Below are 60,948 nucleotides of genomic sequence, written 5' to 3'. Positions count from 1 at the left end.
GTCAGCTATATGTGTGTGTGTGGGGGGGGGGGGAGCCTAAAGGGTTGGAGGTCACACACGTGAACCACTGAAAACCATAATCACGGCCCCATGAATGATATGAACCCATGATCATACTGGGTACTGGGAACGCCAAAGGGACACAACTCTAACCAGCATCCATGTGAGTGAGTTGAGTTTTAGGCCGCACTCAGCAATATTCCAGCTATATGGCGGCGGTCTGTGAATAATCGGATCTGGACCAGACAATCCTGGGATCAACAGTATGAACATCGATCTACGCAACCCAGTCAGCGAGCCTGACCACTCGGTCCCGTTAGTCGCCTCTTACGACAAGCATGGGTAACTTAAGGTTCATTCTAACCCGGATCTTCACGGGTGCCAGTATCCATGGCCCCGAGCGTAATTTTAATTATACAGAAATGTTGTATATCTGTTTCAGAGAAGGCGAATAATTACCAAGCTTCCACTACATGTGTGGGACGGGCTAAGCTCAGTGAACGCTGCAGTCAGCAATACTCCAGCTATATGACGGAGGCCGGTAAATAGTGGATGCAAGTGGTCGATAGCATGAACATCGACCCACGTTATCTGTGTCACGTGATGTAGGTTAGCACTCCAATCCTCATTATGCAGATGAGGCCAGAAAGGAATCCTTGGACATATTTCTCTCCGTTCATAGGTACAGTATAGTCGGTGTTGCTCTAGGACGTACATGACGTCTGTGTATGTTGTCTGTGAGCCCCTGTCCATTCAGGCCGAGAGGGGCCACTGCTATATTTTATCAGCAGGCCACAGGTCGGCACCAATGGTCACTCAGCAATGTCCACGATTCTCCAACGGTCCAAGTTGTTTTGGTAACATAATATCGTCATGTGGACACTAAAGTGGGAAAATACACGCATTAACAAATGCTCAAAATAACAACAACTAATTCATTTGAAATATTGTATTATAAATTAACAGTATGTACAAATATTCGTTATATTACCCGATCAGATAAATAAAATCAGGTAAAATCGACAATGTCCGAGCTGGTGGTCCCAACTCGTCTTCACGCGATGGGCAATGGTTTGGCTGTTCAGATGTGTACAACGAAAGAGGTCAATGCTGACATGCTACATGCATATAAATATATAGGAACATCGAAGAACGTGGCATAACTAAAGATTTGCATAGCTACTTTGAATTCAGCAGTACTGATTTGTATGCAAAACAACAACCAACGGAACAAGTTGCTGTCATGACTACCAAATGAACGTGAACTTCAGTGGTAGAGTCGGTTGCTGAACTAGCACACAGTGTTCAACCGGTGACATGCCCGCGGTGGCATGGCGTTCAGTCCATCATTCGTCAGCTCAAAGTATGGTCAGTCGAACGTGTATCCGTAGTTAGGAATGGTGGAGTGTAAAAAACGCATGCATGCAAGTACAGATTCCGCTTGGAACCAATATATCCAGGAGGTTTCACATAGCTGACAGATGCTCATTTCAAACGGTTAACGCTAATAACACATGTGTTTAGGGGTCAGTCAGCATAGGAGAGAGGCAATGTTTCTTGAATGGTTACAGATCAAGAATATTTTCAGAAAAGGTCAGTAATCTGTAACATTAAACTTGATTTTAATGCACCACGAGAATCTTTTTGCTCACGAACTGTGGGGCACGAAATATAAAGCGGGTCACTCCATTGCGAATCTGACGGTCTTGCATGTGCAAAATATTGTATTTTAAGACATTTGAACACCAATTAATAATGATAATATAGCAAATATGAAATCTAGATAATGTAATAATTTTAGCAAGACTGACCAACATCAATACCCCGAACTGATGAGCTTAACCAACACTTGACACTACCAAGATCTCCCTTTGCGGTATTCATTCATTTTGAACATAATAATAATAAGGGTCGAGGGTCATAAGAAACAATAGATAAATACATCAAACCTAAACTTTGCATGTACATGAAGTAATACCTCTAACAGTTCTGCAACCAGAAGTTACCATGGCTTAGACATGATACAACGTTCTAACCAGACTAATGCTGCTTCTACAGGGGTTTGGCACCAGTGATGCTGAAGGTGTATCTTTGGCAAACTATATATTGGCTATATGTCTCCATAGAAAACCACTACGTGGAAACATAAACCTCATATTGTCAGTAGTGAAATCGGTTTTACTGGACAGTGTCACATATAGGTTCAATGTACGACTTTCACGGTTCTGTTATATGATTTTAAGACAGGTCGCTTCTAAAAGACGAAAGGGCGAAACATATTGGACCCAAGTCTGAATCGAAAACTAGGACAGGCGACTGACCAGTCGACTCACCGTTCTGTGAACATTCCTCCTCGTAATATCTAAAACTATCAGAATCATTGTCTAAGGTGAAAGATCAAGACTTTCAACTAATCTGCAACACATGGGAATTTGAATCAAATGTCTGCACAAATTAGTTAAAAATTACAATGAAGTGACCAATGAAGTGATAAATGTCACCACTGTCCACAATCAACAGTGTGTTATCATCAGCACCGGACAGGGAATGGTGTATCTACATAGAAGACCTTTCATTCAGTGAAAAAAATGGGAAAAAACCTTTCACTTTGTAATTGTTGTTTATATTTATGCATTAAACACCTAGCTACACTCCTGATTTGAAAATGCATCTTGTATCCACGAATATTCATAAAATTTCTTCCACACACTATCAGCCATAGGCATCACGCAAACAGTCACAAGTATTATCACAGAGATCTTTAATAAACAGTTACAAGAAGTCCAGCTGGCTTCAGGATAGAGCCAAGTGTCGTCAAACTTCGGACTCCTTCAGAGGATGTTTCCCATTTTGTTTCGTCTTGTCGTCTTGTTTCGTGTCAATAACAGGAAGGACTGAAAAGTGAGAAAGGTAGAAACAACGCGTTAGGAAAAGTTGAATTAGTTTGGAAGATTCTGAACAGTATGTCAGTTATATCCGGGCACACTAAGGCTTATCTGATGCAGGTCCTAGGACGTATTTGGAAGGTATCAACTAGAAAAACCAAGGTATGTTTAGACCGACCCTGTTGTCCGTTAGAACATACATACTACACACATTACTCCCCTGTACTGACTTGAAAATATGCTCATCTGTACGATTTCACAGTAAACGGTACAGCTTAAATAGGTTCTACTGAAAAGATGTCTAGTTTATAATACCAAATATACCATTCAAGCAACGTCACACGAGCTTTACAATCACATCTTTTTGTCAGTAGTGTCCGTAGAGATTTCGGAAAAGAAAAGTTGAAGCACCAGAAATGAACCTCACACCATGTTCCAGTGTGGATCCTGCAGCGTGATAAGGCAGTGTTTAAACCACTAGGCTACCCTATACTCAATATAAGGCGTGACCTCCATGACGTACCTGTTTGTTCCCCAGTGGGAACTCTGCGTGTGCCGTAAGGGGTCATGATGGTGGTGGTAGGTCTGGAAGTGCGGGGCTGACTGGCGGTGGAGCGCTTGGAGTAGACGGACACGGGTCTGGAGTGGGAGGGTGTGCCCTGTGTAGACACCATGGTCTTAGACCGGGTTAGACCCATGGCCGAGTTTCTGCCTCTCCCTGATCCGTCTTTACCTGGGAAACAGTACAGGTGAACAGTAAAATACCAGAATCTTTCTTGAGGAAAGCAGTATGTTCAATTGTTAGTATGTTTAAGAATGTTTGGCAGCATTCGTCAAGTAAAGCAAGAAGAGGACAAATTGTATATGTCTGTATTCTCATGGGGATAATACAATTCTGCGAAACATAGGTGATAAAATATATACATTATATTATGTCCTTAGTTGTTTTCATTAAAATATAATATAAGTTCAGAACATGCATTAATATGACACGGAAATAGCTTCATCTCGTTGGTTGCTCTTGACAAAAACATAACAGAACGACCAACACAAACACGGATTTACTGGCCTCGTTGTGCATGTCACAGATGAAAAATAGGTGAAATGGTTCTATTTATGGCTGCCCTTGAGGACTCAAAACCACGTAGGCTTCAATGTTCCTTTGTAGAAATATTACTGCTATATCTGACTTGTAACAGAGCAGGATCGTGTCACCATTATCAGAATCGAACCAAGTCCTTGCACAAATAGAGAGCTATATGACCAATGTGCTACCTCGCAAATGCTACAAACATCTGAAAGTCACGCTGGTCTCTACTTAATCCATGTAGCAAAATCGTCGCTGATACAATATAGTGACGATTTGGCACCTTTTACCTGTACCACAAATCGTAACATTACACTGTTAAAGAATGGAAGTTACACCTCAGTGCTAAGGTCACATTCCAATACGACCTTCATAACTATTCAACCCTTTCCGCTATGTCCGGGATCATGCTAGATGGTACTACTGGTTAAGATACGATTTGAATCGGCCTTCAGCAAGCCGAAGTTCATGATGTCAAGAGTACTTGTCGTCATATAAATGGACTGTTGCCGACTTCGGCGTTAAACAACAAACAAACATACCAGCAGCAGACTGGTGTGATCCATCATTAGGATGTACTTCTTGGCGGTAGTGAGAATTTACCTTTCTGGTCCGACAAGCACGTGTCCGGTCTGTAAGCCTTGACCAGGAGACGGTGGAACTCCTCTTCCTTGCGTTTCTGTTCATCTCTCTGTCGTTCCCTGCGACTCTTCTTCGTTTCGTTCTCAATACTGAAGACAAAGTTAGTTCAGTTTTATGGTTCCCGCTATGCAGCTTTACACATGGACATTTTACGGCGCTTCATGGAGTATCACATTGTTTGCGAGTCAATACTGATATAATCATTCGTAAAATCATATGTAAAACCGTATGCAGGTTCCCTGTTATTCTAATGCCTGACTGACTGACTGAGTTTGGTTTTACGCCGCTTTTAGCAATATTCCAGCAATATCACGGCGGGGGACACCAGAAATGGGCTTCACGCATTGTACCCATGTGGGGATTCGAACCCGGGTCTTCGGCGTGACGAGCCAACGCTTTAACCATTAGGCTACCCCACCGCCCTTGTTATTCTAATGACATTGTTGCTTTCTTCTAAATATCGGGTGGGTTGGTGTGTGTATCGCTGTCTGTTTTCACTATCATCCCGACCTGCCTATGCCCGTTGTCAGTCATGGCCCCTGTCACCCATGATCTATGTCCGTTTTGTGGCGTGGCCCTCTTGCCTCTAATCTACCTATGCCCGTTTTGTGGCATGGCCCCCTTGCCTCTAACCTGCCTATGTCCGTGTTGTGGCGTGGCCCTCTTGCCTCTAACCTACCTATGCCCGTTTTGTGGTGAGGCCCTCTTGCCTCTAACCTACCTATGCCCGTTTTGTGGAGTGGCCCTCTTGCCCCTGTTAGCGTCCTGGTCAATGGAAGACCTGAGTTCATTGTTCATCTGTTTGGCGGACTGGACACTGGCAGCGGCCTTGTTGTTGAGGTCAGTATACAGCTGCTCGGTCCGATTGGCCAGATGTTCAACATCCTTTTCTTTCTGCTGTCTGTCCTGTAGTGTAACAACAGTAGACGTAATTAACAACACAATGCATCCAGTGCTCATGTCACAACAATAGGGGAGATGTAATAACACAATACATCCTGTTCCCATGTCACAACAATAGGGGAGACGTAATAACACAATATATACTGTTCCCAGGTTACAATATGGGAGACGTAATAGCACCATAACACAATATATACTGCCCCCGGTTACAACAATAGGGTAGACGTAATAGCACCATAACACAATATATACTGTCCTAGGTTACAACAATAGGGGAGACGTAATAACACAATATATACTGTTCCAAGGTTACAATAGGGGAGACGTAATAGCACCATAACACAATATATACTGCCCCCGGTTACAACAATAGGGTAGACGTAATAGCACCATAACACAATATATACTGTCCTAGGTTACAACAATAGGGGAGACGTAATAACACAATATATACTGTCCCAGGTTACAACAATAGGGTAGACGCAATAAGACCATAACACAATATATACTGTCCTAGGTTACAACAATAGGGTAGACGTAATAACACAATATATACTGTCCCTGGTTACAACGATAGGGTACATTAATCGGCATTATGCGCCCAGGTGTATTTAAAAACATCTAAATTAAAAGACTGACCTCGTTGGATTTTTGGTTCATTTTCTTTGGTTTCCTCGTTAATGATGGCTGTCTTGCAAGGTTTGAATCTGACTTCACTTTAGCCTTCTGAGCCTGAAACAATGTCACCAATACAATACAAGTCTACTTAATTCAGCTTTTAGTTCATCAGTCACTCAAGGGAACCTAAATATCCTTCAAGCCGAGCATAGTTGTAGTCAACTATCATGTCATACTCGACATTAATGGGGTTACATGTATGTATCCAGACAAGTACCCATAATATCCATATCCATATATTACTGGCGTATTCTAACATGACTCTCTGTTTAAAAGTGATCAAAACTGTGTTCATCAATAAAGAACACAGCGTTGTGTGGCTACGATACATCAGACAAATCTGACCACCTGATCCCGTTATTTTGCACTCTGATCAGGATATTCACGAGTTCAAGAGAAAGTGAAACGTAGTGAATACCTTTCCCGAAGCTCTCGCCTGTGTGTGATCGTCAGTCCGAGACGAGAACTCCATGTCACCTGCAACATGTAACAATATGTAATAACCAAGTTAAATACTGGGAATCCAATGTGGCAAAGTACATAGCGAATACCAATGTCACACAAAATTACTTTAAAAGAGAGTTTGCAAAACATGGTGACGCATTGACATTACTATATCGTAAAATGTGGTATGCCAATTGGTGATGTCTCGGGAGGGGTTATCCAGTGACCTCATGTAAGAACTGTTATGTCCCGAGTGATGAAAGAAATGTGACGGTCTAGCGATCTCCACCTACAATTGCAAAAATTACTGTATTCTTTAGTCATGAACGAATGTCGTGCAAATTAACAATCTAGGCCAAATCTTCCCACTGCCATGAAATAACTTTCTCTTTTATTTCAGTTACACATTTCTTTACCCGACGAGGTAAAAACAGTAGCTTCTGTCTCGCGTCGCGTGTCTCCACATTGCAATCTACCATCAACAGTGCCAAAAATCAATACGACAGTGTGTTTTGTGAGGCTATTGTGCCGTATCATCTTGCAATGACGGGTCGTGTTTCCCTTCTGTATGTTACACCCAGCCACATGCGCCATATTGGTCAGTCTAACAGTCAGCCACTACAACTGTCCAGTTTGGATGGGTATGTGTTGCGGCCACTACCATTTGACCTGTCCTTACGGACCTATCATAATTTAAGGAGGGGGTTGGGGGTGTGATGATGATTTTAAGGGGGGTCACCCATTTTGTTCTGATGAGGTAGGGGTTCATCATTTCTTTGAGTCGCATTTAGAAGTTGGTGTGATGAACAACGAGGAGAGTTCTATGATACAACTTCTTTAATGTAATATGATAATTGTAATAACAGTTAGTAGCTACACCGAAACGTAGCTCATATTATATTAAAGAAGTTGAATATCCATAGGGTTCATCAACGATTTGTACATGACATGCAGGGGGTCACTTACTATTGTACATTAAGGTTTTTGGGGGGAGGGGGTGTGTCATTCACATTGTACATGCTTCTCCATAAAAATCATCATCACCCCCTCTAGCCATAAATTCTGGACGGTCCCTTATTGAACAACTGACTAAACCTAAGCCACCATCACCAAACCCCATCCTTGCGTCAGCCCGGAAGCGGAAGGTCTGCGGTAATTTACCGGCTGGTTGAAAGCTAAAGACTATCTTTTTGTAAAACAAGGTGTTGGATTCTGGATGTCCTGAACTGTTTTTGTGGTCCATCCCACCCCGCACCCCACCTGGACTTGTTTTGGAAAACAAGATCTATTCCTGAAAATACAATTGCACGTTTTCAAACAGTGACCGAAAACATGCCCTGTCACAAAAAAACGGTTCGTCCTTATCGACCCCATCCAGCTACATTGAATCCCTAAGACATCATACAAAACGTACATATATGAGGTCTTACCGTTGACATGTTCACTGGAATGTGACATTGAGTAGAAGGTTTGCCTCTTGGCAGGTCGGTCATTGTCATGGGTACCGAAAGCCTCTTCCCTGTTGTTCTGGTGGAAGCTGCTGCTGAAGAGGGCGATGTCGTAGAGGGGGCCGGTGTAAATCTGGGCCCTCCTTAACTGGTGATACTCCCTGACTGCGCGTCTCTCCTCCTCATACCGCCTCACACTCGCCTGTACCTCCTGGGCCAGTATTCTGCTGCTCTTGGACATCCTGGATCGAGTCCGTGGTTCGGACGTGTGGCTCTCCCTTTGTGAGCTGGCCCGGTAGAACTCCCCAGAATCTACACTGTTGTGAGAATTCGTATCGGCTGTACCATTGGCGGCGGTGACTTCAGGAACACCTTTCACATCTTTCACGTCTTTCTTTGTCTGTTTTGTAGGGCTCGACCCCATCGATTCCGCGTTAACTTTGCCGTTCTCCTTGGCTGGTTTCAAAATCCCCTTCCTATGAGGAGACGTTTTATTGTCATTATCCACTGAATCCACAGTTCTATTTGGACTCTTTTGTTTATCTGCAGGTGTATTCTCAGTTTTCTTTGAGTCCGTTGATTTCACATCCTTAGTTTCGGGTGTTTGCTTCCGCTGAGCCTGTAAACTCACAGTTGTTGAAACAGGATCAGGCTTGGAATCCTCATCTTTCACATTTTCACTCTCAATATGAACCTCTTCTGTCTCCTCTCGCGGCTCGACCTTCTCTGGTGACAGTACCTCTAACCTGTTCGAATCCCGTCTCTTCGGCGACTTGACTCTCCCCCTTTGAAGAAGTCGGCCTTAGTCTGCTTTTGAGCTTAAGGTTTCTCTGAATGATAATAGCAGCATCGTTGGTAATGAAGCTCCCCTTTCTGCCCCCTTTAGAGATAAGATAGTCCCCCCGTCTCCCTATGTCCCTTCAGAAGCGCAGCGTCTGTAGGTGTGTAGTACTTTCCCTGAAAATGACAACACGGTATGTGAGTACCACCCTACAATATAAGCCTTGCGTGTGGAAGAGAGGAGTCGACAAGGCCGTGTATTCTTCCCCGTTCTGTTAAAGTTATTACCTTGGTATTTCTACCACAAACAATGAATCCTGGTTATTGCACTGCAGCATGACATTATCCATCTGGAACCCGACTCCGACGATGGCATGCATTAATACAAGCTACAACACTGCCATACAGGTGTACAATGCGGCCATATAATACATACGCTGTAGAAGGCACGGGGAAGCCAATACAACTGCAATCAATCGTGTTGGCTAATCTATTGTGCTAACATACTTTTATGCAAGTATTATGTTCATTCCAATGCTAGGTTAGAATCAAATATCGTGATAGCACTGGTTTAGTCTATATCAGTCTATATTTTATGTATGCTGTGAAATGTACAATGCAGTTGTACACTGACTCCCGTTGATATAGATTCATCCTACGGCCTTACATAATTGAGATCGCACTGTAATGACATTTAACGCGCCCTTGGAGATTTCAATGTATATGTTAAATAATGTAAAGGTTCCATTGCCAGTACAACTTATGCATCATCCGACGTAACAATAACTATATTTCCGCATGGCATCCTTTACATATGAATACAGTGGGCCCAAGTAATGCATTTGGAAATGTATTCAGTAAGAACCTCAGTCGTGTTTGATTGATTTGATTGATTTCTGATTAAATACTGCATTTTACTGCATTACAAATGCATTCTGTCATTGTGAGGAAGTCATTGAATTATGTAGGAACAGTATTCTCAGCATTACCTTCATTGGAATGAAGGGGTCGACAAATGACCTACCACCCTCACTACGCAATGAGCAACCTACATAGATACAATCTCACACTTCACTCCGCGAATATTTCCGTTGGTCTATACTCGCCACAGCGGGTAGTTTGTAATCACATGTGGCCCACGCTTAACGTGAAATAACAAAGCACGCAATCACTAAGAGGCACATGTTTAAATCTTAAAACACACTCCATAAATCAAACTGAGATTTATGGAACCAAAATCGATGAATACTGGATGGCTTAAATACAACTCAACGTGGCTTATATGTGGAAACCTACTTCACCTAGAGAAGCGGTTTGTTCCACATCGCCACTTAAACCTTGCCGTTGTTGTAATAGGAACACAAGTTTAAGTGTTTGACATTTTTTGTAAGATACATTCAATCTCCTCTACTGGAACATACGGACAGTGAGTGCAATATGAAATAGGGACAATAGCTCCAACAACCATATTTTCAAATGGGTCAAAAGTTTCTGTTTGGGTTTGAAATTGAAATATATGATATAAAACTAGACTTGTTTTCTTTATAACTTTTCATGGATGTGAATATGGTGACTATTATCATTTAATTTCAACACAGAAGGCTCAAAATACACTTTCTGAATAGGTTAATAAAGAGAGTCACTTTATGTCAGACACTGTCAAAATGACAATGCTATACTGTGTTGTTTACCAACCTAGGTCTTAATGTTGTAACCAGTGCCCTTCATGTGACCGAAACATGGTCTCGGGCGACAAGGTTGAGCTTAACTGACAGATTCAGATAAAAATAACATTTAACGAACTACAGTAAGTCATGAATGACGTTAACGAAAGTGATCAGTTGAGTGTTGACAATGGGTCATGTCTAAGCCCTCTTCACAAAATGACCAACTGGGTCGATAGTGACCCATAGAAGACTAGCATAAACTGCTGAAGGAAATAGAAAAATCGAATCGATAACACAGTACTACAAAACCCAATCAGCTAAATACGTATATCAATATTATCTCAATATTCATTACTAAGGTTGATCAGAAAGTAAACGCCAGTCACAGACGCACCAGAAATAAATGATCCCACAAACTAAAATAAACTTGACAAAAAATGTAACAATTACTTACACGTCGTAACTGCAAATGAATGGCGCAAAGTATGGTGTTTTAAATAGGCCAGGCATGACCTTAAACGAATCAGTCAACCTCCTTTCAATGCCGTGTTTGGCCCCTGCCTTGTGGCATCTAGTGTGTGTCCGAGGTTGGTCGTGGGGTGTTGGGCTTATCTTGCTGGCTGTATCACCGACTGTATCCAAACATCGACCTACCTTTAATCCCACTTCGTTCGGGCTTATTGTTCTTACAACCATTGTCTACAATCATGCGTTGAATTATTGATTGGCCTTTGGGCGACGAAGATAAGAACTGACAGATTGATGAATTCTGTATGTTTGGTCAAGGAAAATTAGTCTTGATAAAAAAGTTACGAAAGGTTCATAGTACATGTATGTAAGCGCAAGACATATTCACAGTGTTCGTGTCGGAACTACGGTCATTCATATGATGTATAGCACTATTTAGCCTTTCACGTCCTATGGGATCTGTTCGACAGACGATGGTGACAACTTTGATAAAGTTATCGGCGGTGACTGATTATACTCAGTGTTCATGTTTTGAAGTTATTACCCCGCAATAATCATAAATATTTCAATGAGCACTCTCCATAGGCTGTGACCCAAGGGTATCGACACGAGCAAGGTATGGGGTACAATTTCATGTGAATTCCTTTCCCGCCAGGAAGTAGAGCTCAACTGATATCACCGGCTATTGACTTAAAAGAAACATAAAAGGAAAAAAGTCAAGTGTAGTACGGTGTGCATGTCGATGTAGAAAAGCGGCGAGTTCACAAATACACCGTTTCTTTGTTGTGGTTAATGTAAACATTTCGTAATTTTGGAGAGACGGTATCTAGCTACCTGTCGGTTTAGGCAAATTTCACATATATATTGCTCTGTCTTGTTATTCCAGGTGTTGTCTGAATGAACATATACTTCTTGTCGGTTTGGTCCTACGAATACTATTCAATATTGCCTTGGAAGTGGTGTAATATCAATTCTAAATTTCACAAACAAAACAAATATAACATTGCAATCCTAAACGCTAGAATTGCCTGTAGTACCTTACTACATTAATAAACTATTAGGTTCTGATGAGGGTAGCAAGTTGTTTCATAATACTCTTCTCCAATCAATATTTAAGAAATCAGCCTCGAATTTAAAATGGGAAACCCTACTTGAATCTATATAACATTGATGAATCAGATTGGAGAACTTACAACATTATACCATTTAGATGTACACAGAGTACGGAATTAAGATGGTTCCAAATGAAAATTATTAATATTTTATGCACAGATTATTACTTACGTAAAATATACGTCAGTGACTCATCACTGTGCAGCTATTGTAATATTTCTAATAAAACCATTTTGCACCTATTTTGGGATTGTAATTTGATAAATAGATTGTGGAGAAAAGTTGAAGAGTGGCTCATGTCTGTTGCTGGAATAAGGATTAAACTTACTCCACAAATTATACCATTTAGATTAAAGGAAAAGCGAAATGATCCTTTGAATATAAATTTGCTTCTTATAAAACAGACAATTTCTCACAACCGAAGGTATGCAATAGTACCGGATCAAAAAATATTGCTAGAATTTGTTACCAATACTATTATGTTTCAAGATGTATTGCTTTTACAACCTTCTCATATGATAAATTTACAAAATTTTCGTCATCGTTACATGCTTTATTTGCCTAATATATATATCATCTGCTTTGTATATAGTCCACATTAAAATTACTGAAAGTAAGCAAAGACTGTAGATCAATATACATGTATGTCCATAGCTGTTTAGACTCTGTTGTTTCTTAATGCAATACATATTCTTTATCATGAATTCTGTACATGATGGTGTTAAAAGTATGAAATTGTCACCCTTTCGTTGATTATATTTGACATGTGATCTGTACTCCGTAAAAATGTGAAAAAAATATATCTAAATTTCACAAATGAAAGTATTTCTTGAATTTGAAATATAGTCCTTCGAAATTTTAGTTGAGTTGAGTAGTATATCGTAATGGTTTAGTCGAACTCGACTAAAGCACAGTGTTGACATTGAGTGCAGCATTTCCTTGTAGATATCACTACGATGACGTGACGAGTTGAGAAGGCGGTTGACTATGACGTACCTTGCTCATCATGACGGAGTTGACGTTGGCTTCAGCATCTAAGAGTAATTTACAGATGTTAAGGTTATTGGTTAGCGCTGATATATGTAGACAGGTGCGACCGTCGTCGTTGGCTAGGTCCACAACATCTTCATCTTCACGTTGTGTCAGGAAGAACCGCACAATATCTGTAACACATAACGTTACATGGTTGTCATAATCATGAAAATTGATTCGTTCTTTGGTTACCTCGGAGTAGGATAATTATCAAACAAAATCTTGGGTCTTGTCACCGAGAATGAAATTGGTTTTAATAAGCAGCGCTTTAAATGAGCACTGACGATTTCTTTTAAGTGTAAAAGTACGTCTCGTCTTTGGTAGAAATGTAGATGTTTGTGGAATCTAAGTCAATAATTGTACACGAAATGTACAAGAGCGCATTTCAACTGAAATGTATTGTACTTATATGCGGCTTGCATATGGTTAGTGCAAAGATTTCGCTGATATATTCTCAGTTTTCACCCACAAAGCATTTTCTCCTAATAATCAGAGGGTCAGAACAGAAATAAAACGTCAATTACGTTGCACCATTCCTACAAATACCCATGATCGACTTTTACAATTCGATATAGGTGCCGAGAGGTCACTTTTATACCCTCTAATCACATCACACTCGTTTACCGTTACTTCTTCATGCTTCGCTGACTATATCTAATTCACCGGAGACAGTCGACGACTGGCATTCACACCAGTAGAAATAGCGAGCTTTAGTCGATCTCGATATACAATATCACATGACACCGTCAGCCAACACTAAGGAACAAACCTATGAAGATTGTCACATATCCAATGGGAAATTGTTTACACCATGGAACAGTGACATCTACCCAGTTAACACTGGGTCTACAGGCTTGGGGTGGTATAGCGATCAGGTACAGTGTGTATTCGTTATATTGCCTGTGATCTTGGTGAAAACTAATCGAGATTGGGGACATTGAATTCACATACCACGAGGTCGTTCACCAACTAGAGGTATAATAAATAAAGTGGTACTGTTGGATTGAATCTGTACGAACTATTTTTACAGTAGCAGGAATGTTGTCTCTTTAATGTATCACTTATGTATGTTAATATATGCAGTGGAAAGGAAACTTCTGAAGCACCTGACTTACTTTGAGCAACTAAATATATATATAGTTTCTGCATTGACTTCAAACGAAAGGACGTTGACAGATAACACTGTTAATTTGTAAAAGATAAGGACGATGAAGGGGTTTATTTCACGGTGTCAGTGGGGACTATGAATCGCTTCCACTTACTTCGACGAATAGTTTAACATGCCGATTGCTTAAACAGGTTAATGGATCGATGGTGTAATATTCAAGGTTGCTTTTTCGAGAACTATTACTTGTCCACTAACTGCTTAAAGACACTAATAACTTCTTTCTTTGAACGGAGCATCATCGATACATGTAGGGCAATAACTCATTTTGCTTAGGACATTGACTTTACAATTATCTTTTTTGAATAAATCTAAATAATATTTTCCTGACCAACCCTCTGATTACCGGTCGATGACATCATAAACAAGTTGGATGTCGTAGTTCAGTAGGATTCATCCGTTACAACCACACAAACGATTCGCTGAATGAGTCACCTCGGTCTTTTGTCCCTTCAACGTTTCTCTCGGGTTCCCTGGAAATATTTGCTTCTCGCGTGTGCAACCAATACATGTTTACATGTCCCCGAGCATCTGAATGTGCACCGTCTATTGGTAATATTAATATTGATTTAAGCACCACTTGCCTACTTGTGACGTGAAAACTCAACTCGTTAATTGCATTTACAAGAAGAAACCCTCAGAGGACAAGTTGAAGATTAGCTGTATGATAACCCACCGACACAGGGTACACGTTGTGTATGGGTATTGATTTCCACGCTAACAATCGCTTTGTTGAGTCTTCCCAGAGACCAGCCAGGTTGTGCGTTGTCTCGATGTAAAAAACACTGTTTGATGAGATAGTTCCTCACATTACGGGTATGTACATTGTATGTAGGATGACTTTACACACTTAGGTGCTGTTTCGTGTTGATCGCGCTGTGATAGAAATGTTCAGATACCTGGGTTTGTGGAATCACCCGTAACGACACCACCCCGGCCACCCCCTTCCCTTTCAGTGACAGGGTTTATTGTTGTACGGGGGCTTACTGCTCTAGAGTATACATACAGTATCTACCGGCAGCCATGAGCAAATAAAATACAGGGACACAAATCGGGGATATATTGCAACCAAAAAAATGAAACGGTAGGGGAGACTCCAGTAGAGGGGGTTGAAGGGGGCATTCAGCAGAGCGGAAGGGGTGGGTGTTATATTAAAGGTGAAAAAGTGTTTCATAAAAGGTGAAAAGGTGTTTCATAAAAGATGAAAAGGTGTTTCATGAAAAGGGTCAGTACAGACAGTAATGTTTGAAAAGTTTAAGTACGACACTTAAAGCGACAAAGTTCAATCATGTTGTATAGTCAGTGGAATGAACTGTTGTTGATAACATATGATCACAGATATCGATTCAGGTTGTTGGAATGGGATTATAGAGATTCTCGATGTGTTTGGTCAAAGCGTGCTGTTTTCATTTAAACGTACACAGCCAATTATGTTAACCACTTTTAGACACAGAGATAGCGCAGTATCTTGCTATGTGTTGGGACACGGAACAACGACATGGAACAACAGCAGTGCGGGTACTACTCAAGGGATCAACATGTCAGAGAAGTGTATTGATCTCAGGGTCGAGATTGAATCTCATCACAACACCAACATAGATCCTTCGTTCCCGGACAGCGTCGCATTGCTTCCCCACCCCCTCGCAAACACACACGCCTACACGTCTTACAGCTCCCAACGCCCTCACAAACATACATGCCTACACGTCTCACACCTCCCACTCCCTCACAAACACATATGCCTACACGTCTCAGACTTCCCCACCCCCTCACAAACACACATGCCTGCACGTCTCACACCTCCCCACCCCCTCACAAACACACATGCCTACACGTCTCACACCTCCCCACCCCTCACAAACACACATGCCTACACGTCGTCACCTAACCACCCCTAAAACCGCATCCCCTCACCCTCCCACCCCAACACACACACGTGCCTACACGTCTCACACTTCCCTACCCCCTCACAAACACACATGCCTACACGTCTCACACCTCCCCACCCCCTCACAAACACACATGCCTACACGTCTCACACCTCCCCACCACCCACAAACACACATGCCTACACGTCTTACTGCTCCTTCTATGGACAGGGTTGTCGACATTCAGATGCATGTGTGTTGGCATGGCAGATATCGGAAGCCGTATGCGTTTCAGGATTTTAATACCCATGTAACCTCTGACTGCCTTTGCACGTGTTTGTGACATCTGACTTGCCCTTGTATGTGTTTGTGACCTCTGACTTGCCCTTGTATGTGTTTGTGACCTCTGACTATGCATGTGTTTGTGACCTCTGACTATGCATGTGTATGTGACCTCTGACTATGCATGTGTTTGTGACCTCTGACTATGCATGTGTTTGTGACGCGTGTGACCACACCCTTGGCTTCCTTTTTGGCATCATCACCTTTTGATAATGATACATAAAGATTTACCTTTGATAAATTCTGAATCGTACAATGGACTTTGCTTTCACCACAGATTTCATATTATTGTGGTTTTATACGAGCTGACGTCACGTATGTACATTAACCATGCATACCTAGATACCATCTTAATGATAACAAATATTGTCATATAATCTAAATTAAACCGTAGGGTATGTGTAGCTAACTTTAAGGCTCTTTCACGGCGCAGGGTGCGCCAGAAAACTATGATAGTGGGTTCGAATCCCAGATGTGTCCTGCTGTGTCAGCACTATACCACTGTTCGCGGCTTTCACCAAAACGGTCAAGGTTTAAACCCATCGGCTTCAAAGCAGTGTAAAGCTGGCTTACTCTCTCACTAGATCTGAAAACATTTCTAACAATGCCAAATTTCAATTATACATGGAGCAGCCACGTATCTACACTGTTCGGTTCAATATCAGGTATACACATTAATTAGATACTAGTAAGCAAACTGCAGATACAAACTGGCCAGATAAACCTACCAGCATGTCCCCCGTGAGTCGCCTCGTGTATGGGGTAGTTCCCTTGTTGGCTAGGCGACCACAGATCCGCTTTATTCTTTTGAAGGAGCCGGAGAGCTTCTTGGGACCCTTTAAGGGCGGCACAATGAGCGGGACTGGAATCGAGAAATCACAGAGTCAGTCAGAAAACATTACACACAACTTGTCTAACATCTCCAGGGCACGAGAAACTGGTCACAGTGCGTGGAGGCACTGTGTTGGAATACGGACAGTCCAGTAGATAACGTTCCCCACCACGGTATATATGCGTGTGTGTGTTCCCGACGTCATACCCAAGATATCTTGGTAACACAACTCGAGCTGGTTAGCTGATCGGGTCCACTGAATCGAGGGAGTGAGAACTGGCCTCAGAATGTGATAAATATCGCTTCGATTGTGCCCGAGTGGCGAATAAAAGGGGTCGCGTTGCAGCAGTGTTTCCAATGAAATCCTACCCTGGTTTCTGTGCAATAAATAACGGTAACTTGAAGAGATACAAGCTGTAAGGTTGGAGCGGTGTCACCCCAGAGATTTCTGACAAAGGGTTTCAATGGGTCTTTTCGTCTCGCTGTGGGTATACACGTCGTTCAGTGCCACTATGACGACCATGGAGGAAACAGAAACAGGGCTGGAATCTACATGGTTGTCTCTGTGTCCAGTCTGCAATCTCTGGGTTACGTTCAATAGAGACGTTACATAATATAACTGGGACTATCCGTTGTGGGTTCTGTATTGTCGTGTAGAATAATATTTAAAAGAGACATGTCGTAACCGCCTAGCAGCCTGTTTGTCATTGTGTGTTCAGTTTAAGTTATTCAAACAACACTTGTAACCTCTATAGCTTCATGAAGTTGTTCCGTTAACATACACCTGTAGTGTTAAAAGTCTCAGGGACAGCCACATGGATAATAGAGAGGGGGTGGGGGTGGGGGTGGCTCTTTTTCTTGTGCTTTCTGTATGTCTGATTTAACTGTTTTCAATATATGTTTGATGACTTGATAACACAAATAGATTTGTTCGTTTGTAGCCGTGGGCTGCTATTTATTAAATAGTTGGTTGGTTGTTGGTTAGTTGGTCTTCGTTTTACGCCGCATTCAGCAATATTCCAGCTATATGGCGGCGGTCTGTAAATAATCGAGTCTGGACCAGACAATCCTGTGATCAACAGCATGAGCATCGACCTGCGCAATTGGAAACCGATGACATGTGTCAACCAAGTCAGCGAACCTGACCAACCGTTCCCGTTAGTCGCCTCTTACGACACGCATGGGTTACTAAAGATCAATTCCATCTTGGATCTTCATCTTCACTGTGACGTGCCAGGTCTCATAAATACCTATATTCAGAGATAGTCTAGGTATGGTTGCTTCATTTACATATTACTTCTGACATGATATATCAAGTCTTTAGAGGGTAAACAACTTATTTCCCCGTGGCCATCTGGCTTGGTTTTTGGGGGCAGCCTGTGCCAGCAATATAAGAATAGACAAGTCAAGACAGGAAGCCACTACATTGTCTTTCTATCCGGAATGAGTTTAAGTTGAAAGTTGCCTTCAATCGCAACAACTATACATATACACAACAACAGCGACCACCCGTCTTGTCAGACATAACTATAATCCACATCAGCAACAACTGTCACCACCCGTCTTGTCAGACATAACTATAATCCACATCAGCAACAACTGTCCCCACCCGTCTTGTCAGACATAACTATAATCCACATCAGCAACAACTGTCCCCACCCGTCTTGTCAGACATAACTATAATCCACATCAGCAACAACTGTCAATCCGTCTTGTCAGACATAACTATAATCCATCAGCAACAACTGTCCCCACCCGTCTTGTCAGACATAACTATAATCCACATCAGCAACAACTGTCCCCACCCGTCTTGTCAGACATAACTATAATCCACATCAGCAACAACTGTCCCCACCCGTCTTGTCAGACGTAACTATAATCCACATTAGCAACAACTGTCCCCACCCGTCTTGTCAGACATAACTATAATCCACATCAGCAACAACTGTCCCCACCCGTCTTGTCAGACATAACTATAATCCACATCAGCAACAACTGTCCCCACCCGTCTTGTCAGACATAACTATAATCCACATCAGCAACAACTGTCCCCACCCGTCTTGTCAGACATAACTATAATCCACATCAGCAACAACTGTCCCCACCCGTCTTGTCAGACATAACTATAATCCACATCAGCAACAACTGTCCCACCCGTCTTGTCAGACATAACTATAATCCACATCAGCAACAACTGTCCCCACCCGTCTTGTCAGACATAACTATAATCCACATCAGCAACAACTGTCACCACCCGTCTTGTCAGTCATAACTATAATCCACATCAGAAACAACTGTCCCCACCCGTCTTGTCAGTCATAACTATAATCCACATCAGCAACAACTGTCCCACCCGTCTTGTCAGTCATAACTATAATCCACATCAGCAACATGTCCCGTCTTGTCATCAGCAACAACTGTCCCACACCCGTCTTGTCAGTCATAACTATAATCCACATCAGCAACAACTGTCCCCACCCGTCTTGTCAGACATAACTATCATCCACATCAGCAACAACTGTCCCCACCCGTCTTGTCAGACATAACTATCATCCACATCAGCAACAACTGTCCCCACCCGTCTTGTCAGTCATAACTATAATCCACATCAGCAACAACTGTCACCACCCGTCTTGTCAGACATAACTATAATCCACATCAGCAACAACTGTCCCCACCCGTCTTGTCAGACATAACTATAATCCACATCAGCAACAACTGTCACCACCGGTCTTGTCAGACATAACTATAATCCACATCAGCAACAACTGTCACCACCCGTCTTGTCAGACATAACTATAATCCACATCAGCAACAACTGTCCCCACCCGTCTTGTCAGACATAACTATAATCCACATCAGCAACAACTGTCCCCACCCGTCTTGTCAGTCATAACTATAATCCACATCAGCAACAACTGTCCCCACCCGTCTTGTCAGACATAACTATAATCCACATCAGCAACAACTGTCCCCACCCGTCTTGTCAGTCATAACTATAATCCACATCAGCAACAACTGTCCCCACCCGTCTTGTCAGACATAACTATAATCCACATCAGCAACAACTGTCCCCACCCGTCTTGTCAGTCATAACTATAATCCACATCAGCAACAACTGTCCCCACCCGTCTTGTCAGACATAACTATAATCCACATCAGCAACAACTGTCCCCACCCGTCTTGTCAGTCATAACTATAATCCACATCAGCAACAACTGTCCCCACCCGTCTTGTCAGTCATAACTATAATCCACATTAGCAACAACTGTCCCCACCCGTCTTGTCAGTCATAACTATAATCCACATCAGCAACAACTGTCCCCACCCGTCTTGTCAGTCATAACTATAATCCACATCAGCAACAACTGTCCCCACCCGTCTTGTCAGTCATAACTATAATCCACATCAGCAACAACTGTCCCCACCCGTCTTGTCAGTCATAACTATAATCCACATCAGCAACAACTGTCACCACCCGTCTTGTCAGTCATAACTATAATCCACATCAGCAACAACTGTCCCCACCCGTCTTGTCAGTCATAACTATAATCCACATCAGCAACAACTGTCCCCACCCGTCTTGTCAGTCATAACTATAATCCACATCAGCATCAGCAACAACTGTCACCACCTGTCGTCTTGTCAGTCATAACTATAATCCACATCAGCAACAACTGTCACCACCCGTCTTGTCAGACATAACCATCATCCACATCAGCAACAACTGTCCCCACCCGTCTTGTCAGTCATAACTATAATCCACATCAGCAACAACTGTCCCCACCCGTCTTGTCAGACATAACTATAATCGACATTAGCAACAACTGTCCCCACCCGTCTTGTCAGTCATAACTATAATCCACATCAGCAAGAACTGTCACCACCCGACTTGTCAGACATAACTATCATCCACATCAGCAACAACTGTCCCCACCCGTCTTATCAGTCATAACTATAATCCACATCAGCAACAACTGTCCCCACCCGTCTTGTCAGACATAACTATCATCCACATCAGCAACAACTGTCCCCACCCGTCTTGTCAGTCATAACTATAATCCACATCAGCAACAACTGTCACCACCCGTCTTGTCAGACATAACTATCATCCACATCAGCAACAACTGTCCCCATCCGTCTTGTCAGACATAACTATCATCCACATCAGCAACAACTGTCCCCACCCGTCTCGTCAGACATAACTATCATCCACATCAGCAACAACTGTCTCCGTCTTGTCAGACATAACTATCATCCACATCAGCAACAACTGTCCCCACCCGTCTCGTCAGACATAACTGTTATCCACATTAGCAACAACTGTCCCCACCCGTCTCGTCAGACATAACTATAATCCACATAAGCAACAACTGTCCCCACCCGTCTTGTCAGACATCTATAATCCACTATAATCCCCACCCGTCTTGTCATCAACTATAATCCACATCAAACTGTCACCAACTGTCACCAGCAACCGTCTTGTCAGACATAACTATCATCCACATCAGCAACAACTGTCCCCACCTGTCGTCTCATAACTATAATCCACATCAGCAACAAACTGTCCCACCCAACTGTCTTGTCAGACATAACTATAATCGACATTAGCAGCAACTGTCCCCACCCGTCTTGTCAGTCATAACTATAATCCACATCAGCAACAACTGTCACCACCCGTCTTGTCAGACATAACTATCATCCACATCAGCAACAACTGTCCCCACCCGTCTTGTCAGTCATAACTATAATCCACATCAGCAACAACTGTCACCACCCGTCTTGTCAGACATAACTATCATCCACATCAGCAACAACTGTCCCCACCCGTCTTGTCAGTCATAACTATAATCCACATCAGCAACAACTGTCACCACCCGTCTTGTCAGACATAACTATCATCCACATCAGCAACAACTGTCCCCATCCGTCTTGTCAGACATAACTATCATCCACATCAGCAACAACTGTCCCCACCCGTCTTGTCAGACATAACTATAATCCACATCAGCAACAACTGTCCCCACCCGTCTTGTCAGACATAACTATAATCGACATTAGCAACAACTGTCCCCACCCGTCTTGTCAGACATAACTATAATCCACATCAGCAACAACTGTCCCCACCCGTCTTGTCAGACATAACTATCATCCACATCAGCAACAACTGTCCCCGGCCGTCTTGTCAGACATAACTATCATCCACATCAGCAACAACTGTCCCCACCCGTCTCGTCAGACATAACTGTTATCCACATTAGCAACAACTGTCCCCACCCGTCTCGTCAGACATAACTATAATCCACATAAGCAAAAACTGTCCCCACCCGTCTTGTCAGACATAACTATCATCCACATCAGCAACAACTGTCCCCACCCGTCTTGTCAGACATAACTATCATCCACATCAGCAACAACTGTCACCACCGGTCTCGTCAGACATAACTATCATCCACATTAGCAACAACTGTCCCCACCCGTCTTGTCAGACATAACTATCATCCACATCAGCAGCAACTGTCCCCACCCGTCTCGTCAGACATAACTATAATCCACATCAGCAACAACTGTCACCACCCGTCTTGTCAGACATAACTATAATCGACATTAGCAACAACTGTCCCCACCCGTCTTGTCAGACATAACTATAATCCACATCAGCAACAACTGTCCCCATCCGTCTTGTCAGACATAACTATAATCCACATTAGCAGCAACTGTCCCCACCCGTCTTGTTAGTCTCAAATATATTTCCTATCAGAAGCAAATGTGACCACATGTCCTAATAAACACCGCCAATCGACAAAAAAACGCCATTGGAATCCAAATAACACAAGATGAGAAGTGACTGAGTCGCTCCTAAAATCCTAGTTTTAACTCTACACTGACCCTTACATAATATTCAATTTGAAAAACACTGAACTTCAACAGATGACCGAACGTTCTATTTCCGAACGTTCTATTTCGAATCTTATCAAACAGGCGTTAAGGAAACCATAAATCCCTTTTTAGATCCTTGAAGAACAAGGCTGAATGAGTTGTGACTTCAAACTCATTATACACCGGAATTGAAATCCCATCAACTCTATTCATTCTCTGAAATCTGATACTGAAAACATCAACCCAGAATAAAAACAGTCAGAGTGAATTAGTTTAACGAGGGAACAGGAAGATCAATTTCAACACACTTTAAAAGCAGAAACCAAAACAAAGTTTAGACTAGCCTCGTGCATAGTGCCAGCGAAGGGCATTGTAAACACGGTATGCACGTGCTACTTCCGATCTGCACGGGTGCACCGTGCTACTTACGATCTGCCTTTATTGTCCACGTGTGCTGTGCCGGCGTGATGCTGCACCAACATCTTCATGCAATCGATGTTGCCGAGGGTGATGGCGTAGAACAGCGGTGTGCAGTTGTTTCTGTCCTCGGGATCAACTTTGGCTTTGCACTTTGACAGCAGCGTCTCCACACAAGCCGTATGCCCGCGACTGGCAGCACAGTGTAGAGCTGTGGGGAATAACAGGAAATAACACCTCAATACGCAATCGCATTCTGTATTATCTGGATTGATGGGTTTCTAATTCTGAACAGATTTATTTTTTCCCCTCATTTGAAGAACTTCATCACACAAGCTTACGGTATTTTATATTAGGTCTTTGGAACAAAACGAATTTCATGTATCCAGACAAGCTGCTATCTGTTCGATTGCCTGAGGAATACAATAGCAAAAACACCGAGGTGTGATTAAATCACATTTGCTGAACCTCGTATAACTTTCATGAAGTCCGCCATATCATTGAAAACTTTCGGAAAGTCGGGGTTTTTTTCCGGATGGAGGAAATTACATTTGCGATAAAATATATACTTAGAGACAACGTGTATGAATTCCAGTCTTGCAATACATATACTGATAGATTCAGATAATTCCATTTAAACTGTCAGATGGGAACCTGGAGGGAATCTGGACTTGCTTCCAGGAAGGACTGGGCCGAAGTGAACATCATGCGGTTCGGGGCCTGTGAGACACACCAGGCATACGACCTAACTGGATGATAACATGCGAGTGATCTCTATTATCTTCTTGTTCTCATTAGATACCCCGCCTACTCATAGGCTGTGTAGCAAAGATTCCGCTTAGAGTAAGCTAATGTTTACATTTCACATCGGCAATATTTGATTCCGCTATGAATCTGCTTTAGATTGAGGTCACAGTGTTCCCAATGATCTTGTGGTGAGTGAGTGATTGGGTGAGTAGAGTTTTACGCCGCTTTTAGCTTCACTCCATGACACGCATGGAAACTGTGTCAAGATTGAGCAGTTATTTAACACGAGAAGCAACTGTGAATGAAAGGTTACAAAGTGTGTGTGTGTGTTTTGTGCGTGTGCGTGTGCGTGTGCGTGTGTTTCCGTGCGTGCGTGTGTGTGTGCGACCCGACTACTAGGACGTGCAGGAATTAGTGGGATTGGAGAACTTTTAATTCTCAATGCAACTGTTTTCCTTCAGAAACTAAAACTAGCTAAGATGTTTGGCTTTTTCAAGCAACAAGGTATCTAGCCTTGTCTCAAGAAGAAACGATATTTTAAAGGCTGTGAGGAATACAGCCTATGTTGAATTTACAAAACATGACAAAGTCACCGTGCTGTGTGAGCCAGACAGAGACTAAACGACAGACACTGACTACTGGCTGGGTCTGAGACGGTTGCAGACAGAAGTACAACCTGTGGATTTATACATGAATATGTGCATTTATCTCGTTCATTATCCAAATGTCATATTCTGCCTTTCTTAGGTCGCAAGTTTTAAGATTAATGATTAACATTAGGCTCACAATCCGGGAATGCCACTCGATAATGTTCTTTTTGTGCCACTTTCTCATGAAAGTCAACGATTTACATTAACACACTGCCAAGAGTTATAGAATATGTCTCTTTAATATATCTCCTAACACAACACGATTCCCCGGTCAATACAAGGCGCGTTTTACCTGAACTATTACATGAACGTATTCTACGGATACTTGACAACTGAATTCTTCCGACGGTTCTCCCTGTGTGTCAAACAGGCCTACTATCTCATCTTTCCAGTCTTCTTGTGGAACGAATAAGTCAAAGTGCTTCGTGTTTCTCTTCCCGTTGGACGGACCCGTGAAGGTCCGGGTTAGAATGAACCTTCAGTAACCCATGTTTGTCGTAAGGGGCGAATAACGGGATCGGGTGGTCAGGCACGCTGACTTGGTTGACACATGTCATCGGTTCCCAATTGCGCAGGTCGATGCTCATGCTGTTGATCACTGGATTGACTGGTCCAGACTCGATTATTTACAGACAGCCGCCATATAGCTGGAATATTGCTGAGTGCCGCGTAAAACTAAACTCACTCACTTCCCATGTGACAAATAGGTCAAAGTGCTTCATGATTCTCTTCCCGGTAATGCTAAATCGGTATGCTTGGTGCTTGCATTCCCGTGGATACGTCAAATACGGTGGCCTAGTGTGTGTCTTGTCACTCCACAAACACCCCCTGGTGTTGGGGCGGTGGGACATTCTAGTGGTTAAAGCGTTGGCTCGTCAAGACCTGGGTTCGATTCTATACATGGTTACAATATGTCTTTTTGTGGCGTCGAATACCGTGATATTGCCGATAATACTGGGAAAGCGGCGTAAAACCTTTCTCACTCACTCCGAGTGACAATATGACCTCAGTGTCGTTCTACTAGCCGTGAATAGCTGCAGTACATATAGAGTAGTGCATAAAGCAATGTTCACTCACTCATCTGACTGAATCTTTTGAACGATGCACATGGCAACTTTTACAAACGTTCCGTGATTCTTCCTAAGATATTTGAGGCATTGATGTATGGTCTAAACGTACATGGAAAGCCTTTCAATAAACCTGCGACAATGGAGCTGATCAAGCAGGACCTGAAGACGTCACTCAGCGGGCTATTTCCATTATTGTTATAAACATCAATAAAGCCAAGTCATAACATAAGAAAAAAAAACACGACGCCATTACCCCTGTCGCTCTGTGAAGACGGTTTCTGGAGTCATAATAGTTGATGTCTTCATCTCTAATTATTGCTGTAATCAAACGTACATAATTGATATCCGTGGCGTCCTTGTGTGGCGAGCGCTATTACTGATCAATCACCGACACGGCATCTCCGTGGGGCTGTAGCATGGATTAACCCTGAGAGTGCTGCCATGTCTTCCGGTGAACGGCTTTCTTCTCGATCATGACATATCGTTTGCTCCGACATCAGTGATCAATCAAGGGCCTGTTAGAAGACTGGGGGTGCCCTCGCTGACCTCCTTAAATATGATGGGGTCTTCCTTTAACCAGCTGTATAGAGGGCGAGATGGTTTGCTCCGGACTATACGGTGAATGAGTGAGTGAGTTTAGTTTTACTCCGCTTTCTACTATATTTCACTGCCTGTCGGCTCAGTTAGGGAAGACAACCCGAAATGGTGCAGTTCTTCCATGTTTGCCGTTCGGTGAAACCCATGAGTATAGAAACGTGTTGACAAAGCTAGAAATATAGTCCGATCGGATCGGGATTCGAAATTACGCTCACATGTATCTGACGCGAGAAATGTGGTGCTTCAGAAGCCAAGGCCACTCACTCACAGGGACTAACATCGGACATCTAATGGCGTGTGCATTTATTCCTATCAAAACAAAATATTTGGTAAAACAAATTGTCCCTGTATTCTTTGAGACAACGTATACCTTTATTTGGAGGAATGAAAGAAATTGTTATGTTCAATGTTTGATAGCTGCTGTTGTTGTATAGTGAGTGAGTGAGTTTAGTTTTACGCCGCTTTTAGCAATATTCCAGCAATGTCACGGCGGGGGACACCAGGAATCTGCTTCACACATTGTTGTATAATAGCTGTGTAACTTTGGTTACCTACAAATCGTAAAGTTTACATGAATGCTAAAACCAGCGTGTAGAAGTAAGTCAATTGTTTTCCATGAGAGTCATGACTCCAGCTATGTCGGTCTGTAAGTAATAAAGTGGTCAGACCAGAGGGTGATATCATGAGCAACGATCCACATAGAGTCAATGACATACTAACACCCGGGTCGAGTTTTCTTCCAATACATTTTTAGTGAGCTTTTGAAATAATCTGGAAACCTATTCTGACCCGGAGTACAATTTCATGGACAGTGCTCTGTGAAACACCACAGTTTAATGCTGAGTAGAAGGAACCTGTATGCGGCAAGATATTTCAAAGAAGTTGTGGAGAAATGTGTCATACCCATCAACATTGTCAGAAAGCTTCTTTCAAACAATCTCATAAGTTGGTAGAGGGATCAATATATCCCACTTAAATACAAATTTCACTAATCTCACTAACTGAGCATTTTGTTGATACAGACTATGGCTCATCTGGACATAGTGTTATAAAAACACTAACCCAAGTCAGCCAAATCCCACTCGGGCTATGTGAGAGACCTGTTTTGGCAGGAACTGGCTTAGTGAGAGGGCACCGGGACCCCAAGTTTAACAATGATAATAATAATAATACTAATAAAGTTCAAATTTGTAATGCGCCTGAATCCAAGAATTGCTCAGGTGAGGTGAGGTGAAATTGGGTTTAACGTCGTGCTCGAGAATATTTCGCTCATATGACGACGTGCATGCGTGTGTATGTGTATGTGCAGCTGCTTGTACTAGCCCAGACTGAAGCTGGTTTTACAGTGCTACCCACTGAGATACCATGCCGCAGTGAAGCATGAATACCCCACTCAGACACATTATACTGACTCCGAGCCGACCAGTCCTTGTTGTACCCATTAATGCCGAGCGCCAGGCAGGGACCAACAAGTACCATATTTTAACGTCTTTTGGTATGACGCGGTCGGGGATCGAACCCGCGACCTTCCGCTCTCCGGGCGGACGCTCTAACCGCTACACCACGGAGGCGGTCAATAATTGCTCAGAGGCGCAGGCCATAGGCTCGTTGGAATAAAAGGGTCTTAATCTCTCGCTTAAATGTCTCAAAGTCTGTGATTGTCTGAAAGTTCTGCGGAAGCTTATTCTACAGAGTAGGACCCGCCTTGATGAAACTTCTGTCACCAGATTGAACTGTCCGTGTCCTCGGAACTGTCAGTTGAAGTGTTGCTGAAGACCTCAACGATCTGGCTGGTTCATACTTCTGGGTAAGGTCCTCAAGATATGATGGAGCTTGATGATGTATGGCTTTGAACACAAACATGAGAAGCTTGTACTCAATGCGGTACTGAACTGGAATCCAGTGAAGGTGTTGCAAGATTGGTGTGATGTGCTCATGCTTGTTAGTTCCACAAATAAGTCTGGCTGTCAAATTCTGACTTCTTTGTAGCTTGGCTAAGCACCGTTGACTGGAACCATATAGCAAGGAATTGCAGTAGTCCATGCGTGAGGTAACGAATGCATGGATTAGAGTCTTTGTTGCCTCAGTGCCGATATACCGCCGAATTTGCCCGATGTTACGAAGATGAAAGTATGCGGTTTTGCATACAGCGTCAGTGTGTTCGTCCATAACTAACGTAGATTGGAAGATGACGCCAAGATTCCTAGCTGTTTCACTTCGTTGGACCAAACAGTTCCCGATTTGTAGACCTGGGGTGTGTAACCGAGGAATCATATTTCTGTAGCTGATGATGAGAAGTTCTGTCTTACCATCATTAAGTTTCAAGTAATTTTCAGCCATCCAGTGTCGAATATCCTCAATACATGTTGAGATTGATTGAAAAGCATCTGCGGTTGAAGAGGGGACATGAGGTCTAAATCCAAGATAAATCTGAGTATCATCTGCGTACAGATGAAATGATAGACTGTGCCTCCTAGCGATATCTCCAACTGGCAGAGTGTATTTGGTGAACAACAGAGGTCCAAGGACTGAACCTTGAGGAACTCCGTACTCCAGATGATGACGGCTTGATTTGGAGCCATGTATAATCACAGCCTGGTGTCGGTCCATGAGGTAGGACTTAAACCAAGCTAGAGCTCTACCTTGGATGACAACCACAGCAGGGAGAGGAGGATACCATGGCCGATGGTACCAAAGGCCGCAGATGGGTCTAGAAGAACCAGGACCACCACAAGATTGACTGGTCGTAAGGACATCATGGCAGTGGTCAGTGGTCTGTGTCCTACGGCCGTTTGACTGTAGTTTGAAGCAGATAAACCTTAGTCAATAGGAGCGATGGTCTAATGTCATAACACGTCACATGTAACAACATCAATATGTGATGATCTTTCAAATGATCACTTATACCCCCGTGGTCATTATGACCACCTGATCCTCAAACAAGCCAGGAAACACCTTCGTCGAGGATGTCACGATCTTACCTGTCAGTCCATCGTTGTCTATGACATTTGGGTCGGCACCAGCCTCGACTAGAATCTGACATGCAGGGGGATTACCTGCAACAGATGAAACACCACCTGACTATATAAACAATAACAGAGTTGCTACGTACTTTCACAGTGACACATTTGTTTGGATACCCTGTATCATAATGTTATTTTCTTCCTGGTTTCCTGGCCCATTAGAGCCGTACGGAGGTCATGATCATTAGCACAACGATAACTGGATCATTTCACGAATAATAAATCAAATATTAGTTGTGGCTGTGAACATGTATTGTTTAATTATAGAGAACGTCCTTAGTACGGACACGCCGCGTTCAGGGTGTGTTGGTCAGATGGCTCAAGTGACAAGGACTTCTTAAGACTGACTCCCGTGAAGATCAGGGCTATACTTGGTCTTAGTAACAAATGCTTTTCGTAACAGACAAACAAGATCGGGTGGTCGGCCTCGCTGACTTGATTGATGCCTGTCATCGAATATAGATTTCTTAGATTGATGCTGATTCTGCATATCACTGAATTGCCTGGTCTAGACTTGATTATGTACAGACAGCGACCTTATAATTGAAATATTACTGAGTGCAAGGTTAAATAATAATCCAAACTTCGACCATGATTCGTTAATGAGAAGATTTGTTCATCCGGACGACTTCACAGTTAACGGTACCGTTTGGAATAAGGAGAGTTTACTGTATACCAAACCAAAGTATAACGTGGCGGTAACATGTCGGTAATATGGCGTTGATTACATCAATGACTGATGTCGTGAACAAATATACTGAGTCAAAAAAGAAACTTCACAAAATGTAATTTGAAAAATAATGAATAATTTTTCTCTGATGATACATCTATGTATCCAAAATGGGATCCCTATCTTTCAACTCTAGAAAAACGTTAGCAAAACCCACTCAAACCCATCCATTCGTCGTGCAAATGACGTTAGTGCCAAATCAGGTTTTGCATGTGCAGTCGATCACGTGATCTTCGCATGGAAGTTTTCTTCATATGCACCTGTTTGCATTGGCCTCAAGAATTGAAAAAACACTTTTAAACCACAGTTCTAACGGTACTTGAAATGCCACGATTGTCAAATGTGCAACGTGAACGTGGCGTTGGCATGTTGCAAGCGGGAAGATCAGTTATTGACGTCGCAAGAGCAATGGGATGCAGCCGTCGTACTGTGTATGACCCGCGAGGTCGTCTACAATAAACTGGCACCACTTCTGATCGCCCAAGGTCGGGTCGTCCACGTGTGACGTCACGAGCAGAAGACCGTCAAATCGTCCTACGTCACCTACGTGACAGATTTCTGCCGGCTACACGAACCAGGGCTTAGATGTTTAGAGGTTGACTGTCCTCACAGACCATTCGAAATCGGTTGCGGGCTGCCAATCTCCATTCTCAACGTCCATATCGTGGGCCAATATTGACGCCGTTTCATCAACGTCAACGTCTGCTGTGGGCCCAACGTCACCTCCGATGGACCCAGAGAGACTGGAATCGAGTCGTCTTTAGCGATGAATCCAAGTTTACCCTCAGATTCGCGGACGGCAGGCATAGAGTCTGGAGACGACGTCGTGAACGGTATGCCCAATGTTGTGTACAGGAAGTCGACAGATTCGGGGGCGGAAGTTGCATGGTGTGGGGTGCTTTCTGTGGGAACTACTGTTCCCGACTTCTGGTCATCCGTGGAAACCTCACAGCTGCTGCTTACCGCGACCAGGTGCTCACCCCTGAACTCGTTCCTTTCATGGCGGCTCATGGCCCAGGTCTACAGTTCCAGCATGATAATGCTCGGCCGCATACCGCGATGTTGACACGAAATTTCCTTCAAAACGCTGGAATCAACGTCATGGACTGGCCATCGAGGTCCCCTGACCTTAATCCAATAAAGCACGTTTGGGATGCACTTGGGAGAAGGCTTTGTGGTCTTAAGAACCAACCTCAGAATTTGCAGGAACTTGGCGCTGCCTTGCAAGAGCAATGGCGCAGAATCCCCAACCACGTGTTCACAAGCATCAGGCAGTCGATGAGGCGACGGTGTTTGGCAGTGGTGAATGCGCAGGGCGGTTATACACGATATTGAACTGTGAAATTTCGAATTTTTATTCTTGTGACTTGACATTCTGTATACCCATGTTTTAGAACGGCGGTGTAGCCTAATGGAACTGATTATGGTACTGTCAGTGTATCGAGTACATCACACAGATCTCAGCAATGAAATAATAACAATTTCACCATCTTACCATCTCTTGTTCTTTTATAGTGCCCTGAAGAAAGAATGTGAAGGTTTTTTTTTGACTCAGTATATATAAAAGTACAAATTGCACGACGCAGTCAACAAAACCAGCAGCCTTGTACCCTGGACCAGATGCAACCTGATGAAGGCAGCTCACGGCCGGATGCTACTCCTAATGTTCCGAGGGACACACAAATACCCAGTGGGATTGATGGTTTTAATTAGACGTCAGTCATCCCCGTGTCAGATCTGCCCACGCTGGCGGACTCCACACGCTGTTACTGACGGAGTGTCTATTACGCAGGCAGGTCCCTTATGTAAACTGAGATGTTGCTCTCCCCTGCCCCATTAGTCTGTCGTGCTGAGACTCCCATTACACGGATGAGGTTGTAACTATTTGCATATAGTTGTCATACGTCGGTAGACTACGGTGAGTGAGTATGATTTTACGCCGCTTTTAGCAATATTATAGAAATATCACGGCGGGGGATACCAGAAATGGGCTTCACACATTGTGCCTATGTGGGGAATTGAACCCGGATCTTCAGCGTGACGAACGGACGCCCCACTTGTTCATCAAAGAACGACATACTTCAGAACGATTCAGCATCAGCCGCTACATCCGTCCAACACTATGGCGGCGTCCAACACCTCGTCGAAGAAAATAACTTCGCCAATGTCAGCGGTAGCCATGGACTGCTATTTATCAAATATTTGGTTGGTTGTTGGTTGGTTGGTTTTCGTTTAACGCCAAGCTCAGCAATATCCCAGCTATATGGCGGCGGCCTGTAAATAATCGAGCCTGGACCAGACAATCCAGTGATCAACATCATGAGCATCGATCTACACATTTCGGATACGATGACACGTGTCAACCAAGTCAGCAAGCCTGACCACCCGATCCCTTTAGTTACTGAAGACCAATTCTAACCCAAATCTACACGGGTCTATTAAATATTTTTGAAGCTGACACTTCAAATGCATTGTTTTTACTCATTTGGAATTTTCAGGATCAATATTTTACTCGAAAGGTCCTGTGCAGCGTAAATGAAGGCGGTTTGTTTTAGTCCCACTCGGATCTATCGGAGATACAGAACATATTAGGTTAACATTACCATGTGGCCTAGAAAATAGTATATCGCTGGACCTGACATGCAAGTCTTATACACCGCAGCAGGTATAACAGAGACTCACCAGATGACAAAACGTTCACATCAGTCGTCATCACATTTAACACATCAACCGTTCCGTACCTGCACTAGCTGCCCATAACAGTGGTTGGCGGCCATCTTTGTCGGTGACGTCGTATGGCACCTGGTGCTGAAGTAGCAGTCTGAGCACCTGGGTACTGTCCTCCCTGCCGTCTCTAGCTATCTGAGCAGCATAGTGGATGGGGCACGCTTTGTGCTTGTCGGGGGGTGGAGAGATCGGCGTCGTGTTCGATCAGGATCTCCAGACACTCTGTGTGACCCGTTACTGAAGAGTAACACATGACATGTAACTACCTGTCACATATATGGTGAAATATATAGATCAATTACTACTCATTCGTACAGAATCATATCACAATTATAATAAGTATACGTTTTGGATCATAATGCAGTTTGCCTTTATTTTACAGCATTCAAAGTCAAGGTTATAGCTTTATGTCGAGATTGAAGATACCGTTTACTAAAGTATTACTCGAGGGAATATATGCGAGAAATGGTGCTAGACACAGAATATCGAATATGACTAGACCTAGTTTTAATACTGAATTCGCGTAATTGTAACTCTATCAAGGTCACATGTTAGGCATTAAGTAGTATTTTCAGGTGCTCTCAGGTGACTGTCATTGTTTCATACTGACAAAGACTGAACTGAGTGGAATTCTATATTCGCGGTCTAACAAGAGTACGGATTACGGTTAACGACATGGTATGTCAACATGAACAACACACCATGTGGATATGGACATCACACAACGACACATTAGCAATGTCATTTTACATTAGCAGAAAGAAGTGTATGGCTTACTTAGTTTCAACGCGAAAATGGGAACTATTCGACAAGTATGTGGCTTGGGAAGGTGACACTATCACAATGTCTAGTTTCCTGAAATTTCGAGTAGGTTTTCAAATTCTTCCCGTGTTAAATAAACTGCAAACAGAAACTACGCGTCTTGGGCGATGTTTCCAAGACTAAATGTGATTTCCTTACCTATGGAACAATGTCTTTACAAGTATACTACGATGGCTTATATTCCCATAGGGGATACTCTTGGCCGGCTGTGTACAAGTAAGTGATTTGTGTTCAAAGCGGCGCACACGTTGCGCATTGACCACGTTGTGACCTCGTCATGGGGAAAGGAACCCAGAAGTGAACTAGGTCTTAGGGGTGTATACAATAAGTGAAAATCTGCAACTTGGGTTGTATGAGGGATTCGAACCGACAAATAATGATGATCGAATGGTACAATGTTTCCCCCGACATTCCCACAACGGTGCATCTATCGATGTGCGACAATCGGTAGCTGCCATTACAGATCCCCACGTCCTGTTACCGTTTACCATCTTCTGTACCTCACAGCTGGGGGATATAGACTGCCCTGTCGTCATAGAAAAAAAACTTTGAATAAGAATTCCACATCGGAATCAGAAAATACCTGATTTCGTTGAACCGTCTTTTTTCAAATCCGTAGAGAGGGTCCTAATTCTAATTTAGAAAATTAAACGTATTTAAATGAAACCGATTATACAATCAGGAACAGATTGCTTAATAAATATTAGATTCAAACAAATATTTAGAAATATTTAAAAGCCATTTTCCATAGCTACCCGTAGAGACGTGTAAGAACGGATGTGAGGATAGAGTAATGGCAGCTGACACTTCATGCAATGTGCCCGGTGCATGAAGACCGTGCAGACCGTGCACACGCCGTCAATGAGCTGTGAAACACTTCAATACTGTTAGTTCCCTGTACACACTGCTCTGGTCTAGGGTAACTGTGTGTTATCATTCAATCTGTTCATCAACACCCGGTGTTCAGGTTCTTACCGTTCCTACCACTGCACAGTGTTCCCCTATCTGTTGAAAGATATACCAGGAATCAAACACGTAGAATACCCATCCTCGGTGTGCTAGGGGGTTATATCCCAATTCTATTAGGATAAATATCTCGGGTCCACTGGGCACGAATGTTTCGTTCTGAGTCAGGCATCCAATCAAATTACACTTCCATGATGACTAAACCAAGCTGCATTATGACCTGTACCTGAGCCACGCTGATGTGTGCCATGTCACGTCCAGTGAGTATGTAGTCAGTGTCGCAGTAGCTATATTCCACCAATATTACAGTGGGGATACCTCATAGAGTCTTCAGTCACAAAGCCGGATATCAAAGGACGTCCTCCCCTCTGTCTTACTCGAGAAATACATTTTAAAAAGAAAAACTCATTGGTATTCGAGGGCTGGCTCGTGGGAGGAAACAATTCTGAGAATATATTTCTGCCGAATTCGTGTTCAGAGGCCAATTTCTACTGGTAACTCATTTGCGAGTTGGTGAGCTGATGACGTCAATTCTGAACCGAAGCTTTGGTGGCGAATGGTGACCTGTACTGACTGACTGACTGAGTTTGGTTTTACGCCGCTTTTAGCAATATTCCAGCAACATCACGGCGGGGGACACCAGAAATGGGCTTCACACATTGTGCCCATGTGGGGAATCGAACCCGGGTCTTCGGCGTGACGAGCCAACGCTTTAACCATTAGGCTACCCCACCGCCCCACATGTACTTATAGAAATAGAATGTAGATATAAGTCCTGAAGATGAGCAAGTCTCGTCTAAACCGCAATATTTGACTTAGGCAATTCCTGATTTATATGCAGGATTGATGATCAAATAGAAACATTAAAGGAAAGATTTAACTTCTTCATAGGTTACTATTGGAACTACCATCTTCGAAGAATACAAGCACCAAAAATAAAACCCAAGAACAAAAAACCACGGCAGAAGGTAATAACGATCTTTCTAAATGGTGTAAATAAATGCGACAGTACCTTTCCACAGCCATAAGAAAATTCGCTAAAAGCAGAATCAATTGTCAACTCCGACTCTATCATAAGCATGTGTTTATGAATCATCAACAAAATAGTGATGTTACCAGGTGTTCGCCAAAAAGTGAGCATATCATAAATACGTTATTAGATAATACAAATCATCACATTGTAGTTACAACTGCAATGTTTAACCTAGTTGATTAAAATAATATTAATGTAATATCATTCATTATTGAGTCTTGGAAAACAGCATATTTTTTTGATTAAGTATGCATAACATATTTTAATATCGCAGCGGAATAAATGATGCAGGGACAATCCGTCATCGTATGCTCTTAAATGTCTGTGTTGATATTGAAATTGTGAACACAAATCTTTTGGTCGAGGCAACTTCACAATACCCTGTCGTTCGTCATGTGTTTACTAGAATGGCGGACTCCTGGCACTGGGGATCAGCCGGGACACTGTTTATCACATTATTGAGATCGCAATAAAACTCATTCTAATCCTTCATCTGTGAATAGATCCGTCCTCTGTGCCAGGATTGCCATAAACTACTTTTATAATGTAGACAAGTATAACAATTAAAACCGTTCCACTCCGGTTTCAAAAAGACTGTGCCGAGTGAGTTGGAACGTCTCAATCTCGAGGGCTGTTACTGAGAAGACTCCATTTTGGAACTACATGTAGTTTCGTTCACGTGACTATCATATGATACAGCCTCGCTGCGGACACCTAGTTGAAACCTAGTCCGTTGTTTCTATTAAGCTTTATTACACTAGCCTGTTTACGGATGGACGTACGGGATAACTCAAAGCGACATTTCCCAGAAACCATGCGATTGCAATGTCACTTCTCTGTGCTGCACGAAGTAGCAGCGGAACGTGCCGATCGGGTCCGAATCTGTGCCATGTGGACATTCTCATGCAGCATGCCGTGACGTCACAATGCAAAGTGACCGACGAAGGAGCGGAACGTGCCGATCGGGTCAGAATGTGTGCCATGTGGACATTCTCATGCAGCATGCCGTAACGTCACAATGCAAGGTGCCCGAGCGTCTGTTTAGTTTGAGGAGTCTAGTCTACTCACCATTATCATCATACCCACCTGTAGCCCAGTGTACCACTGTGTGTCCTTCCTGATCACGACATGTCAGATTCGCGCCCTTTTTCAGGAGCAGACGTAGAAGGTTGCTATTTCCCGTAATGGCGGCCATATGCAGAGGAGTCAGACCTTCCTTATCGGGCGTGTTTAATAACGAGGTATCCGTTTTAAGAAGAAGCTCTGCACACTCTGTATCCGTATTCTCCACGCAGTGGTGTAAAGCTGTTCGTCCGTACTTGTCATGGTCGGATACCGTCGCCTGCAGCAAAGTAAATGCTTGTGAATATTAAACACGCTAAGTCTTGACGACTTTCTATTCGATTTGTTTAGCCTCAGTGAAATTAAACCAAGGGCCTCATTATTTGTAGCTGTGTCAAAGGCATGTCTGCAATGTGTTAAACGGTCATGAAAGCCATGTGTAACATCAGATTCTATCAAAAGGTTTTCGAGGCTCCATAGATGGGATCAGGTTTGTGATCATTCAGCTTCAAAGTCTTTGTGGTTGAGGTGTTGAAAATGTAAGGTTTACGAAGGATGGACAGACATACGGGCAGATGGACGCGCTCCGCCACAAACTTGAGTTGAAACGTGGGGGTTCTCTTCACAAAGGCACCTTACAACGTTCGTAAGTTGGTGTTGATGTGTGGGGGCTGCAACGGGTTTGTCGTTACGATCGCATTGTGGAACGACACCGAAATAAAAGTAGAATCAATAAGTATCGTTTTAGGCTGGTAAGAGGGAAATTGACAAATCTGTAAAAGGTCACAACTCTGCTTCCAAGGGATCCTGGTTGATGCGCTGTAAACCCCGTCATTGTTTACAGCTTCTGCACAGAAGTGAATCATTGCTCCTCTGGGTGAGTCGACCTGGCATCATTAACCTCCTGCCTGTCTCGTCCGTCCAATACTATATGTCAACTCGTTAACTTACACTCACATTTTGCAACAACATCTGTCTTTACGTAGGTTCTATCAACTTCCTTAACAGTTGCTGAAGGTACACATGGTAGCGATCATTAGTAGAGCCTGTCACACTACCCTCCAAGGTCTGCCGACTGTATATCCGATGTCTGGTAATGTCATTGGTTGTCAGTTTCACAGACAGGAAGATTGCAGCCCTCCGTGACTGATGAGAACACATCTAATTTGTCAGGCATGGAGTACTAGGGACACAGGTGGGAATTATGTACTAGACTATTGCATAGATATCACCGTCCGTATACAGTGGAACCTAAACTATCTGGACGGGACCATTAACAAGGCTACAAAATTGACGTATGGTGGGATCGGGGTTATGTTCTGCAAATATACCAGTTCCGAGACACATCGTCCAGAAGGAGGCGTGTCCGCAATGAGTGGGTTCTGGGTTAGTGGGGACTCACTGTATACGACCAGGAAGGGGCTGCACATTTTTATTAAAAATATGCAGTAGTTTAGAATCAAAAAATTTTACATTTTTGGTAAGAATTGACAAGGCCTTCGATGGTAATAATTGAAAATACACTCATATGCTCCATAGGACAATGGTAGAAGTGGACGCCATGGGTTGGAGCTGATACTATAGTATTTCCCAGTTACTTAAAACTCATGCACATTATAAAGGGCTAGGTTGTAGCACAGTGGTTAAAGTGCTCATACGGTAACCCGAACACCCTGGTTCAAATCCCCACATGGAAACCCACTTGAATCCTATTCCCATTAATGGGACGGTGATGTTGCTGTAATGTTGCCTACTCAGTCAATCGCCCATTCGTAGTATGTACACACGCTATATATTTATACTAAACACAAAAACAACAGTGAGAAGAACGCCGGCATTAGTAACTTATTCTGCTTTAAATATGTGTATACCAAAAAACAATAAAAGTATTTATACATTAAATAATGACTATAAGTCATTCTGCTGAAATATTTTGCATTTTCGCAAGATCTATGAGAATACCGGAAATTGTATGAGCATGTATTGTCTAAATGTCTGACATAAATAACGTGTTCGGTAGGACTGCAACATCTCTGTCATTCTAATGCGTATCAAGGTATGAAAAAGCCTTGACCTCATTAATGTTCTCTCTTAATGTGTAATGTGGAGAGGGCGTGTCGCTCAACTTTACAATGGATATTAGTATTAAGCTCCATCAATTCAAGGAATCGAAATAACACAAGTCATTTGGTTATCAGTAATCTACTATTTCCCCAGACCCGGATTACGATGACGTGATCGACCCGGACCGGGTATGTGACATTTCCTTGCCTGGTCTCGAGTATCGACAGAACTGGTGTAGGACATTAAAAGTACACTAATGAACCTCGAGACTCAATCCTAATCTCAAATATATTTTGTTCTCTATGATTATACATAATTCAGGATCTCTCCTGTTGACGTCCTATCCTGTGTTAAGCCATTATTGCGGACATTGATCTCAGCTGGGCCTTAACAACATGAGTATCTAACCTACAATAGTCTATGGATATTCACCGCGCGATCGAACTTTCTTCAGGATTGAACATCTTTAATTTACTCTGAAAGATCAAATGCCAATTCAATATTCGAACATCTAAACACCTCCCACCTAACAAGCAAACATTATTTCAATGCGATCAGAATTTCTCCATCCCTACGTTCAAAGGTCATCTTCATCCCAATTAAACGCAAGCGGATAACCGCGATTCTTCGTAAAATTCAAAACCATTGTCCATACAAACCAATACAATCGTCTGTATAAAAATAAAAACTATCTTACCTTCTGACAAACACCATTGTTCGTACAATTTATATAAACACCATCATCCTTATACATGTACGTACAATAGTACTGTGTGCTGGCGATTAGTTGCCTGGGTTCGGGTTTGAATCCTGGAGGGGATTCCTGTTTGAATCCTGGAGGGGATTCAACCCATCAAAAGTACTTGACGCTGTACGTTACTAAGAAGGTGTAATCCCAAATATAAGTGTTAAGTTTGACCACTTTCAAATGGCACTGTGTATTCGTACGCTGGTACGATTTCAAAAGGACAAACACAACTTCTCCACAACTAACGAACGCAATTTCTGAACGACAAAAGGCAACACTCTCCAACATCAAACACAGCCATTCCAACATTTAAACACTTGGCTTTTTATACATTTACTGTACTGGGGCGTATCCAGAGCGGGTGCGCGCACACACACACACACACACACACTTCTCTCTCGCACACACGCACACACGCGCGCACACACACACACCACCCCTTCTAGAATGATTCTGGATCCGCTCCTACTGTATTAACGATCATGAATCTATCGGCCGATAAAACAACAGAGCACGGACGCCACAGATTTGTACATCACAGCCACAAGTCGTGAATTTAACGAGACACGTCTGTGTATCGACGTCGTCCGTATCAACACCTACCCCTTGTTCGAGAAGGATGACTAATTGGTCGTAGTTGTCGTTCTGACACGCCAACATGACGGCCGTGTTGCCCTCCTCATCTGCCATCCTCCACAGTGTGCCTGGCGGAGACTTGCTCAGCCTCACCACCGCCTCCAGGTACTGCTTGTCACGTATTGCACTGGAGCGGTGGACTATGGTGGTTCCTCGGTGGTCAGTCTTCGTCAGGTCCGGGTTGTGGCTGAGATAAGAAATAGGACAAGAGTCGATTTGAGTTGGTGTAACATGTGCATGTAGATATAAAACATCCCCAACCTCACGAATATGTATAATTGTTAATATGTATACATATATGATTATATAATATAATTATATGTTTGTTATACTTTCTGGTCTTCCCGCCATGATATTGCTGGAATATTGCTAAAAGCTGCGTAAAGCCAAACTTACTCACTCTCTATTATACGTGCAACCCATGATTGTGTATATGGTTAGCGCCCTGTGTTTGTGTGCGTTTTGACACCGAACTAGCCAAACTTCGAGTTATTTGAAAAGGTTTGTAAACAATCGAGTCTGGTCCAGACAAACCAATGTTCTGAATACGATGGCAAACACAACATCAGCTCACCAGCCATAACCAGTTTTTACTCGTTTAATACAACAACGGGTTGATGGGAATGCTCTATTGATTGCCTAATCGTTTATAGGTTTATGACATTATATACGCAAAAGACACTTGCTTAGCTAATACCTTGGAATTACACACAGTGTATTCATAGTAGTGAATATACACCTCACATAACATCACAGCAAATATTTCTACAAGAAAAGAGTCCTGAAGATGACAAATGTATCGATGTATAGTATAAGACAAGACAAGACGATGCATCTGCAACGGCATCAGTCATTCTCAACTCTCGCCGAACTTCCTCAGCTAATCTCAGCTAGACTGGTTCGTGCTATTATAAACGCGCCATCACTTTACTAACAGCAAGTGACCGGTCATCATGATCCTGAATGCGTTATCCCAGTTAATGCCACAATGTATATGTGATCCGTGATAGGGTATCTATCTGTGAGGCTTGGCCTCACAACCGTCCTTGTCACCATAACAACTTCCCACATTCGTCTCGAAGCGGAAGGCCTTTAATGTGAACGGAAATTATAAATCAATCCTTGACTTTACTGCTAGAAATGTAAAGCTATTTAAACAGAGCCTTCATCCAGGGACCAAGGAACGAGGGACATTGGACAGGAATCCAACGAATAACAAGAATTACAATGATAATACTCCCGACATAGGAAGCTGGCTTTAACTTCCAAGACTTCTGACTCAAATAGTCATCTACCTTAACGAGCATGTAGAGATCCCACGAGATGCTATATAACGATGGCTGCTCTTCGTATCAGTGCAAGGTGAAGGTCAGCTGAAGGTTTCAGCATCTATGACTGTCAGTACAAGTCTGACCATACACACAGCAACGATTGAAAAGTCGTCTAAAGTGCAGCATGTTGCTATGCAGAGTTACGCCCCTTACGCAAAGAATCCTACGGTCATGTGTTCGAATTCCAGATTTGCCCTCATTCTGATTCCTGATTGGTCAAACCCAGACCCGTTGTCGTGGATGTCACCAAGTGGTACATGTCTAAAACTGCACCTGTGTAGCTGAGCTATTGTTCAATCTGGCGATAATTGTGAATCCTTCCCCCCTATACATATACACACCATGCTCATTGCAGTTCAGATACAATGTAATACACAGGAGTAGCATCTGTATTGCATGCTGTCCCACTATACATGACGCTGACACATAGATGCACCCACATATATCCACGACAGCAGAAGAAACAGCGTCATCTGTGCTGTTACAACGGTGTCTATATCCATTTGGAAATCCTCTTCTTCCAAAAATGTTTATTTTCCAAGTCGATTGTACAGTGAATTATAAGCAACATCCGGTATCCAAATTAAAGCACCTGAAATCCAGTTCAGCATCCTGTGATGTAGGACTTTGTTGCACGGCCGTGGGCCAGTGTGACTAGAGATGCTAACACTGATATCATGTACTGTATGGCGATGACTTGACTGGCTCACCGTGACACGCCCTGTGTTGGTCTCTCCAAGTGTGTCCCAACCAGACACCCATAACCGTCATAGAAAATCGTTAATCCATCCAGTCAGTATTACCAAGCGAGTTCGCGCACACAATGGACATGGTAATATATTATTTTAATGCTCATATAAACTGACATAAACTATTATAGTGGTGTTATTTGAATATTTTACGCCGTGCTCTACGGTCAACAATATCCCGATTATGGTTCCATAACAGATTACTACCCTCAATAGACATGTTGACCTCATTTCTCGATGCTTCTACTGAATAAACATTTTATATTTATAGTCATAATATCATTTTTTCCATAAGCTAACAATTGTGCACCATACATTAAGAGAGATTCAAGGGAACAATTCTGCAATGGAAAAACAGCCAAGAGGAAATCAACTTAACGATTCTACAATGGGCAACCGGCAAGCAGCACCATGCAACCAACCCCAATAGGATTTCATGTTAACAATCGCAATATATGGACATCTATCCCAATAGGATTTCAAGCTAACAATCGCGATGAAAGACACATACCCCAATAGGAACTCGAGTATCTTCAACTTTTTGGTGTACAGTGCATAATGAAGAGGTGTTCTGAGATTTCGCGCCTCTTGAATGTTGACGTCTGCTCCTGCCTCCACCAGGTGGCGCACTATGTCCTCCTGGTACTGCTGCAGAGCAAGGATGACAGGTGGCATACCAAACTCATCTCGCTCATCGGCCAGCTGAAACACGAACACAAGGTTGAGTCATGATATGGCACATATCAGCAGTGTCAACTCAAAATTGAGAAATCAGAAGATGAATAAGATATTCTGATGTGCAAGAACCAAATTCTGTTGTGTAAGAACACAAAACCGAGGGGGAAAGTGTGGGAATGTGTCATCTAAGTGATTACGTTTCCCCAAAACGAGAAACCAAACCCGAAAATCAGATGCTGGTGACTCTACATTCAACCCCTCGATCATAGGATCCAGGAACGCCTAAGGGACGCAACTCTAGCGGAGTGTTGTATACGTCTTTCGATCTTAAAACAGAGGACCGTTAGATGGTCTGTAAGACACTTTCTAATGAATGTGTGGACCGTTGGAAATACTTCTGTTTCAACCCATAATTCAAGCCCCAACCCCCCAGAAATGTTAAATGATAGTAGGTTCCCCTGTCCCGACCGGAAGTGCCTCTGTGGATATTTGCCCATTGCCATGGAGGGTGATTATCGACTGTTCTTGAAGTCCCTAAGGACATAGTCAATGATGGTTTAAATGGACCCAGTGAGAGGATAATTATTGGTTTACGTCGTATTCAATATTCCTATGTTTTTTCCACGCTGGGAATGCAATGGAAGGTTGGAATTTCGATTCCACATCTGTTGAAACGTTGCACATGTGGAAATACTTTCTGATTTTCGTAATTCAAATATATTTATACTTGTCAAAAGCTACCAGGCCCTTCATTTCCTCACCGACACAATCTTCTCGTTGTTCCTTCATTTGTGTGTCCCTTGTGGGTATTAAGGACAAATCAACCTTTAGTACTGTCGCTAAATGCAGCGGAAATCACATCGGGAGATCATGTGAACTGCACGGTGTGGATACTTCTTGGAGGTTTGGCTACAAGACCTCACCAACACTCAGCAATAACCGCATTATTTAATTGGTCTACCACTCCCGACGGCGTAGGTCACGGGTTAGTTTGATCCCCACGGTGCTAGACGCATAACTACCATATATGGAGCTGAATTCACAACCGACTGACGACAATGCTTACACACTGCTCTAACGCCGAATGCTGTCCTTTCTTGTTTACAAATATATAAGTCGATTTCTTGTTAACTGTCAGATAATTCGTGAGCTGATAATGTAAGGATCGGCGAAGATCCGTGTTAGAATTGTTTTCTGCAGCCCATGCAAACTGGGTCAGGACGGGTGGTTAGAGTCGGCGACCTGGTGGCTGCATCTAAACGTATCCCAATTGCGTAGATCGATGCTCATGATGTCAATCACTGGATTGTCTGGTCCAGACTTGATGATTAGTTACACGCCGCTGTCATAAAGCTAGATTATTGCTGAGTGCGGCAAACAAACAAACAAACAAACACAATGATAGAGATGTTTAATTACCAAACTGACATTCTCCTGGACAAAGAGTACGACGTGACGGACACCAGTGACCTCTATGACATTACCACAGACACACATAAAGATCTAGGTTTGATACTTGAAGGATAAGGAAGGAGTCACGGCCTGCTGTCTGTACAATGATACGGTTGATACTTGAAGGAAAACGAAGGCGTCACGGCCTGCTGTCTGTACAATGATACGGTTGATACTTGAAGGATAACGAAGGCGTCACGGCCTGCTGTCTGTACAATGATACGGTTGATACTTGAAGGATAAGGAAGGCGTCACGGCCTGCTGTCTGTACAATGATACGGTTGATACTTGAAGGATAAGGAAGGAGTCACGGCCTTCTGTCTGTACGATACGGTTGATACTTGAAGGATAAGGAAGGAGTCATGGCCTTCTGTCTGTACAATGATACGGTTGATACTTGAAGGATAAGGAAGGAGTCATGGCCTTCTGTCTGTTCAATGATACGGTTGATACTTGAAGGATAACGAAGGAGTCACGGCCTGCTGTCTGTACAATGATACGGTTGAATACGCTCGTCCACATCATCAAACCACGCCGTAGTTGTTGAGCCCGCAATTCCCAGTAATCTTCGTAGGAAGGTCTCTGTGGCGCAACACAACTCTAGCAGTAAGGTGTGTCAAGGCATAACGTGTGGTGTCTTATTGATCTGTTCAACACACAGCTGATTCAGACTCTAGTTTCATACAACAGTTCATCAGATCACTGTTACAACATAGCATCAGAAAATACCGCAATGAAAAACGGACAGCTAACGACTGCCATTCGGCAACTGAATCAATATTCTCAAAGGACGTCTGATTACGCGGAAGAAGAAAAAGATGGGTTTTATCAATTAATATTCCATCGTTTTCAAATCTTGAAGCCCCAGGAGTCGTTTGTTATGGTCTTCTGTCAAATGGATTCCTCATGCAATCGATTCTCGCCAAAAGAACAGCATAACCGAGCAATAAGGTCACCCCAGCCTTTGAATACTCTCAGGAATATGCATTAAACAAGATTCCGTAAAACTGGAAATTACAATTTGAGATCATTTGATTGTATTCCTGTTACAGCACCAAGCTCCGGAGACGTATGTAGTACAGCGGGGGCGTGTCAGTAACGTTCAGATTTCAACCAGCTACATCTTAAGTTCATAGAATCTTTCGGAAATTTCCTCCGATATTCAACGACACGTGAAGATCCGAGACAGATCCGGGTTCACCAGCCCATGCTTGTCGTAAGGGGCGACGAACCAGATTGGGTTGTCAGGCTCGCTAAACTGCCTGGTGGATGTCAATGTACCAGAACCGAGTAGGATGATGCTCGTGCTGCCGGTCAGCAAGTCTGGTCCAGATTCGATTATTTACAGATCGCCACCATGAATCTGACTATTAAACAGCAATCAACCAACTAAACATCCTTTGAAAAATTGTGCAAAGCCATAGCACTCATGAGACAGGGTAGCATCAATCAGTGAGAATTACTGGGTATCAGCATATACATGAATTAAAGCCGAAACTGGCGTGAACCCTGGCGTCTGACTTACATACAGGGAATTAAACAATCTCTCGTGACGTCACAAACAGTGTTATCGTGGTCCTGAGGTATTGAACATATAGTAATAGATAGTAATTGTTCTTTAGGATGGGATCTCCCTACAGATTCAGACAAGGGAAACTACCTTATATGGTCTCTGCTCCCTCTAACTTGTTGACTAACGCTGACTTAACGGCATCGTACGTTTCGACTCAGCGGCATGCACTGGTCCATGTCACACAGGACATATGTACTCACATGTCGGAGCACTCCTGTGCAGCTTTGGGCCGTAAATAAGTACGTTTAGTCAGACTGTGTGAATGGCGGGAACCACCATTACAGCAGGACATGCTTGCCATGTTCATCACTGGATTTCAATGGTTCATTCATATCATTTTCACAGCTATTTTGATCTTTACATCCAATTGAATCTGATTCTTAGGATAGTCGAAAATGGGTATTCGTTATATATTAAGCCACTGGCTTGTTGAACCGGGAACACGATACACCACATAATGAGTATACAGTAATGCAAACGTTAATTGTTTTTTCATGTCATACAAATCCACCAACGTTTTGCAAAGCGAACATTGTCGTACCTCAGATTTCCGCAATATTCTGCCATAACATGATGTAACAATATGTTACATTGGCATACCGTGGTCATCTGGCATACCGTGGTCATCTGGCATACCGTGGTCATCTGATAGGTGCGCTGTAGTATAGACCTGTATATGGCGTGCTATCATCAACTGATGTTGTTGCAGCAATAGATTCTCTTTCTCTATCTATTTCTGGGTAGACATCTTGTTTTGTGTTATATCTGAACGAAGGTACATGGAGCACAACAGTGGTTTAACCACTACTAAGAGGCACAAAGAACCCAGTTGCAACTTGTCCGTTTCTCTGGAGAGAAGAGAAGAGAAAACTACCTCCCTTATATTCCGTATGTTAACCATGATCAAAACTATATCACAATGAGCTTACTCGCCTAAAATGACATTTAGCTTCAAAAGTCGATTATGTCTACATCATGGCTATTGCAGATTAAACTACCGTAGCATCAGAAATCAGACCAGATCCATTACTCTACGAGGACAATGAATTACCATTTCCAATCTGTAGGCACGAACAGTGGCCGGTTTACGGCAGTTGAGCTCTAATGCATCAATTACGTGTTTCTTTGTTCCTATTTCCAATACAATAGGCATCGCTCATATACACATCAAGATTACTGGAGTTTCCACAAATAGCTACAATACACCGAGGCGTGGCCGTTGCAGTTGTCCATAACGCCGGACAATAGGTACTTCTGCAGCAGCGTTATCGAATTGTTGGCTGACTTACATGTCCAATTCTCGGTTTTACCTGGCACCAGTCTTTGACACAACAGTGTTTCTAGCGGTTGCCAAGATGCAGCAACAAGATTCATTATACGGTAGTCCAGTCGACCAAGATCGATACAACGAAATAACAAAACCTTGTACTTTACATCTGGCTTATGTCTCGTGGCTTCTGAAATTTTACTCTATACACAGTTCTTAAGGTACTATTACTCAGTCACTTGCCGAAAGCATCCGTGCAAAATGTTTTCGAAATTTGGCAGTCCGGTTATATGCTGACGAAAAGCGTAAATACCAACAATAAAAAAATTTCCATATTCATAACCAATTTCTGTTGAGGGCACCTCCCTCCCACCATTCCGGCTGACAGGTTCACATTGGTCTAAAGTCTCATTGAGATTTGTAATGTATCTGTAAGTAAGTGTTGCAGATCCGGAACTCCTGGAATGAAAATGTCACGTACAACGATTCCCCACTGGTGTTGGGACACTTATATCATCAATATCATCCTGACCTCCTTGTCACATTGACTGATTCCTCTCATTCACCGGTTACTTTGTATAGCAGATCAATGATGGTATATTTCAGTAATTGTATATTGACCCCTACATTCATTATGGAAACGGGTCTTTCTTCATTTAATGAGATGGTATATTCATGGTGAATATGTGTACCTAATCAATATCATTAGCAAACAGATTTCGATCTGAGCTCATAGTCTGTACACTGTGAATTTTAGTGTATTTATCGGAACTATGTACATAAAACAAAAACAAATAAGGTTTAAAGATTGAACAGTACTTGCATATAACAATACGTGGGTAATGAACAATCACCCACGAGGAAACAAATCGCTGTGCAGAGTTGACACACTTTGGGGGGGGGATTCTAGGATCTTTGGTTTGATTCCCAAATTCAAGCTAGCTATAATCTTCTTTATAAACTTTATGCCTATGATCGTCGGTTTCTCAAACCTGGTACACGTGTGAGATCGGAATAATCTCTGGTTTTCCTTACACATTATGCTGGCACGCCGCGACATAAGTGGAGAGGTGCCACAACTCATTAATATACTCATGCCAATAATGGTTGTCACCCCCTTCAATTTTTTTAATTGGAGAGGGGGTGTGGGCTGGGGTTGGGGGTGACAACCATTATTGGCATGAGTATACATACATCTTTTTCACGAACTCCTGTTGTCATCACTGATTTCCAGTGATACATTAACATAATCTTCATCACTATTTTGTATTTTTACGCTCAATGAAATCTGATTATGTTCTGGCGTTGACATTTCCAGTTGAACCCATATCGTTGTGTGTGTGAGACTGATGGTAAGTCGATACCGCTGTCACAACGGCCGTATCATAATGTGTATGCATATTTCATGATCACAGGCCCTGGCGCAGGTTGTAAATCTTTTGCACAAGTAAAAGCTTTCAAACGAAACCCATTTAGTTAATTCATTTCCTAGTCTTCCTGTTAAGGAACAGATGTAAAGTTTAAATGACAACAAGAATATTTCTCTTTCCAGCATACTGTATTTTCGCATGACCTTGATTTATATGCTCTTCAAAAATAAACGCATATGAGATAATGAGAATATTGATTTTGGAGATTCCAAGTCTCCATTTACATGTGATTTCAGCGTACACAAGAGCACTATACCTAGTAACTATGACCGGTATACTCGCCTCAATCAAACCCAGGGTCACCCGGGAAGTGGCGGACGTCGAAATAAACGGACAGCACCGAACAGCTTTCACCAGGTCAACAGGTTCGATGGCGGTAGTGTGATAGTGTGGGGAGCCATCTCCTACCCGAAGATCTGACTTGTAGGTATTTCATGGGTATCTATGTGTGTACAGCAAATCGGTACATGGGCAATTTTTTCAACTTCACTTTCTTCCGGTTAACAACCGACGGAGGGAGTTGTTTCAAATTGATGACGCTTGACCACAGACAGCTCGTGTCACTTTCGACTAACGTCAATGCCATGGTTTTCCGGACCTCCGGATATGAACCCGACAGGTGTGTACATCAACGTCAAACTACGGCACAGACACATGCGAAAGAAGAATGGAGATTTCCACAGGATTACTCTGACTGACTGACTGAGTTTGGTTTTACGCCGCTTCTAGTAATATTCCAGCAACATCACGGCGGGGGACACCAGAAAGGATTACTCTGTCTGTGCCAAGGATGTGTAGAGCCGAGATAGCAGCACACGGTGCTCACACCAGGTACTTGGCGGAACTCCCCCCAAACCCCCCGCCCCAACTTTAACCTGGACGTACGTGTGACAGTACAAGCAGTATTGACGTCACGTCTACAGAACATATTCAAATTAAATGAAAGTGCAAAGTAAACGTTTTCAAAGTTGGCCTATACCTATACCTATTATGTTAGGGTATTCCTGTCGCCGAATAATCAAAGTCGATTGCTTCCATCAGTAATGACACGACTATTACTCTATCCCCGAAATGTATATCATGTATCTGGCAATCTTCAGTCTGTAGCTGTTTTACATCCTCGGACCGTCGCCTGAATCTTCCTCGCCCATTATAGATACTATTTACATACTATATACATGTGTTAACCTACATACACTGATACCATGACTACTCGCTCTATCAATCATTTAATGGCGTGATCAATATGATAAGGGGATCCCAATGTTTCTGTCAACACAGAGGGCTGCAAATCACTTGGCTCCGTGTAATATAAGGGGTTCGCTCAGCCATATAAAATATGCGGATTTAACAGTTAGTTTACACACAATTAAGAGTTTTATACAAGCGGTACCAGGAAAAGAAATAATGTGCGAGGATTTAGTACACGAACAGGGGAAACGAGACCATGGCACCATATACGTCAACAAACCAGGGATGTGGCACTTCAGGACATATCTAGGACCCAAACCTTTCATCATAAGCGACATAGGAGGCAACTACGGGATAGGGCTGTCGGGAAAGCGGACATGGTTGCATGTGATTCTATCCCATATCTATCTATGCTCACGATTCCAATCACTGGATTGTCTTGTCCAAACTCGAGTATTTACACACCGCTATCATACAGAAGGAATATTGTTTAAAGGCAGGACTAAAAAACACAGTGACTATATGAAATGCCATACAAAATGGTAACAGCAGAGTCTTTGGGATGATTCTGGCCATTGTAAGCAAGACATGTTTCCGCAATCTGCTTATATCAGAAGTGATTCTCTATAACGGTGACAGACCTACTCCTTCAGAAGACAGATCACAGGCACTAACATCGCCAATACACACCAACCCGGAAGTGTCTGAATCCTTGAAGGTAGCTGTGGGTTACGTCTGTCCGATGGTGTGGCTGACTGAGTGATCAGCTCAGTGAATTATTCAACGCTTTGATGGAGACTAATTGGCTTGCCTTGGAACCTAATGCTGCAGCAATGAGACTTTCATTACGCAGTTATTTCTAATGTATCACAATCATGGTGATGAAGACCAAAGATTTGGCTGGTCGGAGTGATTGAAATGATTAATACATGCTCCCAGACAGCATCGCCAAGTGATTGGGGAAACGTATATCAGACAAATAATCAAGTGAAGAAAACGTTATCAACATCTGGTGATTTCGTCAGGCAAATGTGAAGAATGTCCGTAGCATTCCCATTCCGCTAACTTTAGTAGGAAAACCTATAAAATAGAATTACTGACAATGATATGTGGCAATTATTGCATTAATGAATTATACTCATAGAAACGAATAACAGAATACATGAAAGTACAAGTGTTTCTTAATTTATTTCCAGAATTTCACTCACAGTGCAATACATACCTTTTGAAGAAACCTGGAAAAGAATAAAGGAACACTTGTACTTTCATGTATTCCTTTATTCGTTTCTATGAGTATGTCTATTTGCCAAAACACCTTTTCAAAGCCTTGAACCATTTGTCCACCCCTCAAATGACAAATTGTAATAGTTTATTTTAACAATGAAAATTCATAGTACAATTGGCTATAGTCTGTTTGCAGTGGAAACGTACCGATGAATTTCACTCTAAATGAAAAAATAAATCGAATAAAGTGAAATTAAGACTGATAAAAGTTCTTTAACAAACGAACATAGTTTACATCGCTATCATTGGTTTGTATTACAAGGGGGTATGCACATGAAAGGAAACACCGAGAACAAGTCGGGATGGTCTAAGTTAACGCTCATCACGCACCGCATGGGTATGTTCTCATTTCGCCTACATCCCATTTCGCCTACAGTCTTAAAACAACATGTCATGGTCTGTTGACTGTTGATTACGCAATGGTGAACTAGTGGCAAGAGTAGAGACTAAACCACCGCATGTGCATTTGTTTCACTGTTCCAACTACTGCGCTGACCCCCTTGTAATACAATCCAATTATATCTGAAACTATGATCGTTTGTTAAACAACTTTTACCCTAAGTTGAATAAAATTCTGAGATTTAAATGTTCAACTGGCAAGGTAAAATCATGAATATTCCGAATCTTAATTTCACTTTATTTGATTTTCATTTTTGTTTAAAGTGATATTCATCGGTACGATTTAACTGCAAACAGACTATATATTATGTTAACATGGAATTAACGATAAGGGCATATTGCCCAAGTCATGAATGAACGTAACGGGAACGTAGCTTTATCAAGGTGCATGGCAACCAGTATATTTAACACCATGATTCGTAAAGTCTCTTGGAGTTAACATATGAAGTGTAATTCTACATGATTGGATTAACCTGGGGTGTCAAGCTGAGTACATGCAGAAATGTATGGAAGGTATTATATATGGCAGGTCTTTTATCAATGTAGGTATATAACGCTATACAGGTGCCATGTCCACGACACTGATGTGGGTATTATTATATATAGACTCCCCATGTACAGGGATTAGTGCTTGCAGTGTTGTTGATCGAAAACAGTACCTTCACCCCCACAATATAGTAATGTACATGCGAACAGTGTTTGTGTACACATAGATATACATCACATACCTGGAGCACGGTGCATTGTTTGTGTGTGTGTTTGGGGGGCCACCTACGGGGTGGGCATGGATTGTTTGTGTCATGACGTGGAATCCTTGCGGTATGGGGGTGGGCTGTTTGTGTGGGGAAGGTAATCTTTGGAAACACAACAGGGTGGGTGTTGATGGTTTGTTTGGGGAATTATTCTTATACCTGGAATCACTACGGGATGGGGGTGGATTGTGTGCTTGGGGAACTATTCTTACCTGAAATCACTACAGGGTGGTGGTGGTGGTGTGTGTGTGTGCGTGCGTGCGTGCGTGCGTGCGTGCGTGCGCGTGCGTGTGTGTGTTCAAATTACAGAACACTTCCACGTGTAAGACCCATATCACTATGAACTGTCAATCAATGTTGAGGTGACATCTTAAGTTACTGTTAAAAACTTTGTTTAACCAAACTCACTCCAACATTGAGTTGATCTGTTTGATTGGCATTTAGAAGTTGGTGACTAATAAGAAAGTAAGATTGTTTATGGATAACAGCTTCTTTTATTATATATGATGCGACGTTTCGGTATGGATTCTTATACCGTTGTCAAGCAAGTTGCTTGACAACGGTATAAGAATCCATAAACAATCTTACTTTTTTACTAACATTAAGTTTCCTGAAAATATGTATTGGCATAATCGTCAGTATTTCAGTTTCCATATGGTTTGCGAATAAAACATTTTCGAAAACAGAATAAACTTGATGAACATAAAGAATTATCTGGATTTCATCTTCATTTAATTCTTTGATACAACGTTTCGGGGCCTGTTCTGATCCCACCATCAGGTGAAACTAATGAACCAGATTAAAATGAACCAGATTAAAATGCCAGATTAAACTTGGATGAGTGCCTAGATTATTGTCTTGAAAGGCATTCATATTTATATGATTTCTTACAAAATGTACAATTATAACATTGGCATATCGCTTGATGATGCTTTAGGATCTTTATTATCATAGTTATTATTATCAAGGTGAAGGATGTGACAAATACCGTGACCTCTGACATAAGCATACCATGTATTGAAGATTGCATTACGACTTTTAACAAACCGTGCTAGAGACCTGACGCCTGGTGTTTAGAAGCAGCAGTCACACACACGTGCATGCACGGGTTTGTATAAGTGATAAAGTCTTGAATATGAAACTAAACGTTCACCTCACCAAAAGCTTCATCAGTGTCGAGAAGTTCTACTACAGCTACATTTAAATATTGATCTTGAAATTAGTAAACAGAAAAAAAGACCAAAGCTTTTCTCGAGGACAATGTATTCTTGGCAAAATCTTAAGGGGAAAAGTATTTACGTTAATAATTCAGGACCATTTTGTTTTCCATTATGACCGAAACTTAAAACCGATGATGAGACATGTACTTGTACTAGTTCAGTATGTTTTATATATCGAACACAGTCTCCGAAATGAGGTTGAATGGGGCAGCGTTCATCGGGAGTGTACACAGCAACTTACATGCTAGTGTTTGCGTGACTGCACGGCAGACTGCTTGTGTGCGTGCGTGTGTGTGCGCGTGTGTGTGTGTGTGCGTGCGTGTGTGTGAGCATATTTGTCTCTTTCTTGTGGGGTGGGGTGGAGGCTTCAGGCAAGATGGCAAGTAGTAGGTGTACGCGTACATTTGGTCCAATCCAACTTCTGTCTGTTGAAGAGCAAATATATACAGGTGTGTGTTACCTGCTCCAGAATGGTTTCGTCTTCATGATATATGATCACACTAATTTTTTGCCAATATCACATCCTTGTTATTACGCCAAAAGTTTATAAACTAAACAGCACAATAGCAATCATTTGTTCAACACTATATTTAATGTGTACAGAGAAGCAACTATTTCTAAAGTTACACAAACTGTATACTTTTGTCGCATCTGTTTGTTTCCACTCAAATGTGAGTTTATAAGTGAGGAGGTGAAATGGGTCGCGTAAACTATGATCGCACTTGCATAGCTTGTGTGCGTTTGTGTGTGTGTGTGTGTGTGTGTGTGTGCATACGTGCGCGCGCGTCTGCATGTGAGTGTGTGTGCATGCATAAGCAGGACCAATTCTTGATTTTTAAAGAGGTAGTCCATCGAGATTTCATCAGTTTAACCTTGACAGCTAGATAAGATATAGATATATGTCTCGCTGGACTAGCGTGCATACATATATATTGCAAGTGAATTTACACTGCTGAACTTCACCTCTTTATATATATGTACGTATTGTATTTCGAGTTCAGTTAGTGGAAACATATTGGCCTGTATTATTAATTCCGTACATACAAGTCATGCTGAAGACGTAGAGTAGAATACATTATTTGACACAAACAACACATATGTACAACCAGAGGTCACGGTGATACACACACATACACTTACACCATGAACACAGTATGGAATGTGTGGACGGCTATTTGTCCTATCGTACAGAGATAATTCCTGGTTTTTTCACAGTTTACCATGTTTATAGTTGATTAAGATGGCGCAAACTGCTATGTACAGCCAAATATCTTGTCTCTGTTGTAACCTAATTTCGCGAAACACGATTCCAAGCCCCCTAGTTATTGATCTAAAGAAATACAACCGTATATACAAGATGTATGTATTGAATGATAATTGAACGTAACAGTACAAAACGTTCTGCCTTTCATCAACTCAAACGCCTGAGGGGTTACCAAGTGCAGACTTGGTCCGGTATTATGTGCATTCGATATTAATCTAGGCATTTTGGTGGAGCGCATGAAACACAGCATTCACAGTCTTAACAATAGTCATTCAATGCGTCTATTATGTAGCAAGCCAGCACATCCATAACAAGCGCGTCGACCCTCAGTGAGCTCTAGCTTAAAGGGCTGTATGTTCCTGGGTGTCGCCAATCGAAAACCAGCCAGGCAGAGCGGGACATACTACGATATGTTGCTCTTGTTTTTTAGTCAACTTTTCTCCATACATTCATAGCCGTCGGTATTTAGTTTAATCCGCTTATTACAGGGTCCAAGTTGAAAGCTGATTACTCCGTTCTGGTGGCTTGTTTCATGGGAGTTACGTGTTCCAGATTTATGTGCCACAGTGGGTGTTACTGAGTCATGTCTGACTGAATAGGTGTATTTTACCCCTGTGGGACAGACGTAGGTAACATTGCAATGGCCTTTACGACAAAGTATAGCACGCATGGTGTAGGGTAATCATTGACAAGAGTTGAGACCACTGGGCAGTGACAATAAGATCGCGTCCACCGGTCTTAATAATAGTCACAAGTACACAATTAAATTCAACTCAACTTTAGCTCATATGGAATGTTCAACACAGGTTTAACTAAATGTTTATTTGTAAAACTTTGTGTGTAGAAATGAAAAGTTTGAGAATGACGGTTTGTAAATTAAACCTTACTGAACCTATTCCAATGCCTAGCGGGTTACATTGTGGTTCATGTGGGTTATACAACAGAGGTAGTCAGGTATGTTTTATGCTCATCTATATATTGACCCTAAACACACTATGTGTTCATATACCTGACGTTGAATTCGTCCATCCCAGCGCTTAAAGATTTAATCCCATGAGACTGCTTGTGTGGAGGCTATGTTTGTTACGTATGTTTCTGATCGTTACATACAGTGGACTGTCGGTGGAAAATAACTCATCACTGCCATATCAAAAGCTCGAAACATGCATCAATACGGTCGCTAGGTTCAGTCCTGTCCTCTACGATATCGGATTGGAACAGGACATTGCAAATATCGCCAATTGTCAGGAATCAGCTAGACCTTTCCATTAGAAAGCACCCAACTTCCGTGTTATCGATTCCCTTCACACGCGGGTAGAGCAGACTGCTGGGTTAAATGGTAAGGAAGAGATCGGAGCACAACAGAGCCGGCGGTAATAGCTTGGTTATTAACAGAGCAATTCCAGGCCTCCATTTCCCTCATAACTCACAATACGATGTAAATAGTGTTTACCGATACCATAACAGCATACAGTGTGTACCCAAACACCGTGACAATCGACGTGGAGTGTTTAGTTTATGCAATGAAAGTACCAAATGTAAAGGTGTACATACCTGAGGCCGCTTGTCGAGTATCACTTTCACATTATCAGCGCTACCGTCCTTAATCGCCACCTGTAAGGCGTTAATCCCGTTTTGATCCTTTTGTTTTGGGTCTGCCCCTGCTGACAGTAGTATTGCAGCCAGGTTAGATGTACTACAGGAGACTGCCCAATGGAGGGCTGTGTGCCCTTCCGTAGTCTTAGCCCTAACGTTGGCACCATTCTTAATCAGAACCAAACAACACTCTACGTAATCCTCCTCCTCATCTCCATCACTCTCCTTCAACGCTTTGGCACAAAAAATCAGAGGAGTGGTCCCATTCGGTTCAAGTTCTTCGTTGACTCTCTGGGCGACGGCTCGCGGAGGGAAGTCCTTCAGCAACTTATTCAACTGTTTCACGTTCCCCTTGGAGAGATATTCCCGCAGTTTACTGCGGGCCTCCATGCCTGAGTCCCCGGGACGGTAGACGTTAGGTACCCTCACACCCACGTGTCCAGCACTCCTAGAACACGGGACCAACCCTCCGTGACCATAACACACCGTCTGTGGTGGGGACGTAAATATTGACGAGGTCAGGAGTTACTAAGACGTGCTAGTGGATCTCTATCGTCCCATTCAGTCACCGAATGAATTCACTCGGCCTCTATCAATTGTTGCCGCCTGACTATCCGACAACAAGGGTTTCAACGAGCGAGTGATCTAGAAGACTGTTCATGTGTGTGAATGTCTGTGAATCTGTGAAGGATTACCTCCCGTGTCTGAAGTTCTAATCACACTGGCCAATGCCCTGAACATTCTTTCACGTCCGAACAGTTCTAAACAGTTAACTAAACTAGCGATGAGCATCCGAGTCGATACTTTCTATGTCCAATCCAGTGTCAGAGATATGGTATTCGTGTATCAGATTGGTTGTCTCCTGTGCTAGGCAGAGTCCCATGTGGCTGGAAACATGTTTTCCCCATTGATCTGCCCCTGTTGTTACCGATATCACAACACCACATGCCAACTCACAGATTCGGTTTCAGCATACTTCCACAGACGGCAGTTATAGGTACACATCTGTGTGGACCAGCAGTAAATGAGAGTCCAGTCGTGATGATATGAAACAATATGTCACAGCGCCGATACAAAATCCACACAACAATAACAGCGCGAGATGCTATCAGCTGTATCTCCTAGCATCTGTCGCCAACATGTCCCATCACTGTATCTCTAGCACGTCCACCACAACGACCGTTCTCACTCTTCATTAACGCAGGTATCATCGGCGTCAACAACTACATGGATGGTCTTCGGTTGATAGGTGCGTAGCAACGACAGCAACGACCTTAAAACGCACTAGCGGCAAGGCGGGTACACTTGAGAAGTTCCAAAAATCAATCAAATCTTGCAGGAGAACTCTGCCTGTACAAGCGCTCCCCCTGGAATCAATCAGCAGTTATCCACTTCAAATAATTCATTATATGGATCTCACAAGTGATGGTGAGATACGGAAGCGGGACCTCCGTTAATTCCGCTTTACACTCACGCAAGGATAGAAGACAATTCCAAACCTACAAACACTTCCACTATTTTTGAAGAGCATTCACCACTCTAGGTCTTCCATCTACCAATTCAGTATAACGTAATCCAATGTCTTTCCATCTGTGTACCCCTATTGCCAGTCCAGCAGAGGTTTATAGCCCCATAAAGGAAGCTCTGGTGATCATGATCGAGGGACTTTAGAAGGTACAGTCAGCATCCTTTGAGAACTCCTCTCTCACTGTGGCCGAGAAGACGCTGGGTGTCTTTCGTCCTTCAGTCAGTCGGAAAGCTCCTTGCCAAACTCAATCTCATTTTTCAGGTGAACCTAAATAGAAAATTAGCAGCTTGTGATATATAATGAGAGTTACTGGTTGGTTGAACTGTGCACGTTGATAATCCCGCTTAACACTCTTAAGGTAGGATTATGGCGATTATGACACAATGATGCATACAATGTTAAGTCATAATTAGATACATTGTCCGTACAACAGATTTTGATACTCAAGATTGGAACAATCAATATATTTGTTTTCACAACTGTATTATGTTCCTAGTATTAAAAGCTATTTCACACATTAGGTGATATATTCAGAAATACTGTAATTCCCTAAAACAGTTAAATATATACTGAACAAAAAGATGTATTGATCATGAATGTGTTGGGCGATGTTTTTGTAGTAACGTACAATGTGTGAAGCCCATTCCTGGTGTCCCCTGCCGTGATTCTCCTGGAATATTGCTAAAAGCGGCGTAAAACTAAACTCACATTTTTAGTAACGACTAAGCACACAGTTTTGTAAATTTATTCCTCAAAATTTCATGGCCTCTACCTTCTTTTCGTCAAGCATATTTCGTTTAAAAAAGGAATGTGACTTGGTTATTGTTAGAATTCGAACATTATGTAGTTTCGCTTGTCACCGGTCCTCACAGCCTCTGTTTGTCTGTTGTTTAGACCTTCAATTATTTCATGAAAAACATCACGGAACATGCCACTGCGAGGGTGTGTAAAAACATTTAAACTGACTGACGGAATCAATATCCCAATGGAGACGCCGCTGCCCAAAGTGACAGTTTAATATTCCACGTGTAGCGTAATACTGGTTTCGTGCGTTGAAAGCCATTCGCATCGGTCGTAAAATATTGACATAGAATCCCTAGAGCAAGGCTTGTCAAGGACTTTGACAACCTTTAACATACTTGTACACTGCTGTCGACCTTCAAAGCAACATATGAAGACTGGTGTTGAAGCAGTTGGGTGTGCAGTCGTTGCTGTACTTACATGTGTCAGTACATGAAACTATGTCCTTTCATGGAAGAGCCTGAATAGTGAGGATCAATAATGACAGTATGTAAGCACACGGACGGTGTTGATTCTGGTAATGGCTCGGTTGTATTCCATACCTTCATCCTCGGAGTGATAAATAACGGCTTACAAGTAACTCGCAGATTAGATGAATATAGTATTAGGGTAAGCTAATAGCACTTTCTAGTGGATTCTAGTAAACGGCCCTGACCTACATGATGTGCTGTATGACAGAGCATGTGGTAGTAGAGGAATTCACACGAGTATTGATTTATATAGGTAACATGTGACATCAGCTGGCGTGTCCTGTGAAATATTTTTGATTCATCACGGGGGTACATTTGCATCCTTAAATATTTAATGTAAATAGATAACGCCAAGTCCATCAAATATAAGATGTCGATTAACTTTATTCGGTATATGTTGTATTAATGTTGGTCTTTATACCAAATATAGAAATTGAATTGCCGATTAACTGCTGAAACAGACCCGTTTGGGAGTGCAAGAGCGGTGGAAAATCAGTAATGGTGACATATGTTAAGGGTAAATATGTCCCTTGTGTGTACATGTTGGTAACCGCAAGATTTGCATAATAGAGTTGTGTGTTGCCCAACAAAGACATAACCCTCTAACTCACTGTAAAGTAGTGTATTTTATTGTCACATTTACACGTCCATTAGTTATAACTAAGTAACAGCACAGCGCAGCACAGCACAACACAGCACAACACAAGGCACCACAAGACAACGTAAAGCGTTTCGGTCATTTCTGTACATCTCGTATCAACATGTACACACATGCGCGGTGTATTCACATCATACTATTGCACAACACACAACTCTGCTTCCACAATTATATAAAGCTTGCAACACAATACAAAACTGTACTGCATTGTACAGATACCTATCTCACAACTGTACAAGACAAATAGAAGAAGTACTGCACACACACACACACACACCACCACACACACAGACACCTGTACAACCTAATACAACACAGCACGCATTAGCGTACAATGTTAGCAAAAATAACCACTGACAACGTGTGCAACATTATCAGCACACGCTACTATACAACATTATACAACACAAAACACGCTACTATACAACATTATATAACAGATCCCACGCTACTGTACAACATAATACAACACAAAACACATTACTATACAACATTATACAACAGATCACACGCTACTGTACAACATTATATAACACAAAACATGCTACTGTACAACATTATATAACACAACACGCACAAGTTACTCAAAAACATTATACAACAGATCACACGCTACTGTACAACATTATATAACACAAAACATGCTACTGTACAACATTATATAACACAAAACATGCTGCTGTACAACATTATACAACAGATCACACGCTACTGTACAACATTATACAACACAAATCATACTACTATACAACATTATATAACACAACACGCACAAGTTA

General features: G+C 42.5%; 2 protein-coding genes across 2 annotated transcripts; both read right to left on the bottom strand.

Moving 5' to 3' along the window:
* Nucleotides 1–934: 934 nt before the first annotated feature.
* LOC124287406 (splicing regulatory glutamine/lysine-rich protein 1-like) lies at nt 935–8,951 on the bottom strand. Its single transcript, XM_046723942.1, has 7 exons — nt 8,070–8,951; nt 6,614–6,672; nt 6,157–6,249; nt 5,336–5,520; nt 4,576–4,703; nt 3,409–3,618; nt 935–2,894 (listed from the first exon to the last, which is right to left on the bottom strand). Exons 1-7 carry the CDS (start codon nt 8,509–8,511, stop codon nt 2,815–2,817), a joined length of 1,197 nt encoding a protein of 398 aa, XP_046579898.1. The 5' UTR covers nt 8,512–8,951; the 3' UTR covers nt 935–2,814.
* An 8,347-nt stretch (nt 8,952–17,298) lies between these two features.
* Nucleotides 17,299–58,351, bottom strand: LOC124287405 (serine/threonine-protein phosphatase 6 regulatory ankyrin repeat subunit C-like). Its single transcript, XM_046723939.1, has 8 exons — nt 56,671–58,351; nt 43,118–43,308; nt 40,494–40,713; nt 37,103–37,358; nt 33,210–33,432; nt 29,697–29,771; nt 23,664–23,862; nt 17,299–17,384 (listed from the first exon to the last, which is right to left on the bottom strand). The coding sequence occupies exons 1-5, from the start codon at nt 57,100–57,102 to the stop codon at nt 33,323–33,325; spliced, it is 1,209 nt and encodes a 402-aa protein (XP_046579895.1). The 5' UTR covers nt 57,103–58,351; the 3' UTR covers nt 17,299–17,384; nt 23,664–23,862; nt 29,697–29,771; nt 33,210–33,322.
* Nucleotides 58,352–60,948: the final 2,597 nt, after the last annotated feature.

Source organism: Haliotis rubra, unplaced genomic scaffold (assembly GCF_003918875.1).
Source record: "Haliotis rubra isolate DU_JTF1 unplaced genomic scaffold, ASM391887v1 Scf40, whole genome shotgun sequence".
Taxonomy (NCBI): Eukaryota; Metazoa; Mollusca; class Gastropoda; order Lepetellida; family Haliotidae; genus Haliotis; species Haliotis rubra.
Note: the sequence above shows the minus strand (reverse complement) of the source record. Positions and strands in the feature narration are given on the sequence as shown.

Excerpts from the sequence above, each read along its gene's own strand:
- LOC124287406 (XM_046723942.1), bottom strand. The coding sequence starts at position 8,511 with ATGGGGTCGAGCCCTACAAAACAGACAAAGAAAGACGTGAAAGATGTG. Across the intron at positions 5,521-6,156 it reads TGAACCAAAAATCCAACGAG|GACAGACAGCAGAAAGAAAA; the intron begins GTCAGTCTTTTA and ends GTTACACTACAG. Across the intron at positions 4,704-5,335 it reads ACTCCACAAAACGGGCATAG|TATTGAGAACGAAACGAAGA; the intron begins GTAGGTTAGAGG and ends CTTTGTCTTCAG.
- LOC124287405 (XM_046723939.1), bottom strand. The coding sequence starts at position 57,102 with ATGGAGGCCCGCAGTAAACTGCGGGAATATCTCTCCAAGGGGAACGTG. Across the intron at positions 40,714-43,117 it reads ATACTCGAGTTCCTATTGGG|CCACAACCCGGACCTGACGA; the intron begins GTATGTGTCTTT and ends TTCTTATCTCAG. Across the intron at positions 33,433-37,102 it reads AGTGGTACACTGGGCTACAG|TAACGGGTCACACAGAGTGT; the intron begins GTGGGTATGATG and ends GTTACTCTTCAG.